Source organism: Mirounga leonina, unplaced genomic scaffold (genome assembly GCF_011800145.1).
Source record: "Mirounga leonina isolate KUSES-001 unplaced genomic scaffold, KU_Mleo_1.0 Mir_153, whole genome shotgun sequence".
Classification (NCBI taxonomy): Eukaryota; Metazoa; Chordata; class Mammalia; order Carnivora; family Phocidae; genus Mirounga; species Mirounga leonina.
The window spans coordinates 25014308-25085555 of record NW_023270387.1 but is presented as its reverse complement, the minus strand read 5'-3'; the positions used below and the strand labels follow the sequence as shown (position 1 = coordinate 25085555).

Sequence of the window (71248 nt, the reverse complement as noted above, 5' to 3'; positions counted from 1 at the left end):
CCACCAGGAACATAGTAGTTGTACAGTTTGGGGTAGTAGTTTTAATGTCTGAAAATCCCTGACAGTTACCACAAATACACAGGGTAAATTAGTGTGCAGCAGGCACCTGTAAACTCTGTGATCACAAGAAGCAGTATCCTAGTGGTGGGGTTTGGGGAATATAAGTATTATTCATTACGACAGGAGTGAGTCGGTTTTATGTCCCTTAAAATGGACAGATTCCTTGAGGAAACTGTTAATCAGTTAAAACAGGTTCTGCAAACCAGACTGAAGTGTCTCTGAAGAGAACAAGCTCTGGGACTGTCATAATCAGGATAGCCCCAGTATTAATGTCTTTCTGATTGAATAGGCCTTGATGATAGGGTTATAATGACTTCAGCAGAAGCATTTCCATGATGTCAGATCAAGGAACATTTTTTCTCAAGGCTCAGAGCTGAAATATAATATGATACAAGGGGCCATTAAGAGGGAAGCTACCTTCTGATATGTTTAAAGGAATAGTTATTAAATTTTTGTCAGCTAGATCAGATAGAGGATAATAGATTCAGTGATCTGTTAAATTCAAAGTAGTCGTTATGGTCTGGAGAAAACCTACAAGAGTTTTGTTTTTCCTTAAGTGACAAAAGGAGATCTTAGGGAGTTGAAAACAATGGGATGTAGATGAGAGATCACATTAGTTGTATTAGACAAAATTAGTAGTGATAGTAGATTTAGTAGTAAAGGGATAGAAAAGACTACTGAAGAATCAGAAAACTAATATGATTTTGTCATCTTGGGAAGGAGCTGTCTACTTTTAAAGTCAGTATCTTCTGAAGGATCCCTCAAAAAGTATGTTGTTATGTCCTCTAAGTTGGGAAACATGAATCTAGTGAACAGTACCTTGAAATTTTACTGCTAAATCAGTTGTTAGTACCTGATCAATTCCCTTCTAAGTGATAGTCAATGACAAGTTTTCTCTGGTGACATCTTTTCCAGAGGACCAAAACTCGAGATTTTAAATCATTCAGAAGCTTCTTTGGTGAATGTTTTCAAAATGCAGCTCATACCTGTTTGTGATAAAGCTGCAACTCTCTTGTATTCAGTCATATCAGCTGGTAAAAAGTTAGAACCTAAGATTTAAACTAAAATTCCCACTTGTAAAAGGCAGCCTATTATTAACTCATAAGGAGTTAACTTGTGAGTCCTAAAGAGCATTTATCTTATTCCCATCAAGGCTCTTGGCAGTACTTGGGGCTGTGGAAGTTTGAGGGTTTTTAAGTGCTTTGATGACTATAGTTTTAGAATTCCATTTGTTGGGGTGCCTGGGTAGCTCAGTTAAGTTTCTGCCTTCCACTAGAGTCATTATCCCAGGGTCCTGGGATTGAGCCCCTCATCGGGCTCCTTGCTTAGCAGGGAGCCTGCTTCTCCCTCTCCATCTGCCTGCTGCTCCCCCTGCTTGTGCTCTCTCTAACAAATAAACAAAATCTTTAAAAAAAAAAAAAAAAAAAAGGAATTCCATTTGTTATCCTGTTTTGTTTTTTTGAATATAAAAAATCATAATAAATGTATTCTATTTTCTATTTTTTTAACATTCCATTTGTAGTCTTTTGTCCCCTTTTTTTGGTCTCTTAGGTCTCTCTTAATTTAAACCAGTGATGTTTTATTATTATTATCATCATTATTATTCAGGTGTAATTAACATACATTATATAATGATTCGATATTTACATGTATTACAAAGTGATGACAGCAGTAAGTTTAGTTAACATATGCTACCACACATAATTACAAGAAATTTTTTCTTGTGATGAGAACTTTTAAGATATGGTATACTCGTTTAGCAACATTCAGATATGCAGCACGATACTAACTATAGTCACCATACTGTATATTATGTCCCCATGATTTAATTATTTTATACTGGAAGTTTGTACCTTTTGACCACCTTTACCTGTTTCTCCCATCCTCCCAACCCCCTGCCTCTGGCAGCCACCCCTCTGTTCTCTTTTCTCTGTTATCTTTGAGCTTGATTTGTTGGGATTCCAGCTATAAGTGAGATCATACAGTATTTGTCTTTCTCTGATTTCACATAGCATAATGCCCTTAAAGTCCATCCATGTTGCTGCAAATGGCAAGATGTCTTTTTTCTTTTTTTTTATGGCTACATAATATTTGTTCTCTTTATTTTTCTTGAAGTTTGTGGATGATAAGGACAGTGGAAAGTCTCAGTAAAATAGAACGTTTATGGAGTTCTTAACAATAATATCAGTGAATGTGTGGTCCTGTTACTGGAGAAATAAGTTGGGATTTCCCTAGTCAGGAATAACAAAATCTAGTAATTTTTTCCTCACCATTATAGATAGCATAGCTCTTTAGCATGAGAAAGCCTCAAGCCACCCTAAAAATAAACAATAACCAGAACAAACTGATTGCTCATTTGGAGGTATTTAAGTGCACTTCAGTGTTTGATCCATACCCATGTCTTACCAGGGTTGTGTGGGAGACAGCAAGGCCACACATTGGAAATATCCACAGCAGTGCCTCTTAAAATCCCCACTCTAGTGTGGCACAGTGTTGATGCATCTCAAGTGAACAGTCTTGTTTATGTCAGAAACTCTCCCCAAAATGGCCACTTGCAGTTCCAAATTGTCATTGGTGAAATCAGTTTAGAGGTAAGTGTAGTAGTTAGTGTTACAGAGAGGAAACATGAAGGAAGCAGATGTTTGGCCTGGAAGAGGCGGCAATTTTAAATTGAGACAACTCATGAGAACTGCAGTGGTCCAAAAGAATAATGCTTGTGTAACTTTTTATTTCAGGGCTCGGCTAAAGGCCAGTTGTCACTGATCAGGGACCAGACAATACCTGATTCTGAGCATATGAAAGTAAGCAAAGCAGTTCTTGGGGACACAGACAAAATTGAAAAAGTCCTTATAAAGTTTTTCTTTTTTTAAATATCTCCATTGAAAAAAAAAAATCTTCATTGAAATACAACTTACATATAAAATTCACCCATTTAAAGTATATACTTTAGTGGTTGTTAGTATATTCACAAAGTTGTGTAGCCATCCCCACAGTCTAAGTTTATAACATTTTCTTCACCCTAAAGAGACCCTGTACCTTTAGCAGCGAATCCCTCCTAGTCCCACCCAAGCCCTAGGCAAACACAAATATACTCTCTCTAGATTTGCCTGTTCTAAATATTTCATATAAGTAGGATCATGCAATATGTGGTCTTTTCTGACTGGCTTCTGTCACTTTCTGTAAATCTTCAAGTTTCATCTGTCATACCTCGTAGAGTTTTGAAGTTTTTGCCCGGCGCCTGGGTGGCTCAGTTGGTTAAGCGACTGCCTTCGGCTCAGGTCATGATCCTGGAGTCTCGGGATCGAGTCCCGCATCCGGCTCCCTGCTCAGCAGGGAGTCTGCTTCTCCCTCTGACCCTCCTCCCTCTCCTGCTCTCTGTCTCTCATTCTCTCTCTCAAATAAATAAATAAAATCTTTAAAAAAAAAAAAAAAAAGTTTTTGCCAATCAGAGATCTTCTGAACTCAGCCTCCAGGCCCAGTTCAGTGGACTAATTGGTCCTGTCTCCATCCTCATTATAATCTATTCCTCTTACAGACAGGAGTCAACACACTAGACATTCCTATTATAGGAGCAGGTGTAGTTCTAGACTAGAAAACAGTCCCACCAAGAAACAGTGACAAATCTGAGTAGATAACCAAAATATTCCCAAAAGATTTTCTAGGAAAACAAGATAAACCCACCACTGAAGGACTTTAATGTGAAATATTTGAGCTCAATTCATAATGAACTTACCTCCCATCCAAGGACAGATTGTACCTCAAAAGGGATTTTAGATGTGCACTCTGTTAACAGGGTGCCCAGTGCAAGAGAACAAGAATTTCAATTGAATCTCGATGGGTCTTCCATTCCTGCCAGTGCCTGGTTGCCAGAGACTACCAGGAGCACAACTATAATTGAGCAAGTTGATTTTATTGCTCATTTGCAGTGTAGGAGATCACACACCCTGGGGTCTTTAGGGCTTCTCAGTAAGAGGGTGTTAGAAAGAACTTAGAGAATTTGGTTTGTGTTAGGTGATTTTAGGGAGGATTCATGGAAGTGGTGGGGTCTGCTCAGGACTGGTGATACCAGTTAGCAGGAAAAACTATGATTGTGTATCTTTTTTTTTTTTTTAAGTAATATTTACACCCAATGTGGGGCTCAAACTCATGACCCCCAAGATCAAGGGTCACATGCTCTTCCATCTGAGCCAACCAGGCACCCCTTTGATTGTGTATCTTAACAAATATCTAGTATTGCAGACTAATGTGAACCTATAGCAGAAATAACTTTTATTAGCTAGAGAGGGGGATGTTTGGTATTTTTGTAATTGCACAATGACCTTGTTTTTGGCTGTGCTTAAACAAAATTATGTGTTTTGTCTCAGACCATTGTGACCTGGTCTCATGTTGTTGTTCTGTGAGATTGTTTGTGTCCAACATAAAGCACGAGGGTCTAGCTGTGAACACCAGGCCCACTCCTGAGTGTCAGTGTTAAGCCAGTTCCTGGATGTTAGAGGCTGCTTTTCTCTTTCTCAAGTATGAAATGAGATAATGTTTAAAAAACATGTAGAAGAGTGGCTGGCACGTGGTAAATGTTCAGTAGTGGATGGCCACTGGAGTTGTTTTTCACCACCCAGAAGAGTTTTTGTGTCTTGGGTACTTAAACAATGGTTAGCAGCAGAAAACAGCAATCAGTTTGATGCTACAGAAGCTATCATATAGTACTAATTGGTTCAAGAGTAGAATCTCTCTTAATAAGAGAGAGACCTCTTAATAAGAAGAGAACAGGGTTCTGTTCAGAATTCTGAGCTTTCATTACCGCTGCAAGCAGAATCCCTATAGTGTAGAAAGGAAACTCCATTTTCATAATTTAAGAAGCATCACTATACCTCAAGAAAAGTAATACTGTTTGTGTATCCTGTTATTAAATTGGTTTAAATTCCAATTCATATTATTACTTGTGTTATTGGCAAAAACCATCACCTTGGTAAAAATTTACAAGATTTTTATCAATAGTTGCATAAGTGATGTAACACTATTTATGTGTTATAATGTCCACAGTACAGAGAGAATTCTTTTTTTTTTTTTTTTTTTTTTTTTTAAGATCTTATTCATTTGAGACAGAGAGATACAGAGAGAGAGACCATGAGCAGGGGAGAGGCAGGCAGAGGGCAAGGGAGAAGCAGGCTCCCCGCCGAGCCAGGAGCCAGGAGGCAGGAGCCAGGAGCCAGATGTGGGGCTCGATCCCAGGACCCTGGGATCATGACCTGAGCTGAAGGCAGATGCTTAACAATCTGAGCCACCCAGGCGCCCCCAGAGAGAATTCTTAAAGTGTGCTTTTTTAACTCTTAATTTAACTTGGAGTAGTTTTTATTTTTAGCTTTTGGTGCATTAATAACCATGGGCAAGAGGAGAATGTTTTAAGAGGGGCAATCTGCTAGATGTATCTTATATTCCATTTTTGTTATTTTTTGACAAGTTTTTTAAGCAAACTCTTGACAATGCTAGGATCAGTCCAAAGCAGAGTGGTTTTTATTTCCACCTCACCAAGACCGCACCCCGCCCCCGCTAGAAGTAGTGTGGTCTGATTGTGAGGAGCAAATGTCAGTTAGATCAGTCTTCCTGACTTGCTCTAGTCAGACCTCCAGTCCTTTTTTTGCAAGTCTTTGCCTATAAGCTTTAATATTGCCTGCACTCTGAATAGCTGCAGAATACTGCTATAAAGTAGATTTTTGTGTGTGTCCATGGTGACCAGGTCCAAATACTGGGATTTTTCCAGTTTTTATCCTAGGACAGATTGAAATGTTAATGTTTAGTTCCCTTCTCTTTAAGGAAAAAAATGAGAATGGGGAAGGAAATGTTGACAAGTGAACAGTTCTTTCTTAAAATCAGCAGTATCTGGTCCCCCAATCTGTATTAAAAACAAATCAGAAGGATTGGAAAAAAGTTGGATAAGTAGGTATGAGGAAAAGCATAAATGTCTTTTGACAGTAAGGGAAAGAGAAAATGAAAGGTACACACAAAGATGCTAAACACACACCAGTAAGAGTGAGGTTGGGGGGTGTGAGGTATGCAGGAAGAATACAAATGCAATTGGGGATGAATGTAAATGCACATAGTCCTGTGTCCTTTCAAAAGTCTCTGTCACTGTATTAGAACATAGTATAATAATCGGTGTCCTTGATGATTACCATGAGTCATCAAGAAACAAAATTATATTTAGTATTCTTTATTTAAGAAGTCAAGGCAAAATGTCACAAAGTTTCTAGCACAAATGACTTAATAAAGTAAGTCTGGATGCCTTAAAAAGGATTAGGTGGGTTTGGGGGGGGGGGGTTGTTTTGTTTTGTTTTTGGAAAATTTTACTTAAGTGGAAAATGTATTCATTTCTTAATAATGTCAGCTAATTCAAGTGTTCCAAAGGGGAAAACTGAAGTACTGGATTCTAAGTTTTCATCAGAAGGAAATTTCATTCTACAGGTCCAATAACAGATGATATTTATTAAATATCCACATGTATATGGTATTTTGCAAACTGTTACAATTAGTTTATTTTAGCTTTCGTTAAAATATTGCAACCAAAAGCATGCTTGCTGTTAAAGTGGACTAACACAGCTTCAATTCAGATATGTTCATTTGGTAAAGCACAGCTTATTTGCATACGATAAGTACATTGGCAGAGTTCAGTCTCTGGTGAGAACGGGCTAGGTTGTTCGGATCTCCCTCCCACTAAAAACAACAATGTGGGAGTTTTTTAAGTTACCTTTAAAGTATTTGAAAGATAGTCGGGGAGGGACACCTGGGTGGCTCAGTCGGTTAAGCATCTGCCTTCAGCTCAGATCATGATCCCAGGGTTCTGGGATCGAGCCCCGCATCAGGCTTCCTGCTCAGCGGAGAACCTGCTTCTCCCTCTCTCTCTCGGCTGCTCCCCCTGCTTTTGTGTTCTCTCTCTCTCTCTCTCTGTCAAATAAATAAATAAAATCTTTAAAAAAAAAAAAAAAGAAAGATAGTCGGGGAACTGCCAGGTTAAACTTGAGGTAAGGGGAGCCTGTAAATGGATATCCGAGCACTAAAACCAGTTGTTTCCTAAGACATTTGCCAGAACACAAATGGGCTTTGGTTCATCAACTCAAAGAACAGGGCAAACAAGAAGTTAAGGCCCAGAGTATGTGAAAGTTGTGAAGTCTTAGAGACATTGCTCTACACTAAGTAAGGACCCCCAAAGGACTTCCCCACTACAACTAAATCAGCTCCCCTTCTTCCAGACTCCAGAGAACTGTAGAAATAGCTGCCTTGGCAGTGGGCAGAGTAGAAGATGGAAAGGAAAAGGGGTAAAAAACAAATCTCTGAGAAGTTGTGGCCACTGACCAGCCCTCTTGCAGATTTGGATCCTGATTATTCCTTGCACAAGTAGGCCAGGGAATTTCAGTGAATTTGGTTTAGGTCGTGCCCTCCAGGAACCTAGCAGAAGCAAACATAAAGCTTCTCTAAAAGATGGCATATCCATCCTAAGCAAATCATTCTCTCTACAAATCATTTTCAAGGGCAATAACTACTGTGAAAAACAACCGGGGCACACAAGAAAACACAGCAGAGAGAGAACCAACAGGAAAACAAAAACAGCCACAGAAATAAATTGGCATAGTTTTCACACACAGATATAAAATAAATATGCTTACCAAGCTTAATGAAATAAACAAGCTTGAACAATAATTACAGACAACAGTATACTGTAAAAAGTTGTAGCAGATTTGAGGGGGGAAAAAATAGGACTTCTAGAAAAGAAAAAACCAAAATAAAGAACTTTGTCAACATTTTAGCAGCAGATTGGATTTTGCAGGAAAGAGAATTGGTGAATCAGAAGATAAAAGAAATCGCCTGTGAGACACCTGGGTGGCTCAGTGGGTTAAGCGTCTGCCTTCAGCTCAGGTCATGATCCCAGGGTCCTGGGATCAAGTCCCACGTCAGTCTCCTTGCTCAGCAGGGAGCCTGCTTCTCCGTCTGCCTGCCGGCTCCCCCTGCTTGTGCATGCTCCCGTTCTCGCTCGCTCTCTGACAAATAAAATCTTTAAAAGAAAGAAACACCTGAATGCTGCCCAGAGAAAGACTGTATTGTATTAGGGTTCTCCAGAGAAACAGAACCAATAGGATATATATAGGTATATAGAAGGAGATTTCTTAGGATGGATTCACTCATGTAATTATGGAGGATAAGTCCTACAGTATCTACCAGCTGGAGGCCCTGGAAAGCCAGTGGCGTCATTCCAATACAAATCCGAAGGTCTGAAAACTGGAGGGTTGATGGTATAAGTCTTAAGTCCAAAGGCTCAAGAACTGGAAGTGCTGGTGTCCAAGAACAGAAGATGGATATCCCAGCTCAAGCAGAAAGAAAGCAAATTTGCCCTTCTACCTTTTTGTTCTATTCTGGCTTGCCTCAACAGATTGGATGAAACATCCCCCCCATCCCCCGCCCGCATTGGTGAGGACAGTCTTCTTTACTCAGTCTACCAATTCAAATGCTAATATTTTCCAGAAATGTTCTTACGGACACACCCAGCAATAATGTTTTACCAGGTATCTTGGCATCCTTAGCCCATCAAGTTGATACACAAAATTAACCATCACAGGAACAATGGTAGAAACTACTGTGAAGAAGGGGATGAGGATTATGGACAATACAAACGTAGGTTTGATGAAGCCCTAAGAATAGAAGAGAATGGCTGAGAACTTTCTAGAATTGATGAAAAACACCAATCCATAGGTTAGAGGCCAGCAAATCCCAAATAGGAATAATAAAAATGCAAACCTAGACACATTATAGAGAAAATTCAGAAAATAATAAGACAAAACATTACCTTCAGAAGAATGACTTCTGAAACCAGTGGAATAATATCCTCAGTTGCTAAAAGAAAATAACTGCTGATCTAGGTGTCTACACACAGTGAAAATATCTCTCCAAGAATGAAGGTGAAATAAAGATATTATCAAAGAAACAAAAATAAGTTTATCATCACCAAATCCTCACTAAAGAAAATTCTTAAGGATGGGCTTCAGGCAGAAGCAAAGTGAGCACAGATGGAAAGCCTAATATACAAGAAGGAGTGAAGAGCAAAGGACAAAATATATGGACAAATGTAGGTAAACATTGCGTGAAAGAGTAATGATGTTTTGTGGGACTTTATCAAAACAAAGAAGTACAATATCACAGTAATTCATAAGTTGCGAAATAAGTGTGGAAAATGGAGTTAAACCGTTCTAAGATCCTTAATGTTCAAAGGTTTTTATGTGTTTAATTTCCAAAGTAACCAGTAAAAAATAAAGATTATATAATTTCCAAACTAAAAGAAGAGGGGAAATAGAATGGTTATTATCATTTATGTTTAACAAGCTCATTTTAAAATATATAAAGAAATGCAAAGGGCCAAGAATAGCCAAGGAGTTCAGGAAGCAAGTGAACAAGGTGAGACGACTTACTGCTCTATCTGATCATAAAGCTCTGGTAACTGAAGATTGGCATTAATATAAGTTCAGACAAGCAGATGGGACTGATAGAGAACCTGGAAACAGACCCATACACTTAGAGGCCTGCAGAGAAAGAAGAAAAGACAGACTTTTCAGTAGAAGTGTTTAATTATGAAATCAGCTCCAGGTGGATTAAAGAAAAGACCTAAATGTCAAGGGCAAAACAAAAATCTCATAAGATTACTTGAGGTAGGGAAGGATTTTTATTTTTATTTATTTTTTTTAAGATTTTATTTATTTACTTATTTACTTAACTTTTTATTTATTTATTTTATTTATTTATTTATTTATTTATTTATTTATTTATTTATTTATTTGACAGGGAGAGACACAGTGAGAGAGGGAACACAAGCAGGGGGAGTGGGAGAGGGAGAAGCAGGCTTCCCCCGGAGCAGGGAGCCCAATGTGGGGCTCAATCCCAGGACCCTGGGATCATGACCTGAGCCAAAGGCAGACACTTAACGACTCAGCCACCCAGGCACCCCTATTTTTATTTTTTTAAGATTTTATTTTTAAGTAATCTCTACACTGAACACAGAGTTTGAACTCACAACCCTGAGATCAAGAATCATACCTCTACTGACTGAGCCAGCCAGGCACCCCAGGATTTTTAAAAACAAGACCAAAAAGGCACAGCCATGAAGGAAAATACTTATAAATTCAGTTAAATTAAAATTTAAATTGTTGGTTATCTAAAGAGTAAAAAGACAAGCCATGGAAGAGAGAAAAATATTTGTAATATATATCACTGAAATATGAAAAAACTCAAAAAGCAGACAATAACAACATTTCACAAAACAAGTGGTTCGATAAATATATGAAAAGGTGCTCAACCTCTTTGGTAATAAGGGAAATAAAACTAAAACCACAATGAAATATTGCTACACACCCACCAGATGGGCAAAATTTTAAAAATTCGACAATACCAAGTGTTACTAAGGAGGTAGAATGACAGAACTCTCATACATTGCAAGTAGTGATGTAAATTTAGTACCATCACTTTGAAAAAGAGTTTAGCATTTTCTAATAAAGATACACATATCCTGTGATCCAGCAATTTCTTTTTTTAAGATCATTTATTTATTTATTTGAGAGTGACAGAGATAGCACAAGCGGGAGGAGAGGGAGAAGCAGGCTCCCCTCTGAGCAGGGAGCCCAACATGGGGCTTGATCCCAGGAACCGGAGATCATGACCTGAGCTGAAGGCAGATGCTTAACCAACTGAGCCACCCAGGCGCCCCAACCCAACAATTTCATTCCTAAGTATAGATACCCTAAAAAAAAAAATGCATATGTGCATTAAGTTACGTGTACAAGAATATTCACAGCAGCATTGTTCATAATAGCCTGAAACTGTACATTAAGAGTGAAATGCATAGATTATGAATATTACAAACATGTAAACTTTCACCTGTAATAGCATGGATCAGTCCACAATATGGAAGGAAAGAAGACATAGAATATATACAGTGTAATTCAATTTATATAAAGTTTGCAAGCAGTAATACTAAACTGTACTGTTGATGGTGAGGGTGGCCGATTTCCCTTAAAGGGCATGATAGTAAGTATTTTAGACTTAGCTGTCATGTGGTCTCTGTCGCAACCACAGTGGCTCTGCTCTGCCACTGGTGTAAAAGCAGCCCTAGATGGTTCATGGCTGTGTTCCAGCAAGAACCAACCAGTAGTTTATAGGTACATGTGTTAGGAATAAAATTATTTTTAAAAGGAAGAGGGACAAGAAAAGGAAGGAAATGACCATAAAAGAAAAGTTTACCTCTTGGAAGGAGGGATTTGTGATCAAGGTAGGGTAAACGGGGACTTACAGGATGCTGGCAGTATTTTAGTGGGACTCATATGGAGGTCGCACAGATACGTATTCACTTTATAGCTGTCTCTTGAATTCTACGTAAAAGTTGTGGGTACTGTCATTTGTCACAATAAAGTTTTCGAAAGTAAAAATAGTGCTTCCTTAAATTATTGTTATAATTTGATGCGGATTTTTGTTTAGTTTACATTTGAATTTGTCTGCTTGTTTCTGAAATTTATATCAAAGAAATACTCCTAAAAGAATTTAAGTAGTAATATAAGGCTGTTGTTTTACATATGATTTCTCTTTAAAGATTTCTTTATGTTCTGTGTTTTGGGGGCTTGGAGATACAGATTGCAATTAATATCTTGGCTTATTTATACCACAGTATTGACAGCTGTCCTCTTTTTGTCCTTCTGTTCACAGGCTCAGTAGATGAAGGCGTCACTGAAGGGTTACCTACACTTCAAAGCACTTCTAGCACTAATGCTCATGCAGATGATGATGATCGGTTAGTACTGACGTAGTATGTCATGTTCTTATAAAGGGGTGTGTTTGCAACTGTAAATCCAAACATTTTAACTGGGAATTATGTAAGAAGTTTATTGGTACATTTTATTTTTCAGAGTAAAGAGGTCATTACATCATGAATGAGACCACCTATACAGGGTTTTTTGGCATTTTAAAACTGCCCAGGCCCATTACTTTTAAAATCGATATGAGGGATGGGTGCATTGTGAACCACAGGCCAATTCCAGTTCACTACCTTTATTTGTAAATCAAGTGCTCCAATAAAGCCATGCTCATTTGTTTATGTATTGTCTGTGAATGGCCAAGTTGAGTGGTTGAAACAGAGATCATGTGATGTGCAAAGCCAAAAATATTTACTGTTTGACTTACTACAGAGAACGATTGCCGAATCCTCATCTATGTACCCATAATTCCCAAGTCATTATCTTCAGACTGTCCTTCCTTGCTTCATATTTCCACATAGTTGTATAAGGGGCATTTCAGACTTAACATGGCCAAGACTTCTAACTCCCCACCTAAATCCCACTCATCTAGTCTTACCCATCTCTAAACAGCATCATCATCAGTTAAATGTACAAAATCACAGCATTGAGAGAGAAATATTAGGAACTGTTTGGTATTTGGTATGTTTGGGGAATATGAGAAGAAATGAGGCTGGAAAAATACACAGAACCCAGATCATAAAGAGTCTCCTATGCCTTGCAAAGGGGTTTAGACTTTGAAGGTAACAACGAGCCATTACAGGATTTTAAAGAGGGAGCTGATTTAATCAGATCACTGTGAAACAGAGGATGGGTTTGGAGGGATGGGGGGCTAAAGAGAGGGAGTTATTCAACTTGTATTGATGAAGACCTAAATTAAAGCAGTATTAGGAAGGAAAGGATTAGAGAGATTAAGGATGCCTGAGGTAAAATCATTTATGATATGTTACTTTAAGATGCTGGACATTCTGGACAATAACATTGTTTTTCATATTGCCATAAACGAAACTTTTAATATAACAAACTCTCAAAAAGTCTTTTTTTCTTTTGTTCACTTCAAGTTGTGCAGAAATGTTTATTCAGCTTAAAAATCAGAATCTGGTTGCCTTCTTTGGTCTGTTTTTTTAGATTGGAAAATGTTCAGTATCCCTACCAACTCTACATTGCTCCTTCTACCAGCAGTACAGAACGACCAAGTCCAAATGGTCCAGATAGACCTTTTCAGTGTCCAACTTGTGGGGTACGATTCACCCGTATTCAGAACCTAAAACAGCACATGCTCATCCACTCAGGTAATGTCACCTTCCCTATTGTTGTATAAATGAGTACTTGAAACATTATATTTAGAAATCCCAGTTAAGGGGCGCCTGGGTGGCTCAGTCGGTTAAATGTCTGCCTTTGGCTCGGGTCATGATCCCAGGGTGCTGGGATCGAGCCCCACATCAGGCTCTCTGCTCAGAGGGAAGCCTGCTCCTCCCTCTGCCTGCCATTCCCCCTGCTTGTGCGCTCTCTCTCTCGCTCTCTCTCTCTGTGTCAAATAAATAAATATCTTAAAAAAAAAAAATCCCAGTTAAAAATATAAAACAGGTGTTTTTGAGTTTAAAAAATAGGTTTCGAGAAATCAGATAAGCCTTTGTTGCTTAAATGGTACAGTGTCAGAAAGCTGTTTGCTTAGCACATTTGCCACAAGCATAAGTATTCAGATTAAAATTTGAAGGGGTATGTGTGTATGATACATACATAAAAAGTATTTGATATATTAGGTTTGTGTGTATATGTGCAGTAGAGAAGCACAAATACAGATGGAGGAGCAAATGACATTAAAAGGGTATTTATTAGTGTTCTTTGTACTATTCTTGTAACTTCTCTTTACGGTTGGAATTATTTCCAAATAAGTGTTTTTAAAAATTTAATAACAATAATTTAATTTCAATTCTGCAGTCCTAAATTTCTCAGTGCCCTGATTAGTCAACTTTGTAGTATTTTTTAGTATAAAAGAGATTTTTAATAAATGACGCATAAAACAGATTTGAAATTTAAGTTCAGTGATCATATAAAGGCAACAGAATTCTTGTGGGTAAAACACTGACCTCTGATAGAGTAAGAAATCTTTGCTACTGTTTTCAGCTGAGTTATTATCTTACTTTGCTGTGCCGTAGATAAGTCTAATAGTCCTTGAGCTAACATCAATTCCCTATGACTTTATTAAATCAACAGATTGTTATTTTGAAAGTTTTTAAAATATTTTTTGCCAAATCTGTGATAATTGGAAGAGACAATTAATATACTTTAAAATTCACATATTAGTTTCTACATATTTTTTCTATCACTTTACATTAAATGCCCAAAAACCCAATTCACCAAATAATAGTTCTACCATGATTATTATGTTCAGAGATGTTAGAATTTTCCTTTTTTCTTCTCATTTCTCAGGGAATGAAGAGTAGGTCCTTTTTCCATCTTTTCAGTATAAACTGTACTACTTTAATGAAATTGAAATAATAATGTTCTATGGAGATTTCAATTCCGTTTAAATACTGTGATTAAATTGTTTTGAAGTCTAGAGGCGCCTGGGTGGCTCAGTCGTTAAGCATCTACCTGCCTTTGGCTCAGGTCATGATCCCAGGGTCCTGGGATCGAGCACCACGTTGGGATCCCTGCTCGGCAGGAAGCCTGCTTTTCCCTCTCCCACTCCCCCACCTGTGTTCCCTCTCTCTATGTGTCTCTCTCTGTCAAATAAATAAATAAAATCTTTAAAAAAAAAATTGTTTTGAAGTGTAGAAAATAGATGATTTAGAAGAATATTCAAAAATCAACTTCAGTATATATTAACGAGTTTACCTCTCCCTCTAATGCCTTTCTTTCTTTCTTTTTTTTTTTTTAAGCACTAGTGACTTTTCAAATGTTCTGTACCTTTTCTGAGATGTTGAATTGGAATCCATTTTTGCTGGTGATTTTTGTCTTTTTAAATTACCTATTGCTACAAAATTATAATTCAGAAATTTGTGGGGTTTGTGACCTTTCATTTTATTTTGTTTTTAGGTAATACTTTGTTTTGCTTGATTTTGTAGGAATTAAACCATTTCAGTGCGACCGCTGTGGGAAAAAGTTCACCAGGGCTTACTCGCTAAAGATGCATCGCCTAAAGCATGAAGGTAAACGCTGTTTCCGGTGCCAGATATGTAGTGCCACTTTCACTTCCTTCGGGGAATATAAACACCACATGAGGGTTTCCCGGCACATTATCCGCAAGCCTCGGATTTACGAGTGCAAAACATGTGGCGCCATGTTCACCAACTCTGGAAATTTAATCGTGCACCTGAGGAGTCTGAACCATGAAGCGTCAGAGCTAGCAAACTACTTCCAGAGCAGGTGAGGTGCACAACAAAAACGACCCAGGAAAACTGCTGACTAAACTCTCTTTTCCTGCTTTTAGGGCAGCCTGCTGTGTTTTTTATCAGGTTGCCAGCTAATCAGTCACATTGCTTTTAAATCCCCACTGTCCATACTCTGATCTCCTGATCTGATAAAATTTTGCTGAATCTTCCAAGTATATACAATTATAAATATTTTTCTAGTTGGTATTGGAAATTTTTCCCTACAGAAGTAGACTACTTCTCTCTTGCTTTGTCTTTTTTGTTTTGTTTTGGTTTTTGTGTTTTTGTTTTTTCAATAACATAAGGTTAAATTAATATAGACCTTATTGGAAAATTTACCATGTCAGATGATCTTAGTGATACTGAATTACTTCACACTCTTTGGATGTCAATAGAATTTTTGACCACTTCTCATTTTTTAAAATTCTATATAAAGGAACATATATTTATCAATAAAGAAAGAAACTTCAGCAGCAACTATGATGGATATGATTATTTAGATCAAATTTCCTTTTTCTCTCAATTTAGAGCTCCATGTTTTTAATATTAATAATTTATTATAATAGAGTTCCTTTCTGATTTAGAGAGTATCCAAGGAAATCAGGTTCTAGTTCTGGCCCTACCACACTAACTGCTGTTATGATTGAACGTGTCACTTTACAAATGAAGAAGTTTGAAACATAGAGAAAGATAAAATGTAAGCTTTAAAGATGACTTCTAAGGTCTCCAGATATAAAATTCTGTCATCTTTTTTAATATTTTATCAGAACTACACATCTGTAGGAATCCTTTGTTTTTTATAAAATCAAATCTTCCTAAACTTAAATTTTAAACCATCTTTATTTTTTAGATCTTATTTTTCAATAAATTCCAAATTATTGCTGCATAGATTTTGTTTTTCTCTCCAAACCTGACATTCATTTTGTTTAATTATGTCTGTCTGGTTGTCCTATCACTAAACCTAAATTCTACATGTCATATCGAACCTTGTTTGTTCAGAACTAAAATAGCGTCTCTATTACCTGTATCTTCCCTGTACAGAGCCCTCTATCGTCCATTCCTCCTATCTAACACCTGAAGACTTTTTAGAAAACGTAGGACATTTTAAATTGCTCGCAGATGAACAGATTTTAATTTTTTTATTAATACTGGACAATCAAATTATAAAATAACCTTCTTAAATGTATTAGTTATTGACATTCCTAGTAGAAGGAACTTTTTTTAGTTCAGCAATATTTAATTAAAGCATCTAAGATTTATAATGTTTATCCTTCTATAAAAAATGCATATAGTAGAAAATTAGTAAATGTAGGAAAGTATAAAATATAAGAAATTAAAATATTTTCTGATCTCACCACTCAGGAATAATATCCACTGTTGTTAAAATCTTGGTATATTTTACTGTCCATATTCAAAAATTAAATATTTAATTATTCTAATAGAATATTAAATATTTTCAATACTAATAAATACCTCTCAAATATAATGCCATTTATGCATAAGGAGTTAGTTTCTTAACTAATTTATATCCAGGAAGTAATAAAAAGCTAAGTTTATATACCCTTAATTAGTATATAATCCAAGAAAAGTTAAGCATAAGTTATTCAAATGATCTTTGCTTAAGTGGAGAGCATGCTAATTGCATTTGTTTGTATACAGAAACTCTTCTGTATAGAACAAGAAAGGCTATTTAGGTGTCTAAAATGACAAGGTGATAATCTTATCTATTGGTGGTAGATTTGATGTGCTTTGGTTCTTAATGAATGGTTTTGGTTCATATTTAGGAAAGTTTAGAAATTGAAAATCCTGAATTATAATCAGTCACGAATTAGAGAAATGAAAAATCCCAATCTTGCTTTACAAATCAGGTCTTTTTATTGTGGCTAATTTATTACTGGTTTGAAAATTAACTCCCTCTTTCATCCTTTGCCTCTTATCTAGTGATTTCCTAGTACCGGACTACTTAAACCAGGAGCAAGAAGAGACTCTTGTTCAGTATGATCTTGGAGAACACAGTTTTGAAAGCAACTCCTCTGTTCAAATGCCTGTAATTTCGCAGGTCTCCTCGACCCAGAATTGTGAAAGCACTTTCCCCTTGGGGTCTCTTGGTGGGCTGGCAGAAAAAGAGGAAGAAATGCCAGAGCAGCCAAAGACCAGTGCTTGTACTGAGGCAACCAGAGATGACCCCCCAAAATCAGAGCTGTCTTCTATAACCATTGAGTAATTTCATGGTTTGGGCTTCATTTTTTGTTTTTGGAAAGTGCCTGTGCTTGGTCTTGTACATTTAAATTTAATTTAGTTTTTTAAACAAAAAAGGGATTGGGAAAGAATTTCCCTTTTTACTTTGTAAGCCCCACAACTGATGTTTTACTTTTCATGACTGAGAGATTGCTTCTGTAAGTGCACAGTAACACGATGTTGAAACATAATTGAAACTATGAGACTTAAGGAGAACCAGTTGACTTAAGGCATATATCAGTTTCTTCTTCTATTATTAAAAGTAGGCTAACGAGATCATTAGGTGAAGAAGAATTCAGATGATTGTTGACCTTCCTGAGAAGAAAGGGTACACCAGAAACAAATTACTGAACAGAATTTGACAGGTAGCCTGAATAGATGTTTACTCCTATATACAGGACATTGTACAATATTTTGTAAAGCCTATTGGTTTTGGAAATAGTTACGGTAAGCTTTCTTAAAAATTATTAGGGTAAATACTTCTGAAATCCAATGTACTCTTTTTTTTTTCTTTTCTTTTTTTTTTTTTTTAAGCTTTGCCATTTATATTATTTTTCACGGTTAAAATTTGGTGTTGGGATAGGCATTCCCTGAACTTTTTTAGTACCACTCCAAATAATCTTTCTTTCTTCTGTGAAATCAGAGAACCATGATTGAGAATAGTCAGGCTGTGCATGGAATGACCAGGAGTGGAAAATGAAGTACATAAATCTCAGCTTTATAGGAACTCTTTTAATACTGCTTTCCTGACTAAAATTATTATTTACCTGGTCTTTGAATGTTAGTGCCTGGCTAATTAGGTCATTGCCTAAATCATTTTTCTTCTTGCCCCATGAACAATACTTCCTCTTACATATACTGGCATGATATCATATAAAGGAAAAATATTGGAGATACTCTATATTTTATATATAGGTTTATGTAATCTTGGGGATGTTTCTATTGTGCTGATTTGGGCAAAATAAAAGAATTCTCTCTTAAGGCTACGTTCTTAACCCAACTAAGATTGTTTACAAAGTTCCATATGTCGGTGATACTTTGTTTTTTGTTCCAAAATATTTTTAGACATTGCCAAGTTTATTAAAAGGGTTAATGTAGTTTTTACACAATGTAAGCAATAATGTAAAAGATAAGAAGAGGCTTTAATGATCTATGACTCATCAATCTAGGAGAAAAAAGAATCGTTAAGACTAAAAAAACTAAAAACCTTAAATTAATATCCCCTCTTTTGCTGCTAAAAAATGAAACTTCCTGTTTATAGTTGAAATTTATGTGATATTCTAGACTGGAGTATACTTTTCATCTGGTGCCATTAAAGCATCACTGACCTTGATCCTAAATATTCATGAGTCCATGAACAATGAACTTCTGAATAACTTTTTTTTCTTTGTATATACCCTAAGTTTAATAATTATGAAAACACCTGATTAAATTAGAAAAAGAAACAGTAGTTTCTTATTCAAAACACGAGATCTGAATTTTGTCCAGGTGCTAGACCTTAATAATAAAGTTAATTTTTAAGTTATAGTAATTTTACTTGTTTCTTTTTTTTTATTATTGGCTAATTCTGTGATTGATTTTCCTCCCACAATTGTAAAAGGAAGGGAAAGTAAATGCATTGAAGATTTTTTTTTTCAGGTAACATTCTTTTTCTAGATTCTGCTGTCTTTAACTTGTTTCTAACTCCTTATCTCCGTCTTGAACCTGTTTTCCCCCTTTGCTCCCAAACATAGGTATATTACCTTCAGGAAGAACAACATACACAAGTTATGATGGGCTTCCACCGTTTATGCTTCTTTACTAATAGGGTTGAATTACTTTTTTGCAACAGACTGTGATACTTAATTAGTAACAGTACTGCTGTGTCTCAACTAGAAAGGTCAGGAATTTTTATTTTTAATGTCATACATATTCTTGAAAATTGTTATGCCTACCAATGGATAAACCTTGGAGCTAATTTTAAAATCTTATATTGGTAAAACAAAGAATAGGTAAAATTATGACCAGGAATCATTGTTGCCTTCATTTCTAAGAATTTGTGTGTGTGTGTGTGTTTTTAAGGAAGAAAAAAGAAATAGGGTTAAAGAAAAGAAAACTGGGGATTTGTATGGTTGAACGTGTTTAAGCACATCCCCTATTCTGAGAACTCTATGTTAAAAGAGCCCACAATTTTGGCAGCTCTGAAGTGATCTGTGTTCTCAGAAATGTAGGATTACCACTACTGGCTATTCTTTCCCAAATGGAAACTTTAGAGATTTTCATTGGTAATTACAAATTGCACAGATTTCCAAGTTTAATGAAAAATTTGAATATATTATGAAAATGTATACTTGCTTTGTTTATTGCCCAAATCTTATCAATACAGGTAGCTAACAGTATTTAACATAAAATGATATAAACAAAGGCCTTTTTTCTCTTTCACTGAGGCTCTACATTTTTCTTGATAGACAATTTAAGGATTTTTAGCTTATGGATCTGTTTTAGGAAACTAAGCTGCAAGGGATAATTGTATATAGTGTTATTTAGGTTTATTTAAAATTCATCAAAGGAGGGGGGAATACCTGAATGTATAAGTTTTACCAGAATATATGGAAAACATTGCAAAGAGATGAAAGCCAGTTATATTATCCCATCCATTAGAAATTGCCAGTGAAACTAAATTAAAAATTCCAGTTTAGAATACCTAAGCATAGCTGTCTTTGTTAAGGCCCAAGAGGGTAACTTTGTGATATTTAAAGGGCTTAAATTTTAGGATGCAGGATAAATTACCTTTTTAAAACCAAGTATTTTATACAAGAAAAGCATTTATTTTCCATTTTTATGCTACCAAAAAGGTGTGATACACTTTAGAAATGAGTAAAGATGCTCGCTGTGATACTGGACGTTACAGCTCCTACAGTCATTCTTTCCATTTTTAGGGGTGTATTCTAATAGGGGAAGCATCTAGCATGACAGTGATTGTAATAATTCAGAAACAAAAGGATTAATATTGTTTTTTTATTTCAACTTTTTTATAAATGGATATAGATGGAGATTATCATCCACAAATACACTTAAATGAATTTCTCTTATTTGGAATTTCAAGTAATCTTCTTAATTTGTGTTTCACATAATTAGTTGCACATTTAGTTATATTGCCAGTTTTTAAAGTTCTCAATTTCAGTGAGTCAAAGTGTACTAAATGTTTAATAGCCTCATTCAGTCTTACATTTTAACCTTTCATCAACCATTCTGGGTTAAGTAATTTGGTTCCATGTTATGACACATGCCCTTGGTTTTAAAACCAAACAGAAAAATTTGCGTTTTGTTAAAGTATTTTATCAAATGGAATGGACTAGTCGGCATATCTAATGCAGCATCTTAGTAGCTCTGTCACCTTCTGACTCCGGAGCCAGACTCTCCCCATTGTATAAATGATTCCCTGGGGACCTTCGGAAGCTGTATTAACACTTTCAGTCTTTTATTTGATCTCACTATTTTGGTACTCAATCTAAATAGAGGCCAATTATTTTGTTAAGCGGCTTTTATTTTGAAGATTCCTTGATGAATTTTAGTCTCTTAGCTTTGCAGTCCCTGAAAAATACATTACTTTATAAGGTAATGGCAACTCTACTATACCACATGGAGAGAATCATTGTTATTGCATGACGAATGAACAATCCTGAAACTGTAATATCTTAACTGAAAGGAGTTTGAGATTTGATGAGTCGATGAAGAGAATTAAATTCACTCATCTGCAAAATGTGAAGTTATAACTGAAATATACATCCAAGTGAGGGAGAATAGTTTTCGGGATATTAATATTAACTGGGGGGGTTGACTAGTAAAGTTTGCATTTGGAAGCGACCCAAAGTTGCTAAAAGTTAATAAATGTGATTTTCACTATAAGTTATTGACATAAGATACTTTATAATATATTCAGATTTTTAAAGTGAGAGAAGAATATATAGAAAGTAGATTTTTCTTTTCTGAAGCAGTGGAACAAAATTGGGAAGAGTTCTATTATAGTAAACACATATGAGGAATATCTGTAGCTAAGTACACTCCTTTAGCTTTAAGCTAAAATGGTCAAAATTTAAATTTATTTTTATTTTGCTTATACCCACTTTTTTAGTGTCATTTTGCTTTACTGAATGTGGCAATATAGGCTATTTTTATTTGGGAAGTCCTCAGCAGGCTGAATTTGCCAAAAGCAATAATGGTTCAGATTAAACAATGAAGTGGAATTGAACCAATTTCCAGGTTCAACTAAGGAACAGACATTCTGTGGATATTTTGTTCTTAGATTATAAATGTATTGAGATTTATTAATGGGGGAGTTAAGCTTATATCAGATTATGGGATGTAGACTCTTAGTGACATCCTAGTTGTACTTTTTTTTTTTTTTTTACCTCATACTAATACAGTTAGATATTTCCACTACATTGTAGTGATTATATTTTTATGATAGAAAAAAACAGTTCCAGGTCTTTACAAATAGTCTCTGTAGAGATGTCAGGCAATGTTATTGGAATCTCAGTTTGGCAGTATCCAAAATACGAAACTTAGAGTGCTCATGCTACTTTAAGTAAGCTTCCTCTGTGCAGGCCCCATGCCAGTTACAACTAATACCAAGGTTCCTGTGTACATAATAGTTTACAAAGAATTTAAAAGTTGAGACCATTGACTGAAAACAAAAACTTTAAAAAAAAATTTTTTTAACTTTAAAGATTTTAATTTCAGTTTGAAGTGCCTGGTTTATAAAATCTAATTCTTTGATTATTACCTTTCTCTTTTAAATTGACTAATTTTGCTAAGTAAGCTTAAAGCCCTGGGTTCAGTTGTGAGGATTTATTGACAAAATCGCTGCTTAATGGTTTGAGGGGCTAGTGTCATGACTTATTAAATTATCCTTGTTTTTCCAAATGCTGGTCTAACTATATCCAGATTTCATAATCCAGTTAAACAAGCTAAAAAATCATCCTGTAATTGAATGTTCAGGTTACCAAAGTACATCACCTTCTAAGGAAGGGTGAATCTTCCCTACTTTAAGAGGAGCCGGTCATCTCCCCTTAACACATGTTTCCATTGGCATTAGTGGAAGCTGTGTTCATTTAAAGGTGGGAAGCGTTTCGTGCAGTTCCTAGAAACATCTGTTTTCTAGAGAGAACCTTTTCTATGATTAGGTTATAAATATGTTTTCTCTAAAACTTTGTTTTATTTCAGTTGTCAATTTAGTTTTCAAGTTGATAGATGCTATGTAAAGTCTCTCATACTGAGAGTAGTCCATTAAATTACTGAAAGTTGCACTGCTTTTCATCTTTCAGGTGCCTGAAATGAATGCCACCAGGTATTTGGAAGGAGTAAGGTCATAAACTGTATTCATTTTCTTCCTTATACAGACGGATGGCTTCTAGTGCATATATTTCAAGATAATGAAAAAGAAAAAAAACAGTCCCTAATAGAGTAAAATTTGGGTTTAATCCAAGTCCCAATAATATATTTGATTTTTTTGTTGTTCCTGGTGCCTCCTCTTGCATCAGACAGAGATTGCCTGCCTCTTTGTAGGGCACCTTGTGGCACCTTATGTCCAGTTGGAAGGTAGTATATGGCTTCTTTGCGCCGCTACTATCTTTTCAAAAGCCATTTTATAAAAATCCTAGGTAGCCTATTTTAATATTTAAATATATATATTTGTGAGATACTTTTAGAACAGACTTTTTTTTTACTTTGAAATTCCTGAATTCTCATTTTTAAGAGTAAATTAAAATTTTCCAGGACTAGGACTTGTCTTTTTCCATAGCAGCATAATGAGAAAGTCAGATTGAAATTGAAATTGACCATACTTCAGTGACAGAAGAAATTGATATCTGGTTACAGGAGACAGATACGAAGGAAAAAATGGTTTTGATGTCACAGAAATGAATTTTTAAATAAAATTGTGGTTTTGTTTCTGTAATTTCATATTTGCTGCTACAGTAGCTCAGTATTTTACAGAGCTAACATATAAATCTGGCTCCATTTAAAAACTGGAGTACTTTCTAGTACGACCAGCCTGGGAGGAAACTGTGTACCACAGTTTTCCAGATGGGTGACTGACTGCTTTGTTTAGCCAATGCATGCTTAATATTTTCCTATAGGCCAACATCAAGGAAGTCTGGGGGAAACTTTTTTACCTTGCAGCATTATGATTCTTTTTGGGCACTGGCATTTTGTGAAACCCTTGGGGGAGGGTAATGCTGGGGGCAGAAATGTGAATTAAAGTGTGTGGATGGGTGTTTTTGTCTTCTACCCTCTCCTAGAACCAGTACAACTCTTAACTGTGCCAGTCCCCAGTTCACCAGCTTTGTATCCAGTTGTCATCTCATTTAAATATGGCTTTACTTGGTGACAGTGGCCATAGCTAAAGTTACTTGGCATGTTTGACTTTCAACAATAACGAAAATGGTTTTGGATTTTGTTTTATTTCCTAAAAATGTATACAATGTCAGAACTTCACATTTTATATACTAGTATCTGGCTATTAGTATTTTACAGGAACCATAGTTCTTGGTGACTTCATATATATATATATATATATTTTTGTGACTTTTTTGTAAACTAAGTGCCGTTTCAACGTTACAATCATTTTTAGAGTTATTGTAATCAATGTGAATATCATGTTTTTTCAAATCTGTTCTGAGCCTATAGTGTTTGCTTTGTGAACATATGTGTATTGTATATATTCTGTATAGTTACACTGTACTGAAATATTAGCTTGTTTGATATAAGGAAAGTATGTATTGAGTACCTTTTTTGCTAGCCTGGTTGTTTAATCTTTTTTAAAAAGGTTTAAACTTTTTAAAAAAAAAAATCTTTAAACTGGCCTTTATTACATGGTCACAAATAAAGTTGCAGTTAGAAGGGATGGGCAGGGAAAAACTAGTTTTGAGTGTCTTTGAATAGAAACATAAGACTAAGATTTTTTTCTCATTAAAATATCTTATTAATGCTTTATGGAGTAAAACTTCCTGCTGTTGTTATTTATTGTTGGCTGGAAGGAAGAAATTGGTGGTGCTGGTTGAGAAGTGGATGAGAAAGTCATCAGAATAACGCATCACTTAAGTAAGCATCCACTGAGTGTACACAGACCAGAGAGTCTTACATTAGGTGGCAAACGCCAGCTTCCTAGGCAAGGAAGAAAAGAGCTGAAAGTGCACAGATTCCATAAGCACTGTCCCTAAGATTTTTTTTTTTATTTATTTTTTTTTAAGATTGTATTTATTTGACAGAGCACAAGCTGGGGGAGCAGGAGGCTCCCCGTCGAGCGGGGAGCCTGATGCGGGGCTCAATCCCAGGACCCTGGGATCATTACCTAAGCCGAAGGCAGACGCTTAACCACTGAGCCACCCAGGCGCCCCTGTCCCTAAGATTGAAAGGGATAAAAAGGAAGCTAGTTAGAGAAACTCATCAGATCCTAGAGCTATTGAAGCAGGTTCTTGTGCAGGGCTACTTCCTAAGGGGTGGGTTGCGTCTTTAGAAGTTGCTTTGAATCTTTCTGAAGTTGTAGTTTATTGATGAGAGACTTGTTGGTAGCATGTCAGTAATATCTTACAACCAGAAAGTAGAAAACCAGTACTTGGCTGGGGGCGGGGGGTGGGCGGCTCATTGCTTAGGTAATGAGCCTACGAGAGCCTAAAGGAAGGGCTTTCTAACTTTAGATTCATCTCGATGTAGATTTTAATGATAATTGGTCTATATAGAATGAGTAACAGGCAAAGAAAATTATTTCGTTGATCCCAAGCTACTAGATCACTTTAGAATTAAGTTCAGAGAGGAAGAGGGTAAATTTTAAGCATTGTCTTTTCCTTTGGTGAGTGGCACATTTTAAGAAGTATTGTCTTTTCATTCCCCCCCTATGTTTTTTTTTTAAGAGGAGAAAGGCCCGGGGAAGATGCAGAGGGAAAGCGAGAATTTTAAGCAGACTCCACACCCAGCGTGGAGCCCTGTGCAGGGCTCCATCTCACAACCCTGAGATCATGACCTGAGCTGAAATCCAGACTCGGGCGTTTCAACCAACTGAGCCACCCAGGCACCCCTGTGTTGGGTTCTCAGTAGTCTCTGCCACTGGTGATACATATTAATGTAGAATGTAGAAATTAAAATAATTACAGTTGACCCTTGAACAATGTGGAAGGTTAGAGGTGCCGACCCCCACACAGTTGAAAATCCTTGTGTAACTTTTGAATCCCCAAAAACTTAACTACTAATAATCTGTTGACTGGAAGTCTTACTGATAACATAGTCAATTAACACATTTTTTAATGTTATATGAATTATGTACCTTATTCTAATAGTAAAGTAAGCTAGAGAAAAAATGTTCCTGAGATTCATAAGAAAGTACATTTACAGTACTGTACTGTAGCCAAAAAAAAAAAGTATAAGTGGACTAATGCAGTTCAACCCCATATTGTTTAAGGTTTACCTATATCCTACAGTTTGATTTGCATATGAATTACATATCAGAACAATTCCTTTCAGAGAATGATATTAAATGTAATAACCATAGATGTATATCTCCTTACCTGGTAGAGTTGAAATTAATAGTTTGGGCATTCTCTTTTGAACAGGAATGTTTGGTCTAAGTACTAAAACTAAGTTAACAAACGAGTTTAAGTGTGAGAAACTTCTCGTAAACATCAAATCCCAAAGTTTAGTGTCATGTATTTTTTTATATGGGTAAACTTTTATACAAATGGAAAAACTGACTAGGATAGGCTTATTCCATCTAGAAAGAAATTCCTCACCAACAGACTGATTTGAACTCAGGTTTGAACACCCTTGGGGACAAAGGGAAAGCTGGTTGTTTTCTTAACCTCTGATTGGTAAATGACACTGCAGAGGCTCTGGGCAGAGTTGGCATTAGAATTCTTTTGCAGGGCTTGCACACATAATCTCACACCCTTCTTTCTTTTTTTTTTTTTTTCTTTTTTTATTCTTATTTTTATTCTATGTTAATCCCCATACATTACATCATTAGTTTTAGATGTAGTATTCCATGATTCATTGTGCATAACACCCAGTGCTCCATGCAGAATGTGCCCTCCTCAATACCCACCACCAGGCTAACCCATCCTCCCACCCCCCTCCCCTCTAGAACCCTCAGTTTGTTTTTCAGAGTCCATCGTCTCTCATGGTTCGTCTACCCCTCCAATTTCCCCCCCTTCATTCTTCCCCTCCTGCTACCTTCTTCTTCTTCTTCTTTTTTTCTTAACATATATTGCATTATTTGTTTCAGAGGTACAGATCTGAGATTCAACAGTCTTGCACAATTCACAGCGCTTACCAGAGCACATACCCTCCCCAGTGTCTATCACCCAGTCACCCCATCCCTCCCACCCCACCCCCCACTCCAGCAACCCTCAGTTTGTTTCCTGCGATTAAGAATTCCTCATATCAGTGAGATCATATGATACATGTCTTTCTCTGTTTGACTTATTTCGCTCAACATAATACCCTCCAGTTCCATCCACGTCGTTGCAAATGGCAAGATCTCATTCCTTTTGATGGCTGCAGAATATTCCATTGTATATATATACCACCTCTTCTTTATCCATTCATCTGCCGATGGACATCTTGGCTCTTTCCACAGTTTGGCTATTGTGGACATTGCTGCTATAAACATCAGGGTGCACATAACCCTTCGGATCCCTACATTTGTATCTTTGGGGTAAATACCCAGTAGTGCAATTGCTGGATTGTATGGTAGCTCTATTTTCAACTTTTTGAGGAACCTCCATACTGTTTTCCAGAGTGGTTGCACCAGCTTGCATTCCCACCAACAGTGTAGGAGGGTTCCCCTTTCTCCGCATTCCCGCCAACATCTGTCGTTTCCTGACTTGTTCATTTTAGCCATTCTGACTGATCTCACACCCTTCTTTCTATCCCTGCCTAATTTTTCCCACAGCTGACTGCCTTCAGCTGAAGATCATTTAGTGAATGAGTGCGTCTCTGACCAGAGATCCTGAATAGTTAGGCTTAGCAGTACATTCGAACACACTCTCCAGTAAAAGGCTAGCCTCAGATGAATTGTCTCTGATGATTCTTGCTTTCTAGAGACGCTCTGTTGGAAAAGTTGCTTTAAAACATTAAAAAAAAAAAATCAAATTAAATTCCTGTAGACCATTTTTTTCCTTTTTCAAGTTTTTATTTAAATTAGCTAATATACAGTGTAATATTAGTTTCAGTTATAGGATTTAGTGGTTCATCATTTACATACAACGCGCAGTGCTCATCACAGGTGCCGTCCTTAACACCCCTCACCCCCCCACCCCGCCACCTCCCTGCCAGCAGCCCTCAGTGTGTTCTCTATAGGTTTGCCTCTCCTTCCCCACCATGTTCATCTGTTTCATTTCTTAAATTCCGTGTATGAATGAAATCATGGTATTTGTCTTTCTCTGACTTATTTCGCTTAGCATAATACTCTAGCTGCATCCACATCCTTGGCATATAGACCATTTTAAAATAGGGACTAAAACAGGTATACTCTCTTTGGCCATCCAAGCATCAATAGTTCATGGTAGCACTTGTGTGCATGATAACTTTTGTCCAGGAACAGAATTTTTTATTGAATGCAAATGAGTCTACCTCACAAGATAAGTAAAAATTCCTTTTCGGTATGTTTTACGGCTTATAAAATGCTAGCACTTTGGGAGCCTGACTGGTTCAGTCTATAGAGCATGTGACTCTTCAGGGTTGTGAGTTTGAGTCCCACGTTAGGTATAGAATTTACTAAAAAATAAAATGCTAGCACCTTTAGTGGTGTTCAAAAACCCATTGAGACAAGCAGGGAAAGTAATAATCTATGGTCCACATAGGTTCCTGCCTACCCATTATAGAAAAGCATTAGATGCCCTCAGAAATCTCCAGGGCTGGAGCCTCAGAGGCCTTGAATTGTTAGAGCCTGTATGTGTGTGGGCTTCCCAGATACGATGATTGGAAGAGAAACCAGAACTGTTCTCCTGCCAGGTCTAGCATTGTGATTTTTTTTTTTTTTTAAGATTTTAATTATTATTTGACAGCACAAGTAGGCAGAGCGGCAGGGAGAGGGAGAAGCAGGCTGCCAGGACCCTGGGATCATGACCTGAGCTGAAGGCAGACACTTAACGACTGAGCCACCCAGGCGCCCCTGAATATTCACTTCAATCCTGAGAAGAACTGCCATCAGTCGTCAAAATTTCCCCAAATTGTTCTCTAAAACACTGGCCCTGTCATTTTTCTCCCTTTGTCTGGTTTACTCATCAAGTCCATCCCTACATATCAATTCTTAAAGAAGCTTTCCCAGAGCTTCCCACACTAGATCGGGACTTCCTGAAGTCTGACTTTAGGAGATTATGGCTTATGAAGTAAAGAAAACTAAAATAAAAATAATTGATTGCCATGAGAGAAACACCCAATAGTGTGCTTTGCAAATTTGAAGGAGGAAAAGACCTGGCTGGAGGGATCAGGGAAGGCAACATGGAGGAGGCAACAGTTGAGCTGGATCTTCCTTGAAAAGAGGTCTAGGACTGGTACAGGCAGAAATGAGAAGAAAAGGGGGCCACTCCAGGAAACAACATTTGAGCCTAGGAGGTAAAATGTCCAGGGAATGAAAGTAGCTTAATTTGCCGAGCATTAAAGATCCCTGAGTGGGAAGAGTGGAAGAAAATGTTACAGACTGGGCCCAGATCAGAGAAGGCCTTAAGAAGTTGAACCAAATTTGGTAGGAAATAGAGAACCATCTCACATTTTCAGGCAGAGAAACAATTAAGGCTTGCTCTAAAAAGATTAAGGACAATCAAAGATTAGAGGGAAGCATACAGACTTAACTGAGATCACTTAGGAATTACTTCAGGATTTTAGAGAAGAGCCCAAAGGAAGGTAACTGGAGTGTGGCTAGAGGGAGGGGGGTGCGTAGGGGTTGGGGAACGGATTTGGTGAGAAGTGGGCCTGTGATTTTAAGACCAGGCCTCATTTGAACAGTGGACGGTGTCTGCTCTATTCCAAGGCCTATTGTACTTGACCTCATCAAATTCTTAGGTGGCCTCCCTTTGTTTTTGAGAGGGGACCCCTGTGTCCTAGGGCAAATAGGACGAGAGTTAGGAAAAGTTCTCAGCAAGGTTCCAGAGTTGAGCTCAGATCAAGGCTGAGGAGAGACGTTTCTCCTCTAGGAACAGTGGTGCAAATAAAGGTATTCAGCTGGGTGGCCCATTGGAGTAGCACTCTGCTTTTGCTGAGCCAGGTTGGTGGGGTTGAAAGTTCAGAGCCCTTTCTCATATCCTAATTCCCTCTGCTGCTTATCATTCCTCCTCCTACTTCCCTTCAATAAATATAAAATGCTCCACCAGACATTGTTCTCGGCACTGCAGGTTGCAGCCTCGAACAGAACAACAGCAGTCTTGCTCCTGTAGAGTTTCTATTCTTGGTGGGGAAAGGATTGGGGAGGGGGGTCTGCCCAACAATAAACCAGGTAAATAGAGTGTGTCGGGGGGCACGTGAGCGATTGCAGGTAGGATGGCCAGAGTGAGAACGGCACGGAAGTAAAGGTCTAAGGAGGGGAGGGAAGAGCAAGGGCTGAGCCAGGTGTGTCCCTGCTTGGCATGTTGACAGCAGGCAGGCCGGGGTCCCCACCCACATGGAGTTTGGTTTGAGGCCTCTGTGGGAAGAAGCCAAGGCAGAAGAGGCAATGCTACAGAGACTGAAAAGTGGAACAGAAACCGCATGAAGGAGGTTTGTTTCCAGGCATAAAATCCGTCTTCCTGAGCAAACTCAGAGCAAGCCAAGAAGCAGGTTGCTCTGAGTTAGGAACTGAGCTTAAAGCTACACACCGGCAGCAGTTGTAGGTTCTCATTTTTTTTTGTATAGCTGAGCTCCTTCTCTATATCCAAATTTGAGGATGCTTTGGGAGTTTAAGGTGCCATTTAAAAGCCCCCTGTGTCACATAGGTGGACGCGTCCTTTCCTGTAGGAGGACCGACTACACACCCCCTGTGCGTGCAGATGTACTCCACAAGTACGTGCTCTGCCTTCATCCTGTAAACATCAAGTGGCTTTTCTTAGACTCTCTTCCTCAAGAACTATCTGACAGGTGAAAAGCTAGACATCACTGCCCTGGAAGATCTTATTAGGCGCCTTTTAAAGTGCCGCAGCAGGGAAGTGTTAGGAAAAGGATGAGGTTGAAACAGGGAAATGTGCATATGCATAGAAGATCTAAGCTCTGATTGCCCACTAGTGCCCGGTATGAGCCAGGTACATTTGTGCATCCTTTCTAGCAGACTGTGGTCCCACAGCATCCCAGGCTTCCCATGGACATAGCAGGGATTCCCCTGTGGTCCCAGAAGAAAGAGACCAGCCCAGGCTAGCTCCAACTTTGCCTTGCACGTTGTAAGTGCCCCCAAACATACACACACACTGGAAAGGAAGGGTAACAGGAAAGGGGGGGGGCCTCTGTTCAGGCTGAGGGTACCTCTGTAGCTCCGCTCCTCCCTATGTCATTGGAGCGCTTCTGTAACCATCAGTCCTGCCCACTCCAATGCCCCCTCCCCAGGACAGCTACCAGACCCTCCCTCAAGGGGCCACAGGGCCCTGAGCCTCCCCACTGGAGCACTTGGGACAGAAAGCCCTTTCATGTTCAGTAAAAATGAGCGTGACATTACCCTTCTCACACAGCCCCCTTACTGTCAGCAACAACATCATCCCAGAGCCAAACAAAATCCAACCCCTTCTTGCCTCTGTTTGCAGGCACCATGTGTAGGTGTTTCCCCAGCTGGCTGATTCCCTTCCCACCTGGACTCTCTCACTCATAGTCACTGGTTTATCCCAGCTCTTAATATGCGTCAGTGGATTTTCCAGCTCCTCTCCCACCATAAAGTGTAGGTTGGGAGGGGGCGTGGAGAGGATGAGCGGAGCCAGGAGCAAAGGAAAACCCAGCAGCTCAGTTCTGCCCAGCAACCCCAGCCTCCAGTGGGAACCAGATGCCCCAGCCAACAACTCAACACTCAGCACTGGAGTTCCTAAACCTTGGAACGCTGGCTGGCCGTCTCCCTGGTTCTCTCCACACACCATTGCAACAGGCCATCTTTAAGTATGTTAAATAAGTTGTATAACCTGTCCTCGATGTAGACATGACAGTTTGATCCTTGCTTCCCAGAAGTTATCTATAATGCAGTTCCATGAATAAGAACAACATAGAAGAGGATCACTGATCCCAAGAAGAATGAAAAATATCTGGGGAGGCCAAGGCTGAATCCAATTCAGACTCAGTCCCAAATAATGTTAATCTAGGGTGACAGGAACATGGAACAAATATGCTTACCTTTCCAGAGCCAGAAACTCATCTGTGAGTAGCTGGGCATTGATAAAGTTTTTACGGAACATTCAGTTCTGCTCCTACCTTCCTAAGGTTCTTTTCTTCCCTCCCGTGATAAGACACAGACAGGACAGTGCTGTATGCAGAGTCGGAAAATTCTGAGTACAGCATGTGAGCAAGTCACTTAACTTCCCTAAGCCCTGCCTTCCTCCCGAGGTATTCAGAATCATCACACTTATGCCCAGTACCTAGAACAGGCCTGGCCCAGAGTAAGAAGTCAGTAAGTATCCTTTGAATAAATAAATGAGGTATGAATGTACATACCATGGAAATGGGTCCATAAAAATGGCATTCTGAGGACGCCTGGGTGGCTCAGTCGGTTAAACGTCTGCCTTCGTCTCAGGTCATGATCCCAAGGTCCTGGGATCAAGCCCCACCTCAGCGGGGAATCTGCTTCTCCCTCTGCCCCTTCCCCTGCTTGTGCTCTCTCTCTCTGTCAAATGAGTAAATAAAATCTTTTTTTAAAATGGCATTCTGTCAGGTTACAGTTAATTAAAAAAAAGTATAATATCAACCTCAACATACTTCCTACCTCTGTCATTTTCACTTTCATTAATGAAGAAACACCTAATCATGAACCATTCATCAGCTTCCGTGGTACTTGATGTGAACATGACTGAAAAGCTAGAAAGTAGTGAGGGAAACCTGAAGGGGTTAAAATTATTTAACCTTGGAAGAAAAACTTGAGATGTGAAATGTTTCCAGGTACATTAGATGGGATGAAATCCGTGCTCTGCAATGGTGATCTGGGGAGCTTCTTGGGGCCCCAAGAAGAGAGAAAAGAGGGGCGCCTGGGTGGCTCAGTTGGTTAAGCGACTGCCTTCGGCTCAGGTCATGATCCTGGAGTCCCAGGATCGAGTCCTGCATCGGGCTCCCTGCTCAGCGGGGAGTCTGCTTCTCCCTCTGACCCTCTTCCCTCTCATGCTCTCTCTATCTCATTCTCTCTCTCAAATAAATAAATAAAATCTTAAAAAAAAAGAGAGAGAGAGAAAAGAAAATGCTCAGCTCCCCCCAGCACTGACCGTGATCCCAAATTCCTTTGGCCTCCCATAAACCTGCTCCAGGCCAGGAGTCTGCCAAGGACTCCTGCGTGATTCCAACCCTTCACAGAGTCCAAGGTCATACAGATGAGACTCGCTCCACCTACAGAGATAGGCCATCCAGCTCAGGAGCTCCGGAAATATTTGTGGGACTTAAAAGTGCCTGCCAGTGTCCGTAAAGTACAGTGAGTTCTCCCGCGGTGTGCTGGGGGGGGGGGGGGGGGACAGCTGACAATCTGCCCTTGCCCCGGGTATTCACACCTGAGGGTGAGGGGTCAGCAGCGAGGCCACTGGAAAGCACCTTCACGGTGGTGTCCAAACCCGGTGTTTCCATGCATGGGGACGCAGGAGTTCTACATCTATGCTTCGCCGAGACTCGTCATAAATTGGATGGGAGGGACACGGTGGAGAGAGGTGAACTGCCCAAAACTTCCTTCGGGACCTCTGCTCCTGCTTCTTCAGCGACTGGTCTTAGGAAATGTGATGTGTGGGCGCCCCCTACTGCTCTTGCCAAAGTAAGCCCCAGCGCCTAGGTTCAAAATAATCTCTTTGCCCTTAACCTTAAACTGAACAAAATATTTTTAAACCAGATTAAAAAGCTTTTGTTTAAAATAAATACTCAGGGCAACGGTCCAAACTATTAACTCCTTTTTTATTTCTCAAAAGCCTTTGAACTAGAACAAAACGGAATTGTCTTTACAGCTCTGGTTGCTGTATTCCCTCAGGTCCCAGTGAAAATCTCTGTCATTGGTGATCCAGGAATATTTTCACCCGCCCCGGGACCACAGGCTCCATTTGTGGGTCTTTGAGATGGAAAAATATGAGCAAGGGAGATTTCCCTGGCTCACCAAGTACACGTTCCACAGTCCAACAGAATTTCTATCCATCCTCCTTTCCACTCACTGCTCCAAGCTGAGGTGCCCCCATCACTCTGGGCTTCTGCTGCCCTTCACTTAAGCCTCCCCAAAAGGCAACCAGCATTCAGCAGAAATGCATGGCCTAGGGGGGCAAGATGAGGGGCAGAGGAGGATTTTTCTGAACCACAGGTCAGAACAAGGAGTTCTGCTTCCCAGGCCTCAAGGAAATGTTTTCTCCCTCCAGTCCACACTGGCCCCAGGCAGGGGAATAAGAAAAAGCAGATGGTCTGGCCCCTGAGAAAGGGAAATGCCCAGGGGCTGAAGGGAAATGGGAATGGGAAAGATTTTTAAATGCTGAAGGAGCCATTTCAGAGTCCAGCTAGTGAAAGTTCCTTTTAGCCTTTTCCACATGGTACCTAAGCCAGTGAGTTTATTACCTGGCAAGGGAGGGCCTGCCTGGACCCAGCATCTCAAAGCTTCAAGCGGAGAGTACCTTGGTTCTAGAAGGCAGTGCAGGATTAATTGCACAGGCTTAGGAGGCCAGCAACTGGGTTTGCAACCTTCCTCTCCGATCACTGAGGAACCTTGAGCAAAATACAGTGCGCCTCCAGGCCTCAGTTTCCGCTCATGTAAACGGTAATGAGAAAATACACTTCACAGGACCTTGAGGAGGGTGCAGTGGGGTGATCTATATGGGCACTCAGCACATACTGCTGGTTGTTACTGACACTTCTTACATATTGTTGGAGCAGATGATCTGCCAGAGCCTATCCAGCGCCGACATCCAGCGACGGGAGAGACAGACATCAAGATAACTTGTAACACCATTTGGCAGGACAGGTGTACGAAGACAGGTGGAGGGACAGCAAGTTCCTAGGCACCGGAAGCCTGTCTCTGCCCTGCTGCGGATTGGCCTAGATGAACTGGTTTTTGGTTTTGTTTTTTTTTAATTTATTTATTGACTTTGAGAGAGAGAGTGCAAGCACGAGAGCAAGTGGGGGAAGGGGCAGAGGGAGCAAGAGAATCTTAAGCAGGTTCCATGCCCAGCATGGAGCCCATCATGACCTGGGCCGAAATCAAGAGTCAGACGCCTAACCTTGGTGCCCCTGGTTTAGATGTCCTTTAAGGTTCTTTCCAACTGTGAGCCTGAATGGTGGTATTCTCCCGGTTCTGAAAGGGGGCCCCTCAGGCCCTTGTTTTCCCAGGAAACGGTTCCCACTGAGCAATTGAAGGTCCTGGCACAAACTGGAAAGGCCGCCCCCGGCATAGACACGTTTCCCCTGCCCCGGCAGGTAACCAGCCCCTGTGACCTCACACCTGCAAGGAATGGGAACTCCCTGCAGGCCCTGGACGGCTTCAGGACGTGCTACCCAAGTGTCTGCCTAGGCCAGGCCGGAGGAGCCTGAGGTAGAGCCCCCTCCTCCATCAACTGCCCTTTCCCCAGTTGGCAGAGTGGTCCCCTGCGAAAGCTTGTTGAATTAATGAATGACTTCCTTCTTCACCCTTTCCTCTGGCTGGCTTACGTAAATAAGCTTGTTACCCCTTTTTGCAAGTCAGAGGTTTCGAAGATGCCAAGTTTTTCTCGTCTGCTTCTGTACATTTCTGCAGTCCTCATAGGCATTTGGACGGTATTTATATTATGAAATTCAAAGAGGTATCCCATACCATTTATTCTGGGAACTATTCTGAACATACTTCTGTGTGGAGAGAGAGCTTCTCTCCCCTTCTCCTGGCCCTCGTCCTCCCCTGCCCCCAGCCTCCCTTTCCCAGTAACCCCACCACCACCACCACCACACACACAGCCACTGTGTTCCCACAGCTCTCTGGAAAAGGAGCAGAGGCTAAGAATTTCCTTTTTGAGTTAAGCAAGTCCATATGAAGTTCCAGAGGAGGGGTCTGGCACAGAGATGGAGTTATTCTTGATCACAAGGGTGTGGGCAGGGAAACAGTGATGACCTCCAAGGTGAAGGACTTGTGCAGTGGAAGGGAGGCCCGGAGAGCCAAGGGGCAGGGAAAGTTAGGTTTACATCCCAGGAAAATACACACATGCCTCCTCCCGGTGGAAGAGCCTGCAACAATGGAACAGACAGACCATGGAATGGATCCTGCCGACGCCTGGAAACAGCTCTGGATGGGGACTTTTTAGGAAACCATCAGAGGTGAGGGGATAGAATAAATACACGGTCTCTAAGCTGCAGACACAAGATGATGGAACTTGGGAGTATACACCCCTCTCGAGAAGAAAAGGAGGGAAACAGAAAAAGGAGAGCGAAACCAGTTGAAATCCTAAGAGTGAGAGGATTTCTTCATCAAAATATGTCATCACGGGGGCCCTATCTGAGCACCAAAGCAGTTCGTGTGATGGACAGGTGTTCATCTGAGAGTCAAAGCTGCTCTTTCTTCAGGGGTTTTCTTTGAGGGGCAGGGAACAGATAATAAATCTAGACCGAGGCCTCCCCTGTACGTTCAGCCAGTGCCTGCGGCCAGCTCACTCCCGCTTTCCTGATATCCCGCAGCAGCTCCCTCTCATCTCCTGTCTCTGCCACCAGCTGAGAAGGGCTCATCCCCGAGGGGAGCCTGTCCCCCACCCCCCACAGGCCCAGAGCAATGGCCACTTGCTCAAAACCTCTCCGACATCCTGTTGTCAATGCCAGTGCTGGTCATCTTGTGGAAGGACAGTTTGAACCATCTTCTAGGTCATGCCAAGAGGTAAAAGCAGGTGACAAATACTCCCATTCCTGCTTTGGGGTTTGGTCTCGTCATTCTCGGTGGTACTTGGTGGTTTTGCCAGCTTTCTTCCTGATGGTCACCCTGAGGAATGACCCAGTGACAAGAGGCACCTGTTCTGAGACAGTGGTTACCCCCCACCTCCTTCCTTCCCTCAACCAACCACTCTTTTTTTTTGTCGTTTCTTTTATTTTTTTTTTTAAGATTTTATTCATTTATTTGACAGCAAGAGAGAGAGAGAGCACAAGTAGGCACAGAGGCAGGCAGAGGGAGAGGGAGAAGCAGACTCCCCACTGAGCAGGGAGCCCGATGCGGGGCTCGATCCCAGGACCCTGAGATCATGACCTGAGCTGAAGGCAGACGCTTAACCAACTGAGCCACCCAGGCGCCCTTCTCAACCAACCACTCTTACTGGGCAAACTGAGATGGCCTGGCAGCTAGGTGGAGCCCAGGGACCCCATCAGTGGCAACATTCTACCCAGGCTGGCAAAGCCCCAGCCCAGAAAATAGGCCGTGTGGCACAAAGGACTCGTGACCCGGTTCATCAGAATTCCCAAAAGCAATGGGGACTCATGCAGCCTACCTTCATTCTCTGTGAATTGTGTTACAATTTCCTTTCTTTAGGAAATGATGATGTCTGAACAATACATAGTTCATGGTGGGCCAGTGCCTAAGAGTATGAGCCAGATCACCAGCACCCAAGTCTTAGATCCAATAGGTCCTAAATGTGGGATCTTGGGCAATGATTTAAACTCTTAGTGACATGGGTTTCTGTCTGTACAATGGGAATGACCATAGTGAGGTTTAAAATAAATAAGAAAAGTAAAGCATGTAGAACACTTCGAAGGCGCTCATCATTAAGTGGGAGATCTGTTGGGCCCATGTACTCTTATGACTTCACAGTTCCAAGAAATTCAAATGTCTGAGAACCACTGACTTAAAGATCCAATTTCCCTGACGTGTGGGTGCAGGTGTGCAAAACACCCACATACACGACACATGCACCCACACATACACCCATGACTCCAAACCTAGAAAAGTGAAAAGCATCATTTCATCTCCAAAAGGGAGAGCCCCCCTAAATTCGAGACTGTAGGCACCCCAGAGTCCCTGGGGAGGGAGAGGGAGTCCTGGTGTAACAACCAGGTCATATTCCTGTGACATATTCTATTTGGGACCTTGGTCCCTAAAACGCACATCCTGCTCCTCCCCGCAAATGTGTGTGTGTGTGTGTGTGTGTGTGTAAGAACATACCTGCCTGTATGTCACAGCTATCTGCCAACTGCATGTCATAGGACGGTGTTTCACACTTGCTTGCTACTCTCAGTGAGAGCATGTACCTCCTACCCACAGAGGTGACCTCTCTTCTCAGCTCAAAAACTGTCTTCGACTCTGTCCTGGGAATGTCTGTCCTCCAGGTCCCAGTGTCTGAGGGCCAGCGGTCCTGACTGCAGATTAGGGGCGAGGGTACTAAAGGGGCCCCAGGCCCTAAAAAGCGACTAGAAGGCAGCAGAAGGCAGCCTTCTGAGAACAGGTGGACCCGGAGGCCTTCCCCATCCCACCTCACCTAACCGCAGCCCACCCCCAGGAAGCAGAGGGCAGGCCCCTCCCCTGTGACTGCAACAAGCCCAGCAGGGTCCGCGGCCCAGAAGGGAAATCCCGCGCTGCCCCCTAGTGGCTGGACAACTTCCCTCCCCACTGTATGGGTTCTGGGCTCTGGGTCTCAGAAGACTTCCGAACTGGGCTCATTGTCTATAAAGTCCATCCTAACTCATCCAAACTCACTGTTATTTCTGCAGAATCTATGTCTGGATCAGACCCCCTGTCCATGCAATTGGATTAAACACTCACTAAACTTTAGTTTAAATGTTTTTGGTTGGTGGCTAAAACAATTGAGGTTCAGGGTAGTTGGGGAGAACCAGAGAGATGGATCTTTGGAGACTAAGGAGCCTCAAAGTGATGGGCTTGACTTCCCATTACTTAAGGATTCTTAGGCTATTCTCATCTCCAGTCAGGAGTAAATGGATTTGGCTCCACGGTCTTTTTAAAAGAACTGACACTTCCTTGAGCTTCCGGGCATCAAATGTTTGAGGCTTCTAGGACAGGGCCAAAGTGCACGCCACTGCCCTGGGCGCCCGTGAGGCTGATGCTGTTAGCCTGTGGACACACTGCTAAAATGGTGGTAGGTCAGAATCACCTGGAACAACTTGCTAATGTGCAGACTACAGGGCCCCGCCCCAAGGTTTCTTTCTTTTTTTTTTTTTAAGATTTTATTTATTTATTTGAGAGAGAGAATGAGATAGAGAGAGCATGAGAGGGGGGAGGGTCAGAGGGAGAAGCAGGCTTCCTGCCGAGCAGGGAGCCCGATGCAGGAACTCCATCCCGGGACTCCAGGATCATGACCTGAGCCGAAGGCAGTCGCTTAACCAACTGAGCCACCCAGGCGCCCCCGCCCCAAGGTTTCTGATGCAGGTGTGGGTGAAGCATGAGCCTTCCCAGCTGGTGCTGCTGCTCTGGGGAGGGAGTTCTCAAGACCATGTTGGGCCGTGGTGGGAGAAGAGGATGCTACAGGCAGGCACGGACTGGCCTCCCAAACCCCACTGTGTGGGCAACCCCTTCTACCCCTGAGCCAGGCTGGCGGCCTGAGGGGTGTGCGTACTCGGGAAACAGAGCACAGGCAAAGCCTCTCCCTGAATGCCGGCCATTCACAACATGGCACCACCTGCAGAGGAGTCTTTGACAACCTCTTCTTTCTTCTACTTGTCACGCCTTGGTAAAGAATGGTTGCTCTTTCCCTTCCCCGGCAGGAAAATCTAACACGCACGCCTGCACAGCTGTGAAGACAAAACTTCTCCTCCCTCCAGAAAGTAAAACATTCCGGCTAAAATCAAAGAAGCAGCTGACCTCCTCCTAGAGCTCTGTCCAGATCGCTCCAATCAAACTGCGTTTTCCTCCCTTCCGTTCCCAAAACTCCTGGAGGGCAAAGGCTGTTGATTTAACAAGTATGTATTAGCATCTTCTAGGAGCCAGGCCTGAGCCAGGGATACGGTGATAAGCAAAGACCACGCCATCTTTGTTCATGACCTGGCCATCTGATTTCTCTTCCTAAGCCCCTTCTTTCCCCTAGCCCCAGCCCATACAGTGCCTTGGCATACAGAAGGTTCTCAAATGTCCCTTCAAGAACTCCCTAAGCCCTCCCTAGATCGTTGATGCCGTCATTCTGTGTCACTCCAAGCAAGGAGAGAGAATATTTTAAATTAATAAGTAAAAATCAAAGGTACACTGGAGACATGAGAACACTTAAGCAAAGCACCATCCCTCCTGCAAGGCTCAGGGACCATCTGCTCAGCCCACACTGGACAGCCTCGACATCGTGCCCGCCCTCATGTCTGTGTGCACAAGCACACACACGCGTACACAGAACTCACTTGATCACCTCGCTGCCCAAGGGAAAGCCCCACCTCCTCCTTTCTTCCTGGGACACACAGCTCCTCCCTCTCCTAGGGTGCCCAGGCTAGGCAGCCACGGCACACCCTTCCCACCTCATGCCTCACCGCCAGCCCCCCTCTGCCCTGCACACCCCTCCTTTCAGGGCACCAGGCCTTGGTCTCAGAAGCAAAACATAGCATCCCTTGCTGGCCTGGAGGCCACAGGGCACTGTGGCCTCTGCTCTTAGCCTGACTCCAGGGTCTGTGCTGATGGGAATTTAAACCCAGTTTACTGCTTGCAACTGGGGCTCGGAGGAAGGAGAGCCCATCAGGTCCAGTGAGAAAAAAAAATGTACCTAAAAACAGTTTACTCATACACACAAATACATACACTGAAGCCCACCCTAGGAGCTGGTAAAAATTCAGATTTTAGACCCATGTGTTTTCCAAGGTCCTCTGGCCTGGGTCTCCTGAACAGTGTGACCCTAGGAGCCTACAGTGCCCCCACCAGCCCCATCCTGGGGGTCCAAAAGCAACATCACAGCCGCTCCTGTATCAGAGAGGCAGAGCCCAAAGATTGTCCAGACGAGCCTCAGCCCAGTTTGGGACTGGAGGGGAGAGGCTGTGTCTTCAAGCCTGTGCCCCTTGGCCCTGCCAGTGTCCTCCCTCCCCACCTCCCATCCTCTGCTTCGGAGGTGAGGGAAGAGGGAAGTTTTCCAGGCCGAGGCACCCTCTCCAGAGTCCTGGGGATTCAGTTCACAGTCTGGGGTTCTGGGGAGCTCAAGTCAGGGGTGCGGTTAGCGATCCTGTCCTTGGCCCGCAGGTGTGCACGTTGGGGTGGCCCAACGATGGCCCCTGCATCTACACCCCAGTCTGCTCTTTAATCCAGTCCCGAAATTCAGAGATTCTCGTGTACACGCCGGGCTTGTCCCTCTGAGCACAGCCGTCACCCCAGCTCACCACGCCGGCCTGGAAAATCCGCCCGTCGGCCTCCACGCTGGACAGGGGGCCCCCGGAGTCGCCCTGCGGGGAGACCAGCGCCTCGTCGTTTGAGTGCCCGCCCGCGCCCGCGCCCGCGCCCTGGCCCCGCCCCCTACCTCGGGCCCCGCCCCCTACCTCGGGCCCCGCCCCGCGCGCACCTGGCAGGCGTCCACGCCGCCGCTGAGGTAGCCCACGCACATCATGCGCGGGGTGATCTGCTGCGGGAGCAGGCTCTCACAGGTCGTCTGGTTGATGACGCGAATCTCGCCCTTTTGCAGGACCAGCGCGCCCGAGCCTGGGGGGCGGGGGGCAGGAGTGCGGGACGAGGCTGAGCCGGGCCGTGGCGCCCCGACCGGCCTGTGCATCGGCCAGGGCCCCCTTCCAGGCTCTCCCACGGCAGTGACCTCACTAGCAAATCTCCGGACACAACCCCACTGCCCGTGGCTGACAAATGCTCAAGGAACTGGGCGACCGGTGACAGATCGGACGTTCGCGTGGGAACGGGGTGTGGGAAACGAGAAACAGGAGAGCGACGGAAAGCACCACGCAGCGGCTCCGGGGTTGTGTTAAGTCGGGTTCTTTCCCTATTTCCTCTGTCTATTCTACAGATTTGCCACAATGTGCTGTCGCACTGTGATAACTGATTTTTCCCCTTTGCCATTGACCAACGAACGTGCCTTCAGATGGAGGCAGAAGGGCCGAGGAGGCCGGGCTCCCGCCCAGGACCTGACACGGGCCCAGCTTGCCAGGCCCCCTGCGTCACACAGCGCTCCCACCAGTGTCCTTACGTTCACGGAGCACCATCTGGGAAGGTGCCTTACCCTCACTTCACAGGTGAAGAAACAGGCTCAGAGTTTAAGCAACCGCCAAGGTCACTCAGATAAATTCAGCGGCATGGCCAGGCCTTCCACCCAGAGCCCAGCCTGCACTTCACTCCTGAACAACCCGGCCCCGCCAGGCAGAGAGAAGTGGGGGCGGCCCAGCGGCCGCCAGCCCCGCCCCCCACTCCCCCCACCAGCCAACCCCTGCGCCCGCTCACCTCCTTCCTGGGTGTGGCCCCAGCCCGTGACCCAGATGGCCTTGCCGGCGGGGAAGCTGTGCGACGATTCGGGCAGGCAGATGGGCCTCACGGAGCTGCTGTAGTCGGCCGGCTTGTCCAGCTCCAACAGGGCAATGTCATAGTCGAAGGTGAAGTCGTTGAAGAACGGGTGGGCGATGATGCGCTTGAGGCCGAGCTCCTGCACCCCGGTGGCACTGCGCTTGCTCTGGTCGTGCAGGCCCAGGAAGGCGGTCCACAGCGTGTGGTCAGAGTAGCTGCGAGAGGGGCCGGACAGCTGCCTGAGCACGGACCTGCCACTGCCCGGACCGTGGACGGGGCTGTGGCTTCTGCGTGGCTCCTCAGCCGCCCACAGCACTCAGCCCCCTGTACCTCCTTGTTTCCCTCTTGTAAGAGATTTTTAATCTGATTACCAAAAACACATTTCTTAGCGATGTGATCTTTCACAGAAAGAAAAACACAGAACTCAGCACAAATACTTTTTTAACACAGTGGTACGTGTTCTAAGAACAAAATGAATTGGAAAGTAGACTGAACTTCATCTACTAGGTTTGCCGTTGGTGGTGGGACAAGTGTAGCAATTCTGAACTGTATCATGTATACTGGGGGACTGCACGAGTAAAGATAACACACTGCCATTGCTGGGAGCCAATTTCTGGTGCGGGAAAAGGGAGTAGGGGAGGAGGGAGTGCAATCAGAGGTAGCAATCAAAGCTCAGGATTTCTCCCAAAAAATGGCCCCAAAGCAATGACATCCCCAATAACACCCAGAACTTGGTTTCTATATATTCTTCTCCATTAAAAGGAACCAAGGCTCCCTGGAGAAATGGTTGATTTCAGGTCTGAAGCACGGAAGGCATAAAGCGACCTTGGAACATTTTGTTTTACCAGAAGTAAGCACGTGAGTGCTCAAACAATCATTGAGCCAGTTATCAGGACCATCCAAACATCAAAATGAACAACAGGATTAAAGTACTGTGCATGCTGAGTAATATAAAAGGGGGAGGGGAATCCATGAGTCCATCCTGAATCTGTAAGGGCAGAAGGAAAGCCACTCTTTACAGAAGAACACTAGCTAATAAATACAGAAGAAACAATATAACAAGAAATCGCATTTCGCATCTACCTTGGCAATAACCAACACCAGCAAGAATCATCGATGGATGCTAAAAACACTGGGTAAAAGATTGCCAGGGGGGCTCCTAGGGGGCTTAGTCAGTTGAACGTGTGATTCTTGATTCTGGCTCAGGTCATGATCTCAGGGTCGTGAGATCGAGTCCCACAACAGGCTCCACACTGGGCATGGAGCCTGCTTAAGATTCTCCTTCTCCCTCTGCCCCTCCCCGCCCCTCTCTCTCTCCCTCTCCAAAGAGAAACAACATGATATTCACACTGACTCAAAGTGTCATCCAAGATTATTCATAACAAGGGGGGGGCACGCTTATAATGGATGAAAGCCGTGGACCACACCTTAACCAAGTGATCAGACTATCCTCCCAGCCATTCCCACCAATGGGCTAGGACACAGCATCACCTATATAGTGTTCTCCGGGGGAAAAAAAAGTTTAACCTAACTCTAACCATGAAAAAACAATCAAAAAATCCAAACTGAGAGACATTCTGCAAAATAACCAGCCTGGACTTTTCAAACATGCAATGCCTAAAAAATAATAATAAATTTTTTTAAAAATAAAGGTTTAGGGGAACTGTTCTAAATTTAAGAGACTAGGGGCGCTTGGGTGGCTCAGATGGTTAAGCATCTGCCTTCGGCTCAGGTCATGATCCCAGGGTCCTGGGATCGAGCTCCACATCTGGCTCCTGGCTCGGCTGGGAGCCTGCTTCTCCCTCTCCCTCTGCCTCTCCCCTACTCATGCTCTCTCACTCTCTCTCTCTGTATCTGTCTCAAATGAATAAATAAAATGTTTAAAAAATAATAATAATAATAAATAAATAAATAAATTTAAGAGACTAAAGAAAACTAAGGACTAGTACAGAGCACAACCCTTGACTGGATCCTAGATTTAAAAAAAAAAAAAAAAGGCTACAAAAGACAATATCTGAGTCACTGGGGGACACCTGAAGCATGAAAGACGTGCTTGCCACTAGTTCTGTGTCCACACTGTTGTTTCTGGAGGTGATTCCCATATTGTGGGTATGGGGGGGAGCTCTCGTTGTTGGGAGACACGAGCTGAAGTACTTGGGGACAGGTGTCATCATGGCTGCACCCAACTCGGAGACAGTTCAGAAAAACGTGCGTGTGTAAAGAGAGAGAAATAAAACAAATGTGGTCAAATTCAACAGGTAGTGAATGTAGATAAAGGGTACGAGGGTATTCACTGTCATTTTTTCCTTCATTATATTTGCAATTTTTTTGTAGGTTTGAAAATTTTTTCAAAATAAAAAATTGGGAAAAGTCTATCTTTAAAATAGAAAGTCTGCATGAGGAAGAAAAGCACGAAGATCAGCTTCACTTTATCCAGCCTATCAAGAGAGTCAAGAGGCTAGTGAAGTGGCCAGTGCTAAAATGTCCTGGCACGGCGCCTTCTCTCCTCGGGGCTCTGAACCCTACCTCCTCCTCCACTGTCTCTCTCCCCCTGCCCCTGAAGCCCAGCTCACCGGCCCTCCGCTAGCCCCGCCCTCCGCTAGCCCGCCCCTCCGCTAGCCCCGCCCTCCGCTAGCCCGCCCCTCCGCTAGCCCCGCCCTCCGCTAGCCCGCGCCTCTATCCCCTCCTCTCCGTTCCTGCTGCCACCTCCCTGCAGAACCTCACACTCGGACGGCAGCACTAGCCTCCAAACCGGTCTTTTTGCCTCCGGTCTTTTTAATCTGTTGCTACCAGATGAGAACTTCCTGAAAACTTCTTTTGTGAGAGCCGTTTTTAACAGCCCGAAATGATTCCAAGACCCACCAGATCAGCCAGGCATTCTGTATCTGCATTAATTCTGCCTTACCCTTTCTGACTTCTCCCAACCATCTGTGGTGTTCCAGGAACTGCATGAGACCTAACCTCCAAGTGTACCGCGTCCTCGGGGAGGGAGCCATGAAAACCACCCATGACAGCCCAGCATGGGTGACCTCCAGAATGATGGTCAGCAAGCTATGGCAGAGTATGGGGTGGGAGGTGGGTGGCGGGGAGAGGAAGCATGTCATGAACAAGACCTTGGAGATCAAATAGGACTTGGCTAGTCAAAGCCTGCAGGTGGGGGAGAAAGCAGCAAGACCACAGAGAGCCAAGGGAATGTTTAGATACCCCCCGAAATTGAAAATACGGAAGCTGTGAGGGCAGGACGGGAGACTGAGCCTGGAGAGATGGCACGGGCCAGAGAATGTGGCCCTGTTGGTCATGTTACACCTTTTCTGCTTTATCCTACAAGTTACCCCAAGCAAGGGGTTGATGGGATCAGATTAGCTCTTTGGAAAGACCACTCCCACCTTGTGGAGACAGGCAGGCATGCTGAGAAGCAAGAGGGTGATCAGGTAGAGGGCGCTGCAGCTGCTAGAGGGCAGCAGCAATGTGAGGGGGGAAAGAGTACAGAGATGGTCTGGGATATTTAGCAGGCAAGGGCCGGCGATTGAAAGGATGGGATGGGTGGGGTTGGGGGGACAGGGTGGGAGAGTCATCCTCCTCCCCTCTGGCACCATCTGTCTGTGATCTCATCACCTGCTACAGACATCCCTTTGTCACCCTGCGCCCATGCTAAGCCCCGTGCCCCCACCCCCTTGCCGGCCCCATTCACCCAGCAACCCCAGCCCCTCTTTCTCGAAGGTTCCTCACATTAAGCCTGCCAGGATGGTCTTTTCTCTCCAGTCCACATTCCTCGGTCGAGGACAGCCTTCGACTCTTTGAGCAGACTTAGTCTCTAGTTGTTGAAGGTACACACGCTCACCAGCAACTGAGAGACCAAGTGTGAAGGTCCAGCCACTGAGGCGCCCCAGGGGCTGCCGTGGGGTTGGGAGGGCACTGGTGGTAGCCATGCCAAGCTCTCTTCTCAGTGCTGACACGTCAAGTCATTTCATCCCCCAGGCAGCCCGTCAACGTAGGGCTGCCCATTCTTAGATGAGGACTCAGACTACAGAGAGACTAAGTAACTTGCCCAAGATCACACAGCTAGTAAGTCGTGGACAGGACTGAACCCAAGCAGGCTATGCTCTTAACCACAGCAACACCCTGCGAGCACCTGCCAACTCAGAAATGTGTCCAAAGTAACTGCCCTCCAGATTCTTGCACACTTCACACCCACCTGCCTCTGCTCACACCCTTCTTTGTCTGGAAGGTCTGCGTCACCTTGTCCAGTTGCAAACACTCTCAGGTTTCAACACTCACACCAGACACCCCTGCTCACAGAGGCACTCTTAAGTCTCCATCCCCCGCCCAGGGGGGAGTTCTCGACTCCCACACGCCGGGCCCAGGTAACCTGTGCACAGTTCCCACACAGCACTTGCCGCATTCGCATGTACGTGTGTGTGCGTGAGCACGTGTCATGTATCTCGTCCCCCCAGCCTGGGAAGCCTGGGAAGTGCGGGGAAGAAGGCTTATTCATCTCTGTCCCCAGGTGCTAATAACAGCAGGGGGTGTCGAATGGATTAACTGCACTATCACTTGGCGGAAGTAAGACTGATGATCAAGAGAAAATGAAGAAAAAGGAAATGAGACATTCAGTGATGAAGCAAGAGAAAGAGGGAGAAGGAACAGAGGGCACGGGGACCATACATGGAGATCCTGGCTCGCCCTGCTGAGGGTCTAGACGCAGTGGGATTGCAGTAACACTGAGGATATGGGGCCCGGTCTCGCTGTCCTCCGATAACAGGATTCCCGCCCCGGGAATGGCTCATTCCAGGCCTGGGCCAGGGAAAATACAAGACAGGCCTAGAGCACCTGGTAGGGCCAGAAAGCATGGAAGTGGCTCAAAAGAACAAAAGAATGGGGGCAGATCAAAGGGACACAAGAGCCAACCTGGGAGAGAGTGCCATGGTCGAATCTGGAACAATCTGAGCAACAAAGTCGTATCAGGGCATTGGATTACAATCCAAAGAAATGTAAATAAACATGAGTCCATACGAATAGAAATAGCTAACTAAATAAATAAATGGAAGAGAAGGGACAAAGCTTCCTCACAGAAGAATTCCAAACTGGCTCACTTCCAAAGAATAAAGAAAGGGGGCCTTCACCGCGAGGCAGCCTGGCAAACACTATCTCAACCAGCGGAGGATTCACGTTACCGGTGATAAGTCAGGCTGGTAGCCCGTGCCCGCTGATGGCATGTGATATTCTTTCCAGACACTCAGAGGCGCAGTCTAATCATGACAAGAACATCAGACAAACCCAGACTGGGGTGGGGGGGCATTCTACAGGACCCCTGGCCTTCGAACTGTCAAGATCACAAAAACAAAGCAGACTGACTGAGCAACTGTCGCGGATCGGAGACTGGGGACAGGGGACAACAGTGCGAAGTGGTAACGTGGACTGGCTCCTGCAGCAGAGAGGATCTGAGAATAAACCCCACGGGACGCCACCAGAGCCTGCGGTGGTGTTCATGGCAGGGCCCAGGGGGTCCTCAGTGCTGACAGACGCACCCCGCCCACGAGAGAAACTGGGTGAGGGTACGCGGGAACGCCGTACTATCTCTGCAACTCGTCTGGATCCCGAGATAGTTTCTTTTACAAAATTCTTAAGTAAGCTCCCATCACCCCAAAAAGGAATCAAATGATTTCTGCCCAGGGTAGAGCAGAGTATGAGAAAATAAGAGGGAGGGCAGTTGGGCGGGACGAGGCTGCCCTTCAGCCCAGCGGGGCCCCGGGGACCACGGCCCTGACCTGCTCCCTCCGGACCTCTGCAGTCACCGCCATCACGCGTGCCTATGGGCACCTGCCCGGCCATGCTCAACACCTGTGCTTCGGTGTCCTAGGCCCTGGCTCTCCTGAGACTTCACAGTGCTTCTTCTCTCCTCCCCGCAAGAGGGTGACTGTGGCAGCCCAGTCACCTCTCACAGCTGCCTCTGGCAGAAGGGTACGCGCCCGGCAGAAGGCACTGAGGGTGGGGAGCCCCTGGAAGGTCCGCTCCCCTCAGAGGAGGCTGTCCCACCAGACTTCCTCCCTGGCCAGTAGCCACAGGGCCTGGGCCGGCTGACTCGAAGACACAAGGAGCTGGTCAGGCTCCCCCCTCCCGCTGCCCTGCCCCCCCTTCCTGAGATGCCAGCAGGACCCTTCCTCAGTGACCTCCCCTGGGCCAGGCTGGACCCTGCCCGTAGGCCCGAGGCCCAGCGGGCAGAGCGCACTGTGTGCCAGGCGCAGAGCTCAGGGTTTCAGGTGCACAAGCACAGTACTCTCGGGCCTCCAGGGATAAGAACTCACGGTGTCGCTGTTCCTACGGAAGAACCCGAGGCCCAGGAAGTGTGAAACACCAGCCCACGGCCACTGGGCAAGCAGAGCTGGAGCGTGAATGTGAGTCTGAACCGGTCCCAGGGCGGCCCGGTGCACAGACCGCCCACACATGCCTTGGAACCCGCACACCCAGGCTCGAGCCTGCCTGTGCCGCTCCCCAGCTACACGCCCGCAAGCACACGCCCTGACCTCTCTGAACCCCCGTTTCTGTAGAATGGGGACATAACCAGACCCACCTAACCAGGTTGTTAGGAGAGGCACTGAGATACTGCTTTACGGAGAGGGCGCACCTAACAGGGGTCTGTTTTTGTGATGACTGTTATTAAGCCCCATCCTGGGGGGTCTGCCACGCCTCCTGGTCCTGTCGCAGCGCCATCCGCCCTGGCATGACTTACACACCGGGGGCTTTCCAAGCCCAGAAAACATAAGGAGAACCCCTCCCAGCCAGCGGCCCACCTGAATTCTCTGTCGTCGATGAAGCAGTGAGCTGCTGACACCATCCAGTTGGGAGAGATGATCGAAGCCCCGCACACGTGGCCCTGGCCCAGGACATGGAGGCTGACCTGCCAGGGCCACTCACCTTCGTCGGCATTCGTGCCCCCGACGACCCGGGACTGCCTGGAGAATGACCGCAGCCCACAGTCTGGGAGGCGCAGAAAACGCACAGGTCAGAGAGTCAGCTGGGGGCACCAGCCCCCCGCCCCCTTCCCCGCGCCAGGCTCAGCAAGGGGCCGTGTGAGGCAGTCACCTTTTCGTGGGACCCCCTACAATTATCTCAGAGACTCAGAGACCCCTACTGACATTCCCCTGGCCTCTCTCCCTCCTTCCAAACCCAAAACCCTCACACTCCCACCCCCCCATCCCTGTCCAAATGCATTTAGAGGCCTTCAGACATCTGCCGGTTTGCTTGGATTTAATTTGAGTGTCATTTGCCTAGATTTCCTTGCTGACTGCTGACGGGCACAGCTCTCAGAGGAAAGAGCGGATGGGTGGCGTGACATCACAGAACGGCTATAGCTGCGCTCAGATTCAACCTATGGCCAGCACTTCTGAAATACACCCGAGGCCGCAAACTGAAGCATGGGTGTGCTGGGGGCAAAACCCTGCCGGCTGCTCCGGCAGGCTGTGCCCTCTCTCTTCCAGGCAGGATGGCCAGCAGGGGCCAGCCCAGCACCTTGGCCGGGACGTCAGCTCTGCCACAGAGGAACTGACAGGCTGGCGGCCCCAGGCCCTGCCTCCAGGATCACAGTGCCTCTGTGCCAATCAGCAAAGTCATCCTTTCCCCCAGGCAAACACACCCTCTCACTAGGGCAGAGCTAGGTGAGTGAGGCACTGGCATGAGTTCCACCTCCGTATGTGCCTTGCACAGTGAACAACCTGCACAACTGTATGCAGTGGGCCTGCTCACCACAATTCTTCTCATCTGAGCCATCGCTACAGTCCTTCTTCCCATCACACTCGGGGTTGCTCTTGCTCAAACAGAGCCCATTCTGGCAGCGATAGGTGTGTTTGGAGCAGGCAACAGTTCTCACTGTTCAAGAAGGAGTACAAGGAGCAGGCAATCAATTCCTCTGCAGCACCCAACCAAAACCTAATGACCCATCCTCCTTATGCTCCTCATCAAGCCTGTCCCACCCATCCGCACCCATGCCCGTGTCCTCCCAGCCTCGCCAAAGGTTCTCCACCTTCCGGAAGATTCTCCCCCTACTGACGCACTTTCTCATCACACTTAACACCTAGGGTGGTTTGTGTTTGTTAAACTTGGGACCCCCTGCAGCGTGAATGTGCTCACGGCGGCTTCCTTCCTTCCTGCTCCCACCAGGCCTCACCGAGGGCACACGTGGCCTCGTCAGAGCCGTCGCCACAGTTGTCCGTCCCGTCACACTGCTGGTTCTGTGGGATGCACTTCCCACTGCCACACCTGAAGGTCTGAGCCGGACAGCCTGGGGGTGGGATGCACCAACACTCAGCAGCGGCTCGACAGCCCCTGCTGAGGGTGGGCCGCAGGGAGGCCGGTCCAGCCCCACCCCACACTCACTGCACTCCAGCTCGTCGCTGTTGTCCCCACAGTCGTTGATGCTGTCACACCTCCAGAAGAGGGGCTTGCAGAACTTGTTCTTGCACGTGAACTGGTAGGTGGCGTTGCATTCTAAAGGGAGTAAGGGGTAGCATGCAGCTGGGCTCCGGGCCCTCGCTCTTGACAGTAATCATTGCTCTGCTTCCCAGGGAAGCAGGCGCGACCAGACAGCTGCCTGGGGACCCCTTTCCCTGCTGGAGGTGTGGGGGTTGGTTCTGGGGCATCCCGGCGTCCCAAGCTATGGAAGCTGAGCCTGGTACTGCAGAAATTCTCTACTCTGCAGAAATACCCAAACCGCGGAAGGAGGGGTGGGGCGTGAGGTCTACATGGGGCGTGGGGGGTGGGGACGGCGTCCAGGAGCGGGGCACGGCGTGGGCAGAGGGGACTCACGGCAGTTGAGCTCGTCACTGTAGTCCGTGCAGTCCGCCCAACCATCACAGCGCAGCTCCTTCTGGATACACCTCCCCGTGCTACACATGAACTTACCCGGGCACGCTGCAAGGGAGAGGGCAGGCCTCAAGTCCACGGCCACCAGCCCCGCCTCCCACGCCGGCTGCCCTCCCTCGGGGCCACCCTCACCGCCACACTGAGGACCAAACAGAAAATTCTTCCCCGTCCAGCCCTCAGTGTAGAGAGGAGCAGGCTGCAGTTGGCACCGAGGGCAGGGGTGTCCCAGCCCCACCCAGCTGTGGCAAGTGGGGTTCCTAGAACCTACAGCCAGCACGGAAGGGCCAGCCGCAGACCCACAGCGAGGGGCCCCTCCTGACCGCCAGTGACCAAGCCCCAGGGAGCTCCAGACAAAGTGGAGAGAGGCTGGCTGGGTGTGCACTCGGCTCTCCTGCCCTGTGTCCTGGCCGGCCACATGGCCCCAAGTGCCAGGCTCCCCCTGCCCAGCACGGAGCAACCGAAGCTCAGCGGATCGATGACGTACGCATCCTATCCAAGTGCCAAATGGCATCCTGAGATTTCCTTACTTCTAAGGCCTTTCCCACATTTCCGTGTTTCTGCAATTAGAATGTGTCTGCCAACCAACGTCGTGAGGCCGGGGACAGAGCTGAGGGTGGATGGGGGTGAGCCTGGCCCGGAAGGTGGGGCCTTCACCTGTGTGCCTCATTGGTGCTTCGCTACTTATCAAAGGGCTTCGGTCGGCCAGTTACACTCTGGGTGGTGAGCGGTGCGGTTGCGTTTTAACTCAAATTTGGATTCTCGTGTGTCGTTAAAATGTCTCCTGGAAGGTTACTCTCTGACGTGGGGCTGACACAAGAAGTCACCATGGATGCGGACGAACTTCTCTGCACACAGCAGGCAGGGAAACTAAAGGCCACAGAAACTGCCCCATCTCTTAGATAGAGACTGCAGAATTTTCAGAGCTCGGGGTAGTTCATGTGACAAGTCCTGCCCCAGGATCTTCTCCCGTGTCTCAGAATTACGCTGCCATTCCCCAAGGGGCTAAAAGGCCACAAAGACAGGCACGGATCGGCAGAGGCGTGGCCATGCTGAAACACAGGCACAGATGGCCCAAAGGAACCCGGGGGCCCTCGGGCTCCGGGGCCTCCCACAGGGACTCGAGGGCACGGTCTGTACCAGCATTCCCTGCCCACCTTTGCCAAGAAATGCATTTATGGCAGCCTTTTATTTTATCCCTCCAAAGGCCACAGGAGTGATATGCACCTTGCACTCTCTGGTATCTCAGACTCAGGGAAGCACAGTGCTAGGAAGACACAGAGCAGAGGTTCGCTGCGAGCCAGTCCCCCTAGCCAGGTTCCTCCTTCTAGAGACGTGTACTCACGGTCACTGGAATCATAGGAGAGGTACTCGGCCAGGAAACCCGTGTCGGTGTGAGACTGATCGGAGTGGAAGCGCACTGTGATCCTGCTGCTCCTGCTGGTAACTACAAACTGGGGCCTCTCTCCACAGTACCTGCAGGGGGCGGTCAAGGGTAAGGAGGGGATCCGGAGGGGCTGGGGGCACCCCTGCCCCTCCAGCACGGCACTGTTCCAGGGCACTCACTTCTCCCCGTTGACCTCCACGTAGTCCTTGGGGCAGGAGCCCGGGGGAATGTTGGGCTCCACCAAGTAGAAGAGCTTGAAGAGCACTTTCACATTTTGGTTGTTGGGCACCTAAGGAGGGAGATGCTGCTGGGGGGTCTGCTGCGTCCTTCCCTCCTCCTAAACCCAGGGACGCGGCGTGCTGCTGGCCACGGGCGCTGGGGGACCATGGCACACGGCACGGCTGCTGCGTTTTTTCTCTCCGACCCGTGTGGGCAATACGGAACACACAGCAGGAGGGCCTCAGGTTGGACGTTTGGAAGAACTTCTAGCCTCAGAGGCAAGAGACGCTCTTCTATTCCTAAAGAAAGCTGGAGGTCCTCCCGGCATCGTGGAAGAAAGGAAGGCGAGCCGGGTCACTGACTCGGAGGGCGTGAGGGGCGGCCCGGGTGGCAAGACTCTCGTCTCGCTGCCGTCCAGCAAGCGCTTTCTCCACGCCTCACGCGCATTCTGCGACTTCACCTCTGAGAGGCGGGCACCGTTACTCTCCTCTTACCCAGGAGCAAGCTGAGGCACTGACAGGTGGGGTGACTGGCCCGAGGTCCGTCAGGCGGCCGCTGATCAAGAGCTAGGATTTGAGTCTTGGGGACGCCGTAAGATCAGCCCTCCTCCACCCTGTCCCACCCTGCAAGGCTTTAGCTACTTGCTGTTTGGGAGCTGCTAAAGGAGCCCATGTCCCTCTCCTTGCCCTTCCTCACTTGCCATCCTAGAGCAGCCCTCTCTCTTGTCTTCCCTCCCCCTTGAGCTCTCCTGCCCTCTCTCCCGCTTCCGCCTCCTCCCCCCTCCCCCCCCACTTTCTGCCGCCCTCTCTCCCGCTTCCACCTCCTCCCCCCTCCCCCTTTCTGCTCGCAAGGGCGCCCCACAGCTCCTACCTCAATGTCCCACGTGCAGTTCACGTTGGGCGGGTAGTGGCCAGGATAGTAGGGGCTGCTAAACGTCCCACGGGTGCCACGTAAGTAGCCTCCACAGCCTGAAAGGAAAGGCAGGAGAAAGAGCCTGAGGATCGAGGACCCCGGCAGAGCCGGCCCTCCCTTCTCTCAAGCTGCGTGCCTGGGCACTTGCACAGCCCGCAACCAGTGGCTGGGAAGTGTGAGTGCTGGGAGTCCGACCCCTTCAGGGAGGGCTTCCGACCCACATGAGAGGCAAAAGGCCCTGTGGCTGAAGGTTCCCACCTCTGTCACCGGCCAAGGCCAGTTCACCAGCCGAAGGGTTTGTCCTGCGCCTCGTGGGCTCAGGCCCACCCCCCGGATCGGTCCCTCCTCTGCCCCGCTGTGCCCTTCCTTACGGCTCAGCTTAGGCAGCTGGAAGAACGTGGCCTCAAAGCCAGGGTGTCGCCGCTCGGTGTTGGTGATCAGCGTGACGAGCAGGACATTCTGGGAGGAGAGGAAGGTCAGGTTGTAGGAGGGAGGGTAGGTGCCACACAGCCTGTGGGGGGGCAGAAGGGGTGCGTGTTACCGAGAGCACAAAGAAGCCCGGCGTCCCTAACCCCGGTCCCATCCACAAAAGGCCAAGGGTGGGGTCACTCCAAAGCCCCTCCCTGCAAAAACGACCTGACTAAGAATTTAGTTGTAAGACTGTCTTTTAAACAAACAGCAAAAACTCGGAAACCTCGACTACCTGACCACAGAAGATTCATTCAACGATGAGGTAAATAATAACAATAATAGTAACAGGAAGGGCACCAACACCACTTAGGAACATGCCAGGCACTGCTTAGTGCTATGTATCTATTCACTCAGGCGTTCTTCCTAACAACTCTAAGTAAATACTATAATCCCCCCTTTACAGACCAGGAAACCGAGGCACAGAGAGGTGATATAACTTGCCCAAGGATCCACAGTTAATAAGTGACTGGGCTGAAAACAAAACTCAGGCATCCTGGCTCTGGAACCGACGCAGCCAAGGAATATGTCCCGATGCTTCCACACAAGAACGCCACATTATGCGACCATTACAAATGACAGAAACGAGCTTACTGATTCGGAAAGAGCATCATGATATACTTCAGTTTTAAGAAGCAAATAGCAAAACCAAATGTGCCCTATAATCCTATTTTTATTTTTTTTTAAAGATTTCATTTATTTATTTGACAGAGACACAGCGAGAGAGGGAACACAAGCAGGGGGAGTGGGAGAGGGAGAAGCAGGCTTCCCCCCAGGACGCTGGGATCATGACCTGAGCTGAAGGCAGACGCTTAATGACTGAGCCACCCAGGCGCCCCACAATCCTATTTTTAAATCTGTACACAAATGTACCCATACACAGCAAAAAGAGTGAAGAACGTATATCACAAATCTCACAGTGATTACTTCTAGATAGTAAGATTATGATTGAGGTTTGTGCTCTTTGTGCATGTCTGTTTCCCAGTTTTTCCTTTCAGAGCCATGTGCTGATTTTGTTGTACAGTTCATAAACTAGAGAGAAGGAAAGAAACCTTGCAGAAAAAGGGTATTCAGCCTGGAGACCTGGCTGCTGAGCTGTGGCGGCAGATGGTTCTATCCTGTTTGGAGCCTGAATTCTAGCCCATTATTTATCACAAAACGTCTGCCCAGCTCATTTCTGCAGACAGCAAGGGAAGGCTCTGGCCCACTGAGTCAGGGAGAGCTGAGGAGGGGGCAGTCCACCCCCACCCGCAGCACTGTGAGAGGCGCGCTCCATCCTGTTGGGGGTGGGGGTGGCCATCTGGGCACCCCCACCTCCTCAGCAGGTGTATGATGCCTTTATTTCCTGTAATCCTGATGCTTTGGCCACTGGGGCCTTGCTGACTCTGGAGACACTGCCCCTCCCAGGACTAGCCAATTCCCACTCACCCTTGGGCAAGCCTTTCACATGCAAACACCCCTCAATCCAGAGCCCACACCCCAACCACCTCCTCCATGGGGCTCTTCCCTCCAGGCGACCACCCACCCTAATGGAGGTGGCCCTAATCACCCCACAACCAGGTCCCAGACAACCAGAGATGGCCCTGTGCCCCAGAACCCACTGGAATTATTTGAACCAGCCAATTCTTAACCTGCATACAAGGCCTGGCCTTGCCTTTCCCGGAAACCATGACAAAGGCTCTGGCCCCTGTTTCCCCCCAGCCCCCTCTGCCTCCTGACTGACCCTGGGGCTTCCCCATGTGGCCCCACACCTGGGGACTGCCCCTCCTCTTGGGAACTGTCAGGAACAAGTGATCATTGAAAAGATCCTGATTTTTTCAATCCTGATCCATCGGCCTCAACATAAGTGAGTGTAATAAAGTGGGGTCTGCACCTCCACGCTGGCGAGGAAAGGAAGCGCACCCAGCTCGCGGGCACCGAGGGGCCGCTGAGTCTTCCTCACCCTGGCCACAGTTGATGAGATCGCCTCTGAGCTGCTCTGCGGGAGCTCACGCCGAGGCCCACACACACCTGATCCCTGCTGCCTGGAACGTGTGCGGGGGCCTCGAGTCCCATAGTCTATCTCCAGCCCATGCTGTGCTTCCCTCCGTGGGCAGCCACCAAGCCCACCACCACCCCACCCCCGCCCGCCTCTGTGTCCCCGGGACACTCACTGCACCACGGCACGCGGCTCCACGGGGCTCAGAGTGTCATACACCATGACCAGGTCACTGCCACGGTCGTCACAGGACGCGACATCAAAGCTGCGGAAGGTGAGGCTCAGCACGGACTCGGCATCCCCCCGCAGGGTCCACTGGCAGCGGGCCCGAGCCGGGTACGGGCTGTCGGGGAAGCCGGGCGTGGTGAAGCGGGTCAGCTCCCCGCTCCGGGCGTGCAGGGCAAAGCTGCAGCTGTCTGTGTGGGAGACAGAGCGGCCGTGGGGGAGCCACCCAGAGCCTCCCTGGTGGTGCACCCAGGCCCTCCGAGATGTCCCAGGCTGCCCTGGACCCGGGAAAGACCGAAGAGGGGGCTTCTCGTGGCCTGGGAGAGACGGGGGGGGTTGTGTGTGCATGATTTGGGGACCCCCTTGACTGAAGGGGCATCTGGCCACATCAGTCCTCTTCTCTGGGAGATGGGCGTGATACTTACTGTCCTGGGCGGTCTGTACTGTTCTGGAGTCAGTGGCTGAAGAACAAGAAGGAGAATGAAGTATTTACTGGCGTGGTCGATTTCCTCATTCCTGCTTCCTTGCTCCCTTGGAGGGGGGTGCGGGGCCAGCAGGCAGTCTTCCCTTCCGTGCCCTGGCTCGGGAGTGCCATTCCCCCAACGATCCAGGGCCTGGCCCTGCTCCACCGAAGATGGGCCCAACACACGCCCACCCCTAGCGTCCCTGTACTCACGGAAGGCCACCACGGAGGTCAGCACGAAGGAGCTGAGGGCGCGGGCACGGGGCGGCAGTATGATCACACGCTCCTCGGCCATGGCACGCTCGGCCTCCTCCACCAGGTACTTGGGGATGCTGAACTCGGACCAGTAGTAGGCGATGACGCTGCCCTCACTGGGGGAGAGGGGTGAGCCTGAGGCACGGGGTGGGGCGGGGGGGCGTGCTGGGCACCCCACCTGTCCCCATACTCTCTCCCAGATGCCCGGCGCAGACCGGACGGCTCAGGCCCCCAAAGAGACCTTCCTCCAGGCAGGGGCGCACCCCAGATTCTTTTATGCTTCCCCACCTTTTGATCCCTTAAGCCAGACATCTTGCCCCTTGACCCTCTACTCTCAGTCTCACGCCCAACCAGACGTGTTCTGGGGCCAGGTCGGGTTTAGGAATGGGACAGCAGCCTTGGGCTGTGGACCCAGCTCTCCCGCTAGCTTGGGCGCACTGAGCAACAAATTCTTAAGTCTGCCTCCTCATCTCGGAGAGAGGATGCGAATGCCACCTGCCAAACAGCATTCATAAGGATTAAATTAAACTAACAAAATCAAAAGCACTTTTGAGATAAAGTCTATTTTTAAAGAAGCATGTTGAAGGCTGGTTGAGCAAGAAAAATATGAAGACTCACTGAAGCCTTCCAAAGCCAAGTTTGGAAAAGTAACACACGGTCACCACCATTACTGAACGGCGTCTGTGGCCACTGCATTCACCTGCATTCACCCGTATCACCTGCATTCACCCACGTCACCCTGGCAACGCCCCTGCAGTGACCCCTGCCCGGGAGACAGCACGATGCCGTGAGCTACGGGAAGAACAGGGCCTGGTGCCCTGCTCCCCAAGCCAGACCTTGCGGCTCCATCACCCCGCAATCTGCGAGCTCTCTGTCCCCCAAACACACACACACTGTACTGATCCCACCCAGCCTTCTCCCCAGCACCCACCTGAAGGCAGTCACGGCCGACTCCTTGTGGTAGGGGCCCAGGGATGGCACCCCACTGTATAACAGCTTCAGCTGAGGGAAGGAGAGAAGGCTCACGGCTGGCCAAAGAGCAGCAATAACCCCCCCTGCCCAGGCCTGTGCCGCCTCCGCCCCCTGGGGACCTGAGCCCCCTTCCCAGGTGCCTGGAAGCCCACGCCACCTGCAGCCCAGGATCTGGGAGGAAAGGGAGCCGTGTCCTCTCGGCCCGGGTGAGGTGGGAGTGCCAGGGCAGACAGCAGGGACGGGGCTCCCTGCCCAGGGGCTGGACTCACCGCTTCCTTCACCTTATTGGCCAGGTTTGTAAACTCAGTGGAATTGGAGTTCTCATAGGCATCCAGAAAGTTCTCATTTGTGATCCTCAGGTAGCCATTGAAGACTTTCTGAACCCGCACGTTCCGGTCTATGGGAGACCAGAGAGGGAGGGTGGTCAGAGGAAGCGACGCCGTCCCCGCCGCCATCCTCAAGCTGCCCTCAGCAACCCCCAGGGAGCGAATGCCAGGAGGGGCCAGTGGACACATGAGCCTCTGGGCCAACACTTCTCCCTTATGGCTTCAAAGAGCCAGGGGAGACAGAGCCCTGGACCCTTCCTCATCTGCCCCCCATCTGCACCCCCCGTTCTCTCCCTCACGTCCCCCGCAACCGGTAGCCCCCGCTTCGGTCCACTGAGAGGGGAGGTACAGCCACCCCCAAACCACCCGTCCCAGAGCCACCCCCTGGCTTTACTCACACTGGAAGTGCCACACCAGGAAACAAGCCACGAGAGAAAGCAAGAATAAGCCGACCAGCACGGCCACCAGCACCACCCAACGCTTCGGGCCCCGCTTCTCAACCTTCTTGGTGTTGTTGACTGGCAGGAACTCCACACCTTCCTCAATGCCGTTCATGCTCTGAACAGAGAAATGCAACACAGCTCAGACACTCTCCCTCCCCTCAACAGCCTCCCCAGCCCTGCTCCGGGAAGAATGGTTACCCTTTGTAAGGTCCCGCTTGGAGAAAAAAGCAAGGAGAACTGAGAAGTGGTCTTCTCATCCATGCATCCCCGTGTCTGGGCAGCACCGCACATGTATCGCTTAAGAATTGATAATTTAAATGAAAATGAAACCCAGTCATGGAGGCTTTCCACTTAAATGAATCATCTTTGACGCAGGTGGACGCCCGTGTGTGGGGAGAAAGGGCCATGCCCGGGGCCACGATTGGCTGTGTCAACTTCTACAGGCAGCCCCTCCTTCAGCTGACACAGCCCTGGGGCGTGGTGCAGAGAGCCCCTGCCAGCTTCAGTCCCCACTGATCACGGAGGGGGGAGCCTATGGGCCGCACAGAAACCGTACACCCTACCCAGTGGCCTTGCTCTGCCAATGTTTTTTTGTTTTTGTTTTTGTTTTTGTTTTTTTAAAGATTTTTTTTATTTATTTATTTGAGAGAGAGAGAATGAGAGAGAGAGAGCACATGAGAGAGGGGAGGGTCAGAGGGAGAAGCAGGCTCCCTGCCGAGCAGGAAGCCCGATGCGGGACTCGATCCAGGGATTCCAGGATCATGACCTGAGCCGAAGGCAGTCGCTTAACCAACTGAGCCACCCAGGCGCCCGCTCTGCCAATGTTTAACCAGCCCGAAGTAAAAAGGCAGTAAACCCGGGCAGCCCTGCCATGCCACCGTGGACCCAGCCACTGATTCCCGCCTCAAGTGTCCCAGTCTGGAACCTCAAGGTGACATGAGGCCAGGTCTCTACTGGAATCCACACCCACGCTCACCCGAGAGCAGGAAAAGCAAAACTGCAAAACAACAAAGAGGACGGCAGCTTACCTCCTAGGCTCCTCCCAGTCAGGGGCTCTCCAGGAAGAGAGGAGTATGAGTATGGCGGCTGGGGGGTCTACAGGCCCGCAATGACAGGGAGGCAAACTCTTCGGCACTATAACACACCCTGTCTGCCCTAAACCCCAGAGAGGAGCTCTGCCCTTTCAGCTTTAACTACTTCAGACCCAATCCAAAAGGGTATGTAATCAAAGCAATAGCCCCCACCCCCAAATTCCACAGATGCGGCCATTTTAACAGTTTCCAGATGTGGTTCTTCTGGTGTCTTCCTAATGCTTTCAATGATGTGCCTGAACTGACATTTCTTGATTTGTTACATTTAAACATCATCTATTAACTTCACCATTATAAGAGTCTCCCCATTCCTGCCACCCTGGATACTCATATTTCTGTTGCATAATTGGTTATTTTTGTGACCCTAATATTGCATACAGAAAAACACCCCATTGCTAACTCTACTTTGGTAATCATATTGCAATATATAAATGTATCAAATCAACATGTTCTATACCTTAAACATTACACAATGTTCTATGTCAATTATAGCTCAATAAAATAAATTTTTAAAAAGGAAAGAAACAGCCCAGAGGTGACCACCTAAAATGCTTTCATGATCTGCTTATTGTGGAATTTATCTCCATATTTCTAAATAACACTATCTCTTGATTCATCTATTTAAAATATAAGCATCTGACTTACTATTATGATAATTTGAATTTTAATATCCTTTCTTTGTCTCGCCCATCCTCCCAATAGTTATAGGGCTAAAGGTTTTTTTGGTTTTTTGGGTTTTTTTTAAATTATATCCACACTCTATGTTTTTATTACAGTTGGCCCTTGGAGGGTTAGGGGTATCCACCCCCTACACAATCAAAAATCCACATGTAACTTTTGACTCGCCCAAAACTACTCACAGCCCACTGTTGATGAGAAGACTTACTGATTAACACATATTTTGTAATGTTATATGTATTACATATTGTACAATAAGGTAAGCTAGGGAAAAGAAAATGTTAAGAAAATCATAAGAGAAAATACATTTATAGTACTATACTATATTTATATATTAAAACAAAAAACCCGCATATAAGTGGGACCACGCAATTCAAACCCGTGTTGTTCTGAGGTCAACTGTATTAGTCTTTGGAAATAGTGTTCACTATTGTTTCCTTCCCAGTACAACTAATTTATTTCTCCTGCTGCAAAATTCATTTACTTGGGTTTCTTTTTAACATATACCCAGGTCTTTCTATACAGTCTAAGAGCTCTGTAATACTCTTCTACTCTTCCACACATAAAGTCTGTCAAATACCCTCCCACTTCATTTTTTCCTGGAAGCTTCCCTTCCTAGAACTCTCTGCCCTTTCCTATAGCTATTGTCTGGAACTTCCTGCAATATCACCCTGGGAATTTCCTTCCTCTCCCTCTTGAATTAAAACCCCTATTTCCTGGATTCCATGTGTTCATCTTTCTTGGCTTGCTTTATTTTGGTGGAATACATACTTCAGTAGCTTCCCAAGAGAGAAAATTTTTGAGACTTTGCACGTTTCTGAGTACCTGACATGCATTTGTGGATAGTTTAGCTGGGTATAGACCTATAGGTTTCAAATAATTTTCACTTAAAATTTCGAAGGCTCCATTGTTTTTTAGCTTCTAATTTTGCTTTTGAGAAATAAGATAACAGTACAAATCCATTTTTTTCTTATTCATAATTTGTTATCCCTATCTGAAAGCTTTGAGGATGTGCTTTGAATTGGGTCTTTAAATTTCATTGTGCTGAGCTCTCTCCACCGGCCCTTTGAATTTGGAAATTCATATCTTTCAGTCTGGGAAACTTTCTTGTACAGGTATACCTTGTTTTATTGTGCTTTGCTTTACTGCAGTTCACAGATAACACACTTTTTTCAAATTAGAGGTTTGTGGCACTGTATGTCAAGCAAGTCTATCGGTGCCAATTTTTTTTAATTTTTTATAAAATTTTTTTAAGATTTTATGTATTTATTTGTCAGAGAGAGAGAAAATACAAGCAGGAGAAACAGCAGGCAGAGGGAGAAGCAGACTCCCCGCTGAGCAAAGAGCCTGATGTGGGACTCAATCCCAGCACCCTGGGATCACCACCCGAGCTGAAGGCAGACGCCCAACCAACTGAGCCACCCAGGAGTCCCTATCAGTGCCATTTTTTCAACAGCATTTGCTCACTTTCAGTTTCTGTGTCACATTTTGCTAATTCTTGCAATATTTCAAATTTTTCATTATTATTATATCTGTTATGGTGATCTGTGATCAGTGATTGTGACTCACTGAGAGCTCAGATGATGTTTGACATTTATTAGTAATAAAGTATTTTTAAGTTAAGGTATATACATTGTCTTTCAAACATAATGTACACTTAATAGACTATAGTATAGTGTAAACATAACTTCTATAAGCATTGGGAAACCAAAAAATTCATTTGACTTCCTTTATTGTGACATTTGTTTTATTGCAGTGACCTGGAACTGAACCCACAATATCTCCAAAGTATGCCTGTATTATTTCTTAAATTATGTCTTCCCCTTCATTTTCTCTAGTCTTTCTGCAATTCCTATTATATTGATTCTCTACTTATCCTCCCTCTATTATCCATCTCACTTTTTTCTTTTTTAAGTAATCTCTACACCCAACACGGAGCTCAAACTCATGACCCCAAGATCAAGAGTCACATGTTCTACCAACGGAGCCAACCAGGCACCCCCGTCTCATTGTTTTTTTTAACTTTTCCACTGAACTTTTCATTTCTGCTGTTAACTCATTTCCAAGAGTTCTTTCTTGTTGAATTTTCCTCTTTCTTGTTCCCTGAATTTTGGATGCAAAATCTTCTCATCTTTATATTGCTATTAAGTACTTTTTCTCTGTTTTTGACTTTCTTTTTCATGTTAAAGACTTTCCTCAAATGCCTCAGGGTGTTTGGTTGTTCATTCATATTTAGGAATGAGGTCCTAAAAGCAGTTTGGGAGCTCTGTGTGTATGGTTTGTCACCAGTGGCTTTGCTGTAGGCTACAATTAAGTGGTTAGCCAGATTTTTTTTTACTAGGCACTCCCAACTGTTAAGCCATGTCTATCTTTTCTATGGGATGGTTTAATTGCTCCAGAGAATAATTTTCTAATCTCCTGGATAGAGTGATTTAAACCCAGCCACTAGCATTCTGAAACACATGAGAGAATAGGCCTTTGACTATTTTTCACCCCTCACTACAGCCTTCCTCTATACCTAGGGTCCTCAAGTCTAGAGAAATCAATTTCCCATTCCTATGGGGGACTGGTGCGGTAGGGGTATGTTTGTTTGGGATCGAAGTGGGGATCTGGGGATTTCTAACAATGCCCTTCCCCAGCTCTCCTCTATCTCATAGCCTGAGCCCAATTCCTGAACCTGGGAGAGGACATTATCAAAGAATACTGTAAGAATATTTCCAAGAGCTAAAGAGAGGCACATATCTTTAAATTCAAAGGGCTCACTGAATAGTAAGAAAGATAAATGAAAGAGCATGCTTAACTAAATATATCACGATGAAATTTCAGGACACCAAGGATAGAGGAGATCCTTTGCATCTCTCCCTGGTGTTTTTCTGCCCTCTCATATTTTACATTTCTTTGTCATTTGGTTCTATTCTGGGATTTTTTAAATTTACTCTTGTGAACCTTCTATGGAATTTTAAAAATGGCTTCACTGACATATAGTTGACACAAAATAAACTGTACATATTTAAAGTGTGCAATTTTTGGCATATATATACACCCATGAAACCATCACCACAATCAAGATAATAAACATATCTGTCATCTTCAAAAGTTTCCTCTTGGCCCTTCCCTCCCATTCCTCCCTGATTCCCTTTCCAGTCCCAAAGCAACCACTTATCTACTTCCTAATTTGTTTTCTAGAACTTTATAAAAATGGAATTATACAGCATATACTCCTTATTGTCTGGCTTCTTTTACTCAGCACAATATTTTGAGAATCATCCACGACACTAGGCTTATTACGTTAACAGTGCATTCCTTTCTATTCTTGAGTAGTATCCCATTGTATGTATATACAACAATTTGTTTACTTATTCATCTGTTGATGAACAGTTGGGGTGTTTCTAATTTAAGGCTCTTCCAAATAAAGCTGCTATAAACATTCCTGTACAAAACCTTGTACTGGCATATGCTTTCATTTCTCTTGGATAGATACCTATGAGTGGAATAGCAAGTTTGCATGACAGGTTTTTTCTTAACTTTGCAAGAAGCCACCAAACTGTTTCCCAAAGTGACTGTATCATTTTACATTCCCATCAGCGGTGGACGAGGACTCCCATTGTCCACATCTTATCCAACATTTGGTATGGTCAATCTTTTTCATTTTAGCCATTCTAATAGATGTATAGTGGTATCTCACTGTGGTCTTAAGTTGCTTTTCCCTGATGACTAATGATGTTGAGCAACTTTTCATGTGTTTAAATTGCCATCTGTTTGTCTTCTTTGGAGAAGTGTCTTTTCAAATCTTTTCCCTAGTTTTTTAAAATTGGTTTGCTTATCTTCACATTACTGAGTTTTGAGAGTTCTTTCAATATATTCTGGATACAAATCTTTTAACAGATACATAATTTGCAAAGATTTTCTCCTAGTCTGCGGCTTGTATTTTCATTCCCTTAACAGGGTCTTTTGAAGAAGAGATTTTCATTTTGATGAAATTCAATTTGTCAAGTTTTTCTTTTATGGATTATGATTTTGGTGTTGTATCTAAGAAATCTTTGCCTAATCCAAAACAACAAAGATTTTCTCCTATGTTTTCTTCCAACAGTTTTAGATTTACATTTGGACCTATAACCCATTTTGAATTAAAAAATGTTTTATTTGGTGCAAGGTATAGATGAAAGTTCTTTTTCTTTCTTTGTTTCTTTCTTTTTTCATATGGATATCCAATTGTTCCACTATAATTTGTTGCACAAACCATCCTTTGTCTACCGAGTTGTCTTTGCCTGTTTATCAAAAATAGGTTGTCCAAGGGGTGCCTGACTGGCTGTTGGTAGAGCAGGCAACTCTTGATCTCAGGGTCATGAGTTCAAGCCCCCTGTTGGGGACAGAGCTTACTTAAAAATATATATTTCTTAATTATTTTTTAATTTTTTAAATCAGTTGTCCATATATTTGTGGGTCTATTCCAGACTCCATTCTATTCCATTGCTCTCTTTAATAATGTTTAATGTGGGTCTATTCCCAGATCCATTCTGTTCAATTGACCTCTTTATGTATGTTTATGCTAATACCGTACTGTCTTCGTTACTGTAGCTTTGTACGTCAAAACACTTTTTGTTTAAGATTTTATTTATTTATTTGACAGAGAGAGACACAGTGAGAGAGGGAACACAAGCAAGGGGAGTGGGAGAGGGAGAAGCAGGCTTCCTGCTGAGTAGGGAGCCCGACGCGGGGCTCGATCCCAGGACCCTGGGACCACGACCTGAGCCGAAAGCAGACGCTTAATGACTGAGCCACCCAGGCACCCCCAAAAAAGCTTTTGAAATACTAAGTGAGTTTAGCCAGGTTGCAGGATACAAAATTAGTACACAAAAATCAACTATATTTCTACATATCAGCAATGGCCAACTGGAAATTTAGAGAACTTTTAAATACTATTTATAATAAATATGAAATACTTGGGCAAATCTGACAAGGGATATACAAGATCTGTACACTAAAAAATACGAAACTGCTGAGAGAAATTTTTTAAAAGACCTAAATAAATCAAGTAATATCCCATGTTCATGGATTGGAAGACTCAATATATTTGGCTATTCTCCTCAAATTTGTCTAGAGATTCAATATAATCTTGATCAAAATCTCAGCAGGCTTTTTGGAGAAATTGCTTAAGTGCTTCTGAAATTCATATGGAAATGCAAAAGACTCTGAATAAAAAGAACAAAACTGGAGGACCAATGTCACCTAATCTCAAGCCTTATTATAAAGGCAATGAATCATTTTTTTTAATTTTAAAAATCATGTATTTCACTTCCAAGACTGATGTTTTATTCTTTGACGGTTACTTTTTAGAGCAGACTTTTCTTATTTTATGAATGCACTACCTTCTTGCTCTTTCTTAGGATACTAATTAGATTTTTTTTTTTTTTTTTACATTAGAACTTTGTCTTCACCTTTCTCTTTCAGGGGGTAGATTTTCATTAAATGCCCAATGGTCCTTGGTAGTCTAATCAGGTTTACAAATGAAAAAATAGTAAGGCTCTGGCTAGACTCTCTGAATAGAGTGTGTGTATGTTTACATGTGTTAGGTAAAATGTAACAAAATAATAGCTTATGACGTTTATTTTCAATTCTCAGAGTAATTGCACAATATTTTCTTACCTGATGCTCACAACAATCCTGGAATCATTCATGACTGGTGCCATCACTCCCACTCTATAGATAAGGCAGGGAGAAATGATGACTGCAAGCCAACAGACTTGGTGGCAGACCCAGATTTGAGCCTGGTTTTCGACCTCTCAATGTGATCTGCTTCAGGAACTCAGGAAGCAGGTATTAAGGGAAATGGAAAGCAAGCTCCTTGGGAAGGGGAAAGTGGCTGACAGCATGGACAGTGGATACCAGGGGCCACCCCCAGCCCTGCTATACAGCAAAACTGTCAGCTTTGGGACTGGCTCAATGGCAGGGCCTTGGTTGTCCCTACAATGTGAATTCTGGGGCTCCACTCTGCCCAGACATGCTGTTTAATCAGTAACTAGACTGCTGCCTTTTATAACCCTACTCTCAGCTCCACTCTTAGGTATATTAGAGATCATCTTGCCTAACCTAGTCACTTTATTGATAAGGAAACTGAGGCTGACAGAGAGGGAGTGACCCGTCCAAAGTCACAAAGGCAGTGAGGTCAGAAAGCTGCAAAGCCGAGACAAGAGCCATGTCCTTCCGACCCCACGTGGGGTTTCAGGCCCGCACATGATCCATCCACCTCCAGAGGAGGGGGTGACGGGGAACTCCCATCTACTAGGTCTCAGTTGCATACATAACCATCTCTCCACACGTACCAATCTCTCTGCAGGGCCATAAAGCCAACGGGAGACAAAGCATGCCAGTCCCTGCTTCTGCCTCTTCTTTCTTTCATAAAAGTAAACACATTAGCAGGTGCACATAAAATCTCAGTGCTGTGAAGCCAGGTGCTTGCTTATCATGAATAGAGATAGAGGCCACAAAGCTCTTGTGGCCAGTTCCCACCAGCCAGCTCAAGTTAGATCATGGCCAGAGTCCCCAGAAACACAGGATGGCTCAAGACCAGCTCAGACAAGAGAGCAAGGAATGACTTCCCAAAGGACAGATGCACATAAAGGGCTTGGAGTACACACACACTGAAAACCAGGAGGATTGAAGGGGTAGAACCCAAGGGACAGGCTGCAGGGACAAGCTCAAATTACCACCATTTCCATCCAACTTCCTGGCGAGAAACAGGAGGTACAGTCAGAAATCCAGGGACTGTCCAAAAGAAAATGACTTAGAGAAGGTATGTGATGATATAAGAAAGACTCTTGTAGTCACCGGACTCCCATCAAGTAAAAAACTCACCAGACCTGAAAGCTAAATGCTAAGGAAACAAAACCTGGTGTCCAAGTCAACCAAAAAAAAATCCTTCCACTTTGAAAGGAATCTTCTCCTGGGTCCCCTGTCACCAGCTCCAACTCTCCAGGACCCACCCTGTCACGGGCTCCAGGGACGAGCAAATCCAAAGCCAGAACCTGCCATTGTAGCTCAGAATGTGCTCCTCACTAGACAAAAAGGCAACTGGTAAGTGTGTACATTTGTAAACAGCAAAAATACCACCAACTATCCAAAAATCTACACAAGATTTCAATCAGAGTGGATGGGGGGGAAAAAATTAATCTTCACGCCAGACTTTTTTTTTTTTTTTTTTTGAAGATTGTTCCTCATTTGGCTACGGCTGGGTGGGACCTGATGGGAAGGCAGGGTATGAAACTAAACACTGAAGAAGTCACTCGGAGTCCTGGGATGACATCACACAACAACTGGTAATCTGCTTCTGCTGCTGAAGATCAAGATCAAGGGGCAGAGGTGATGTCACTGGCTGGAGACACAGATGTTTTGCTCTGGCCTGAGATGAGGACAAGGGTGGCTGGCTTCATGTGACACCACCAGCTCTGTCGCTGACTTGTGGCAGATGCTCTTCGCCTCCAGCTTCGGTGGCTAGTGTACCCACCCCCAGATGAGATGGGTCCCAATTCCACCATCCACCACACAGCACAGTCATGCAAACATCCCTCAGATTGTTCAAGCAGGAAAGGACAGTCGGAGCCTCTGCAATGGTTTTCCAAGGTGAGGAGGTATTCTGTGGCACTCGAAGAAGCCCTCCTTTGCAAGGAGCAAGACACAGCCAGCGTAACTCTCCGGGGCCACCCCCCTGATGCCGGTTCGAGTCCAATCCTGGCCAAAGTCCCCAGAAACACCGCATGGCTCCAAGTTACCTGACACAACAGGGCAAGGAATGACCTCCGAATACGAGCGCTGTATTGGTCATCCTGGGCGATACTGAGCACAGACATGCACAGAACTGACCCACCAGAGGTGACCCTGGAGAAAGGCCTCTTTTTCCAGTTGCTGATTAAGAAGGGAGGTGGGTCCCTACGTAGCTGGGCTCTCTCCAAACTCGGCTGCTGTGGACAGAGAACGGCCAGCCCATGCACAGGCTCCCCGAAGGCAGAGACTCCCCAGCGACCAGCACAGAGAGGACACTTGATTTGTCCAGCACGGGATGACCGAGGGGACAAATGAGAGGGGAAAGAAAGCCCACATTGAAATCCTCCACCCACCCAACCACGCTGAGGCAATTGATCCCACAGAAGCTAGGAGTCTCAAGAAACCCACATGAGGCTCCAGTTCCCATGATCATACCACTTCAGCATTTCCCAGGCTTGTCAGGTCATGAAAAATCATAAAAGAATAAAATAAAGCAAACACAGTGCTTGCCCGGCATCCAGATTCCCAAGGCCCTCTCCCTGGAGATTCTGATACAGGAGGTCAGGGGCAGGGCTCTGGCATCTGGAAGTTGAACAAGACCCCCAGGTGATTCTTAGGAACCTGACAGTTCGAGAAACGCCGCCTGCCATTTCCCAGAGGCTGCCTGCCTGGCTCACCCACTTCCCATTGCTGTGAGCAGCCTGCGAGGTTGAGTCTCACCCGCCCTATTTTAAACAACCACCTGCATGCGAGGAACCTGCTATACGGGCTGTGCTTTGCTTCTTGCCCTGGGACCCTCCCACAAGAGGGTCCCGGAACAGGGGATCAGCGTCACCCCGAAGTCGCTGAGGCTGCCTCCAGAGCTCCTCAGAGAGGCGCACTCCCAGCCGAGGCCTGGTCAGCAGGCGGTGGAATCCCTAAACCCTTTTTGGTGCCCAACCCTCTCACCCGTGCCCTTTGACCCCGTCCCTGTCCTCAGCTGCCACACCAGAAGCAGCTGCTGGGAAACGGGTGAGGCTTTGGGGCCCCAAGGAGGATCCAGAATTACCTGTGGATCTGTGACCATCTAGGGGAGCAAAAAGCTGACCCACAGCCAACAGTTTCTACTTGGAGGAAGTAAATCACAACTCGGCCCACCTGGTCGGAGCAGGAAGGAAAGTCCCCGGGGCCTGACTCAGCCACCGTGGCGCTCTGTCTGCACCGAGACCCCATAGCGCTCTCACGGCCAGTATCTGGCTGCTTCAGGTGTCACGCCGTGTCCCCTCGCCAGACCCTGCCCACACAGCTGTGGGTTGGGGCCACACACCCCCACAGCAAGACCCCACAAGGGAACAGAAAACAGACGGAGGGCAGGACCACCAGATCCAAAACCCTTCTTTCCTTTTTGAGGGGTCGGATTCGTCATCACCTGGATGAGGGGTCAGGCCTGAGAACCCTGAGCCACTGGGGCAAATATTTCTCACTGCGCCTCAGTTTTCCCCCTCTAAAAAGTGGGTTAATAACCCCTTACAGCCTTCTAAGTAGAGGTGTTGTAAAACATAATTAGCTGATTCCTGCTAATGACAGGCCTCCCTACTATCGTCCTTCGATTCTCATTTCTCCACCCACAGTCCATCAACCTGCCTAAACCAACCAAGGCCCATCCCTCCCTCTGGTCTCGTGGAACAGCCTGAGTTCACGTTCAAACATTACAATGAAACAAACAAAACAACCAGGCAACCTCAAAGGTAGCCCGTGTCCCCTGCCCTCTTGTCACTCGCCCCTGACCAAAAGCACCAGGAAGGCCTCGTGCTCCCTTCCCAGCTCCCACCCCTCCCATCCTGCCCTCTGAGCAAGGCGGGGACTGGCCTGGGGGAGAGAAGGGAGCCCTCCTAGGGACCTCTGCACCGGCTCACAGCCCAGAGGCGACTCACCTAGCAAAGCCATCAAGTCTGCCACCTACTTACATTCTAGGCCTCGGTCTACATGTCAAGCTTCCGGTCATTTCCAAAACATTTTTTTAAACATTAAAATCCATTTCAGGGGCGCCTGGGTGGCTCAGTCGACTGAGTGGCTGACTCTTGATTTTGGCTCAGGTCATGATCTCGGGGGTCCTGGGATCAAGCCCCACATCGGGCTCTGCATTCAGCAGGGAGTCAGCTTGGAGATTCTCCCTCTCCCTCTGCCCTTTCCTCCCCCCTCTCAAGTAAATAAATAAGTCTTTTTAAAAATCCATTTCTAATGCAATTTTTTGCAGAACCTCAAAATAATAAAGTAATAAACAGACTGGTTCAAGTAGCCTCAGGACCCAGAGGGTGTCCAGACTTCCTTGAAACATTGCCTTCAAGGTCTGGGACAGGTTTCCGAGCTACAGAGTTAGATGATGCCTAACCCAAGGCCTTCCTGGGGGCTATAGGAAAGGGGTCAAAGCCCACAGAGGCTCTGGGGACGCCCTGATAGTTGCCAGGGCCCTCACCCCCATCATCCGCATGCCTCACAGCTCCGGGAGGGACGGAGAGCCCACCATAAACATATTCATGATTTCTGTGCATCTTTGTGCCACATTAGGCATTTTAAATACAAATTATCTCTAATTCCTACGAGTAGGTGTCATTTCCAGATGAGGAAATGCATAAAGGAGGGTAACATCAAAACCCCAGATAGCTAAAAAGTGGCAGGGCGCAATTCCAGATTCCAAAGCCGGTGTTCTCAGGACACCCTGCCGCTTCTCGAGGGGGTCAGCTATCACCCCTTCTCCCCCAGTGTACAGACAAGTACACTGAAGTGAGAGAGGAACTGCCTTAAAGAACACTCTGCAAAACTCCACCTAGGACAAAACCCGTGTCTGGGGCGGGAGAGGTGAGAGGGCTGGCCCAACACTGTATATGCATTTCACCCCTTCAACACTGGCCTAGGGGTGTTGACTCCCCCCACCTCTGACTTTGCCCCCAGCCAGGAGGCCCCCACACCTGTAAGGAGCTGGGATGCTGCTCCCATCCTGCCCACTCAGAATGGCTCCGCTCTCCTCAGCACCTACCAAACCCACCTGCCCTCGAAAACACAGCCCAAGGCTCTGCCCCTCCAGAAAACCTGCATGGACCACCTTCACCCACAGTACTTTCTCTTGGAACCTCACCTCCCTTATGACCCATACCAGCCACTTGACATCAGTGATACTCCACTGCCATGCTAAGACCAGGCAGTCCTAGGGGGTCAGGGTACCCCCGTTTCTTCTTCATACTGCT

The 71248-nt window shown here is 45.5% G+C and overlaps 2 protein-coding genes across 3 annotated transcripts in view; one reads left to right on the top strand and one right to left on the bottom strand.

Moving 5' to 3' along the window:
* ZBTB44 (zinc finger and BTB domain containing 44) overlaps positions 1–24469 on the top strand; it is a 64860-nt gene extending 40391 nt beyond the window's left edge. The window contains exons 3-6 of one of the 2 annotated variants that reach the window (XM_035009308.1): positions 11794–11878; positions 13008–13171; positions 14951–15251; positions 17198–24469. In XM_035009308.1, the coding sequence (XP_034865199.1) occupies positions 11794–11878; positions 13008–13171; positions 14951–15251; positions 17198–17480 (833 nt within the window). In that variant the 3' untranslated portion in view covers positions 17481–24469. The remainder of the gene's footprint in view (positions 1–11793; positions 11879–13007; positions 13172–14950; positions 15252–17197) is intronic. The other variant, XM_035009309.1, reaches the window with a different exon arrangement.
* Positions 24470–40329: 15860 nt separating this feature from the next.
* ST14 (ST14 transmembrane serine protease matriptase) lies at positions 40330–58755 on the bottom strand. Its single transcript, XM_035009445.1, has 19 exons — positions 58693–58755; positions 58450–58609; positions 57995–58122; positions 57685–57755; positions 56712–56869; positions 56461–56496; positions 55986–56226; positions 53736–53875; positions 53323–53420; positions 52413–52522; positions 52192–52322; positions 50793–50897; positions 50364–50474; positions 50155–50268; positions 49734–49856; positions 48782–48968; positions 41931–42205; positions 41050–41186; positions 40330–40933 (listed from the first exon to the last, which is right to left on the bottom strand). The coding sequence occupies exons 1-19, from the start codon at positions 58753–58755 to the stop codon at positions 40772–40774; spliced, it is 2550 nt and encodes an 849-aa protein (XP_034865336.1). The 3' UTR covers positions 40330–40771.
* Between the last annotated feature and the right edge of the window lie 12493 nt (positions 58756–71248).

What these genes read in the sequence shown, in the direction of transcription:
- ST14 (XM_035009445.1), bottom strand. Translation starts at nt 58,755, where the DNA reads ATGGATGAGAAGACCACTTCTCAGTTCTCCTTGCTTTTTTCTCCAAGC. An exon ending in CTCCTATGATTCCAGTGACC is followed by an intron (nt 50,898 to 52,191) that starts GTGAGTACACGT and finishes TCTCCCTTGCAG; the next exon opens with CGTGCCCGGGTAAGTTCATG. An exon ending in GCGGCGTGGACGCCTGCCAG is followed by an intron (nt 40,934 to 41,049) that starts GTGCGCGCGGGG and finishes GTCTCCCCGCAG; the next exon opens with GGCGACTCCGGGGGCCCCCT.